The sequence below is a fragment of the Hyperoodon ampullatus genome, assembly GCF_949752795.1.
Source record: "Hyperoodon ampullatus genome assembly, chromosome: 2".
Classification (NCBI taxonomy): domain Eukaryota; kingdom Metazoa; phylum Chordata; class Mammalia; order Artiodactyla; family Ziphiidae; genus Hyperoodon; species Hyperoodon ampullatus.
Genome location: NC_136915.1, coordinates 10,115,346 through 10,187,119, shown reverse-complemented (window position 1 = coordinate 10,187,119; position 71,774 = coordinate 10,115,346). Strand labels below are relative to the sequence as shown.

At 48.8% G+C, this 71,774-nt stretch overlaps 1 protein-coding gene across 1 annotated transcript; it reads left to right on the top strand.

The window, feature by feature from the left end:
• Positions 1-33,749: 33,749 nt before the first annotated feature.
• Positions 33,750-67,437, top strand: LRRC38 (leucine rich repeat containing 38; the record flags this gene model as incomplete). Its single annotated transcript, XM_079696706.1, has 2 exons — positions 33,750-34,392; positions 67,184-67,437. The coding sequence occupies 2 exons, from the start codon at positions 33,750-33,752 to the stop codon at positions 67,435-67,437; spliced, it is 897 nt and encodes a 298-aa protein (XP_079552832.1).
• Between the last annotated feature and the right edge of the window lie 4,337 nt (positions 67,438-71,774).

Here is a 71,774-nt window from a genome sequence, read left to right as displayed (position 1 = left end):
CCTTAAGTTTATTCCTAAGACCCGGAAAAAGCACTGTGGGAATTAGGTTTTCTCTAGAACTTGCTGTGGTCCAACAACTTTACTTATTTAGGCTTTCTTTTCTTTTTGTAAGTCAAAAGTTAGTTTTGAGTTAATCTCTTTCAACAAATATTGACTGAATGGCCTCTCTGGCATGGGATTTAAAAGCAAGGCTGTGGAGTCAGAATGCTTGCTTCAGTTCCCACCTCTGCCACCTGCTAAGTGTGTGACCGTGGGCACATTCACTTCGCTAAGGCTAACTTGCCTTTTCCTTTCAATGTAGATAGTTAACAGTACCTGCTGCAGAGGGTTGTGGTGATGGAATGGGGTCACTCCTGTGAAGGAATTAGTACACTGCTTGTCACATGCTAGATGATGGTGGTGGTGGTGATGGTGATCATGGTACATGTCACATTAGGTTCTGGGGACACCGAACTCAAGGAGAAGCATTCCTTGCCTACAAGGGTCCAAAAAACACCCATGAGATGTAGCAGGTGGTGGTGGAACAGAGAATTGATTGGACCAGGGATGGTATTAGTGAGAAATGCATTCTTTGGCCATATGTTCATATGAGAACAAGTCTACTAGAGGAGCATTCCCAGCCTCCTGGGGGAGGAGGAATGTCCCGAGTTGGGCAGGTGGGAGGTATTGCTGAGCCTGCCCAGCTCAGCCCATTCTCTTTGCAGAATGTCTTGTTCTCAGCACACATTCTCTGCCCCTTAAAGTGTTAAGCCTCCCTGCTGTGCTCTTGCAGGGGGAGCTATGGTTCTCCAGTCCCCCCTCTGACCAGGTGGCTAAGAGGGTTTATTTCAAGGATGAAATATTAAGAAGTCCCTTACGCCGCATCATTTGATGCAGCTTTTCCAGTTTTTTTTTTTTTTTTTTTTTTTGCGGTACGCGGGCCTCTCACTATTGTGGCCTCTCCCATTGTGGAGCACAGGCTCTGGACGCGCAGGCTCAGCGGCCATGGCTCACGGGCCCAGCCGCTCCGCAGCATGTGGGATCTTCCCGGACTGGGGCACGAACCCGTGTCCCCTGCATCGGCAGGCGGACTCTCAACCACTGCACCACCAGGGAAGCCCCAACTTTTCCAGTTTTAAAGCCATCATTTTGTTCTCCATCTTTCCAACTTCTCTGTCGACATGATAGGCAGCATCCAAAATGGCGCCCAATAATCCCTACCTTCTGGTATTTTTGCCCAGGTATAGTGCCATAGTGTATCAGGGTAGTCTCTGCGACCATAAGCGTATGGCAAAAATAATAGTATGTCATTTCTGAGCCATCTAATTCCCCATCACTTGTTCTAAGGGAAGCCACCATTCATATCATGAGTGTCCCTAGGGAGAAGCCCGCATGGCAAGGAATGAGGTCTTCTGCCAACAGCAAGCGAGTGAGCTTAGATGCAAATCTTCCAGCCTCAACTGAGCTTTGAGCCGACCATATCGCTGGCTGACTTCTTGACTGCAACGTCATAAGAAACCCTGCATTGTAGTCACTCATCTAATCCACTCCCAGATGCCTAACCCTCAGAAACCGTGAGGTAATGAATGTTCATTGTTGTTTTGAGCTGCTACATTTTGGGATAGCTTGTTACACAGCAACAGATACTAATACAATCTATTTCTCAATCGCTTGCACACTTTAAAGGGCAATAAAGGGTGTGATTGATTGGCTCCCTACAGTTCCAACAGAAGGCAGGATCTGAGGTGTAACTGGTGGACTGGTGGACTCCACTCTACTCTGGGAGAAAATAGCGCAGGATGCTTGAGCATCCGTCCTGCAGACCTGAATGTGAATCCTGACTCTGCCATTACTTCCTCTTGCGTGATCGTGGGCACATCATTTAACCAGGCTAAGCCTCAGCCTCTTCATTTAAGTAAGTGGAGATAATAATATCTACCTCATGAAGTTGTAAGAAATAAATGAAATGATGCAAGTAAAGAACATGAGGATAAGCATTCCCTCATATGCTAGTTTTTAATGTGAACTGATGCCATCCCTTTTCTTATCATTAACTTGCAGGGGGTGTCAAGGGTCGAGCCTCTCCATTGCCCCACCCCACCTACCATCCCTTGTACCATAGAGTGGGGGGAGACTCAGTTTTGAAAGCTGAGTGGGATGTGTTTATAAAATAGCAAAGGTATATTTGCCTTTTGGAAATCACCTCAAACCTCACTTTAATTTGTGCAAACCGCAAAATAATCCCACATGGACTACCGGCTCTACTCATTGCTTTAGTTGGAGGACATTTGGGACAACTGGTCCCCTTCAGAGTGGGTCCCTTTTATTAATTTCTAAGGAGAATAGAATCTGATTATTTTATCAAGAGTCCTTCCCAAGTGATGCCTCCCTAACAGACATCCAGGCGCTTGAAAGCAAGCATAATGCCCCGGTATTAAGTTTACTTGGCTAATTTTAAATCTCTGGGCATCCGTCAAGTACTTAGCTCCAAATTATATGGTGGATATGGGTTTTTCTTAGACTTCATCCATGAAGCAGGTAAATAAAACAGCTCTGTGAAGGGACCATAAAAAGCCATGTAAAGGCTCAGTGTGTCTGTCCTCCTCTGGCAAAGGCAGCCATCCCCTGTCCAGCAGAACCGTCCTCCAGCTTTTGTACAGTCTGGCAACCCTGAGACAGGGGGACGACCCAGGATAAGTAACCTCCCAGGTTAATAGAGACCACCAGCCCAAGAGGACCTCAGCTCCCAAGCCTCTCTGGCAGCTCAGCCCTCCTTCTAAGTCTTCATCATCAAAATCATACTGTTCTTCCTGCAGTCTTTGGAAAAACCTCTTGGGACATATGCAGTGTCCACCCTCGCCACGAGAGGGCACAGTAGGGCAACATTCCTCCTTGTGGTGCTGCAGCCAGAGGGACCGTTTGGCATGTTAAGCCCTGTCCCCCAGGATGACGCCTGGAGACAAGACAAATATAGCATAAACAATAGTCGGAGGCTATAATTTGGGTGCCACAGCCTCGGGTGTCAGCTTCTCCTCTTTCTTTTTTTGATTTTTTTTTTTTTAAACATCTAATGAGAGGGAAGTGTGCTGGGTTTGGAAATAGAAGCTCTCTTTTTCAGGTCAAGGTCTAGGCTCAGATTTGTCTGGTTGGAGCAGGGCCCTTTTAATTTTTCTAAAATGAGTTAATAGGTTCATTCACTCACTGGACAACTAGCTACTGAGTACAAACCAGCACGTGCCAGGCACTCTGCAAGACACAGGAAATACAAAAGATTTTCTGGTCCTGGCGGGGCGGTGGGTGCTGTGTAGGGCACAGGCAGGGCCAGGCTGCAGGCTGGGCTTCATTGACGGGGCTGGGTGTGGAGGTTTGAGACGGAGTTAAGGGATGAGTGTGAGTGTGCAGGGCACTCTCAGCGTCCAGGCCCAGGGGAGGGGATGAGTGCCGGCCTGAGACAGCACCATCAGGCCCTGCGGCCAGTCTGGGACCGCCCGTCTCCACCACCGCCGTCTCTGCCTTCTAACCTGGCTCCCAGCTTCCCCTCAGACTCGCCACACACCAGTCTCTCCCCAGTGGCCGGTAGGATCTTTAAAAATATTAATCAGATCCAGTCCCTCCCTTGTGCAAAGGTTCTGGTCACATCTCACTCAGGGGTCCCCTCCCTGCATACCCTCTGACCCTCTTCTGCCCTCCAGACACACTGGCCTTCTTTCTTTTTCTTTTTTTTTTTTTTTGAATTTTATTTTATTTATTTTTTATGCAGCAGGTTCTTATTAGTTATCCATTTAATATATATTAGTGTATACATGTCAATCCCAATCGCCCAATTCATCACGCCACCACCCTCCCCCAACCCCGGCCACTTTTCCCCCTTGGTGTCCATATGTTTGTTCTCTATTTCTGTGCCTCAATTTCTGCCCTGCAAACTGGTTCATCTGTACCATTCTTCTAGGTTCCACATATATGCATTAATATACGATATCTGTTTTTCTCTTTCTAACTTACTTCACTCTGTATGACAGTCTCTAGATCCATCCATGTCTCTACAAATGACCCAATTTCGTTCCTTTTTATGGCTGAGTAATATTCCATTGTATATATGTACCACATCTTCTTTATCCATTCGTCTGTCGATGGGCATTTAGGTAGCTTCCGTGTCCTGGCTATTGTAAATAACACTGGCCTTCTTTCTAACTCTGGAACTCTCCAAGAGCAGCCAAGCCTTAGGGCTCTCAGACTGACTATTCCTTCTATCCAGGGCCTGCTTAGTGGGCATACGGTCCATGTAGTCACACAGGGCCCCGAGCTTGGAGGGGCCTCACTCTTGGTTTAATGCCCCGTTGTCACCAACGTGAAATTCTTAATACGTGTTGAATGGGATCCCACATTTTCATTTCAAGCCCAGGACCCTGAGAATGACATGGCCGGCCCTGCCTCTGCCTAGACCTCGGTCTTGGCATGTCTGGCTCCTTGAGTCACTCAGGTCTTTTCAGCTCAGATGTCACCTCCTCAGAGGGCCCTTCCCCTGGGCACCTGCCCAAAGCAGCCCTAGCTGGTCTCCCTTGCTCTCCCCACAATACCATTCCTGTCTGCAGTGACCTTATAGTTTTGTTCTCCCGTGCTTGCTGTCCGTCTCCTCCTGTTCTCACCACCTGTCCACAGCCGGCTGTGTGCCCGGGCAGAGACGGCCCTGGGGGCGCTGGGGCACCTTTGCAGGAGGGAGGGTCCTGGGTGAGTGTGAGCCTGATGGGGCAGGGGAGGAGGTGGGCATGGGAGCTGGGCCCCCAAGACCTGGGCAGTTCTCTTCTCTTTTCAAAGTTTTATTGAAATATTGTTGATTTACAACATTGTGTTAGTTTCAGGTGTACAGCAAAGTGATTCAGTTATACATGTATATGTAAATATACATATTCTTTTTTTTACATTCTCTTCCATTCTAGGTTATTGCAAGATACGGAGTAGAGTTCCCTGTGCTATACAGCAGGTCCTTGCTGATTTTCTATTTTATATATAGTTTACTAAACTCTCTTGCGCAGCCCCAGGCAAGGCTTCTCCCTCCACTGCCACACCAGCACCGCTGTGTGTCCAGTATGTGGCCCATCCTTCCTGCCGCTGAGGAGCTGTGAAATTCTAGACCAGAGCAGGGGGAGTGAATTCCCCTCTGACGTCAGTGGCTGATCCAACATGTGTCCTGAAGCCTGAGAAGGAATGACTGGCATTTTCTCTCCCACTTGGAGCCTTGCGGATGTAATCCTGGGGACAGAGGGAGGGCCAAGTATCCAGGTAGGGTTGTTTATAGCTTTTGGGCGCTTGGCAGCTCGATTTGAGTTAAGTCAGCCTTAAGTTATTGACTAAATATTTGCATGCGCATCTTCAGGTTAGAATTATCCAGAGCCCTCCAAGGGCATCTGGAACTGCACAGCTGCTGCCTCTGACTCTGTATTTTGCCAAAGGACATGGTTTCTTTTCTTCTAAAATTTCTCCAGTGTGGAAAAGAATGACTTGATTAAGGCTGTGGTTTGTGAGACAAAGGGTTCAAATTGTACTGTATGCTTTGTATTATTCAGTTAAAAGTGTGACTTTATCATAATCATTATCATTATTGTTGGTTTTTGATTTACCCAGAACTAGAGGGCTGTCTCCTTCCTGGAGAAATGAAGACTTTTATTCAATTAATTCAAGAAATCCTTATTGAGTGTCTGCTATGTAACAAGCAGGATGTGGGGCTCATCTGGGAGAACCAAAAGATAATAATAATTGCTGTTGTTTAGGCATCAGACACTGAACTGGGTACACTATGTATGTGAACTCACTGTAACCTCCAGCCACTCCCTGAGGGGGTGTGTTATTTTTATTCCCATTTGACAGCTGAGAAATCTGAGTCCTAGAGGGAGGTGAAGCCACGTGCTGAGTCGCCCAGCTAATATCATGGACAGTTGGAAGTGGACCTGTCTGTGCCACTCCAGCGTCCAAGCTCATGATCACCACCCCATCATGGTGGTGGGAAGAAAGATGGTGACCTAAATCCTTGGGCTTTGCCCACAGCCTCAAGATGGGTCCGCCAGCCCCAGTGAAAAGGAATCACTTTATCACCACCCCTCTCATCTGTAATCTTTGGAGGGATTGCCCCATTTGCTCCATCCAACAGAACGGGCACTTTTTCTGGTGGAGTGTGAGTAGGGATGCCACACCAAGCTGTACACCCCACACTTCCAGGGAGCACCATTCACATAACCTACTGTCCCTTGAAGTAGTGCGCTGGTTAATTGCAGTGGCCCTGAGTTGAGATTCACTGCCTTAATGAAGTTATTCAAAATAAAGGGGCAAGAGGGCAAAAGGAGCTTGAGGAAGGAGGAGAGAAATTGTCAAGTGTGGGTACCACCTGGCCAGGTAAGGTTCAATGTCCACAGTGAGGAAGCTTTGAAAAGGAAACAACTTATACCAGTTTTCTATTTCTGCATAACAAATTATCCCCAAACTTGGCAGCTTAAAACAACAAACTCTTATTATCTCACAGGTTCTGTGGGTCAGGAATCTGGGAGTGCCTCTGCTGGGTGGTTCTGACTCAATATCTTTCTGGGGGTTGCAGTTGCCATGTGGGATGGGGCTGAGGTCATCTGCGGCTGGAGAACCCACGTGCAAGCTCACTTCTGTGCTTGTTGGTGGGAGGCCTCAATTTCTTGCTGACCATTGGTAGGAGACCTCAGCTTGAAACCAAGCAGGACCCTGTGGGGCTCCTGGGCATGGAAGCCTTTCTGTGTTCCCTGTTTCTTGATTGTAGGGAATAGACTCCAGCCTCCATGACCTTCCCTGAGTTCCAAAGGGCAGATTCGAACAGTTGCTAATCAGGGAAGGGAAGGAATGCAGAGACAAGGGAGGAGCAGTCAAGAAACAATAGTGCAGCTTTGGGGCAGGGTCCAAGTTCCTCCTCAAAGGATACACATAACAATATCTTTGAGCTCTTCCACAGAACTAAACCCCCCAACAACTGGAAGATGAACTACTTAATGAAGAGTTCTTCATTCGAGAGAGAAGGTCCTAGTTTGCTAACCTTGAGAAACACAGCTCATCAGGAGGCCACCTGAGACCAGATTAAAGGAATGCAGGCCCTGCACACACCCTGATCTTTATTAGCAACCCCACCCTTGAACCATTCCTATAATACTCCTCACCAATCCCTCCAAGTTGGGACATACAGTTTTTGAGGGCATGAGCCCACTGTGTCCCCCTTTGCCTGACAAAGCAATAAAGCTATTCTATTTCACTCCAAACTCTGTCTCCTGGATTCAATTCAGCACCGGTGCACAGAGGCTGAGTTTTTGTCATCAAGCTCTTTGCCATGTTGCAAAGCTCTCTATAGGCAGCCTGAGTGTCCTCACCAATGGCAATTGGCTCCCCCCAGAGAGTGTTTTGAGAGAGAGAGAGAGATCTGAGATGGACACTGTAGTCTTATAACTAATACCAGAACTGACATGCCATGAGCTAGTGGTCACAGGGACCACCTCAGTACAGTGTGGGAGGGGCCACAAGGGTGAGAAATCCATGAAGGGGACCACTAGAGTCTGTCTTGGAGGCCAGCTTCCACACAGCTGTGAAACAGGAACACAAGCATCCTTAGAAAATCAACATGCAAAGCCAGTAATTGCTCCCCTAGCTTGGGCTTCGCAGACTCTGCAGGCCTTGGGGGTTTTCGGTAGTTGAACCCTTTCATGCCTGATATATGCTCCATGGATGGGCTTCACTCTTGTTTGTTTCCAGTTGAGCTCTGAGTGGTGGGGTCTTTGTCTCGTCACCCATTTAGCCTCGCCCATGCTGTTTTGAAAGCCAACAAATTCCATCAATGGCTTGGAAATGACATCTGAATGGCAAAAGGTGTGACTGGTTTCTCACCTCCATGAAGGACCCTGGAGAAAAGAACGTGTTAGAATCTGGGACCGTGTTCTGTTTCATGTAGCAGCTGAGGTTGTTTACATTGGGGGTATTGCTCGTTTGGTTTCTTACTTAAGACCTGTAAACCAGGTATCTGAGGTGGAGGGGAAATATACCAAACCTAGGGACATCCAGACCTGGCTTGAATCCCAGCTTTGCAATTTCCATTTCATGAGCATGGGTAAGTTACTTAATCTCCCTAAACTTTATTATTACATTAAAAAAAATGGAAATAATGATCTAGCTCACAGAATCATTGTGGGAATTAAATTAGATATCATGTGAAAATGCCTCACTTGGTGCCCCAAACTTAGAACCTACCTAGGAAATGGTGGTTGATCGAAACTATTGTACCATATTAGAGAAATAACCCTAGCTATTTTATTGCATGTCTTTCAGCTTTTTTGAAATGTAACTTTTTTAATATAAGAAAATGGTCAGTTTTAGGTATAAAAGTGATCATGTTAAAAGGTTTTAGCTGTGGTTTTATTACATCCTAGAGCTTAAAGTATTCTGTGGACCCATTTTTTTCAAGGATGGTATTGGAAAAAGCATGATTTAGGTTATAAAAATTCCAATTTGCAGTTAACTTTTCAGGAACACATCTATTCCCTAGGTGAGGAGCATGTGTGTCCCAGATGAGATGAAAAGTCCCCTGTTCCCTTTTTGTCCCTTCATTCCTTCATAATCAGACACTACTGTAGTGTCTTTTGGCAAAATAGCTACCTGTCTACAGGTACAATTTCTCAGAAACACTTGCCTCAGAAATTGTTTTTCTGAGAGTCTCATCTGCAAGGTGCTTTCTCATCAAAGATACATTCCTATTTTCAAGGCAGCAGTTCTGCTTTCTTTCCTTTTTTTTAATATGCATTGTCATTCTGTGCAGAGGGCTCCCTCCCTGAGTTCTACACTTCAGGATATTGAAAGTCGCCGTAATGCCAAGGCAAGTGTCACCCATCAACAGCTCCAGAATAACTAATCAGGAGTGGGAGATGGAGCATCACAATGCAGAGTTCATTTTCTGCTCTTTCAGGGCTCGTGATGAAGCTGAGAAAAGGGCCTTGAGTCAACTTCTGTGTTGGTGTGTGTGTGTGCCTTGCATTTGAAGGTGGAGGGTAGACTAGATGTCCAGAGGGACTTTGCCTGTAGGGCCTGGAAATGGAATGGAAAATTGGTAATTAGGTGTCATTTTTTATGAAGCATTTCCCTTTACCTCTTCCCATATTTTCAGGTGATAAAAATCACCCTCCACTGAGGTCTTTTGCTCCCTAAAGAATCAGACAGCTAGCCTCCTAATAGCCTCTGGAGAATTTCCTAATGCAGCATCTCCAGTCTGATTTGAGTGACTCTGCCTAAGCGCTTCTCACTTAAACCCAGTGATGCTTAAGAGCGTTTCCATGATGAACCAGCCACTGAAGACTAGAGTTTAAGGACTGTTGAGAACCAAGGACTCACACCTGTGGCTCAGAACTGTGTCTTCCACTGCCTTCCTCTCCTGAGTTCCCGTTCTAGGGCTGGTTTAGGGCTCTGCGTGCACAGAGGAGGTGCTCAGTAAATGCTTACTGACTGACACGGTTCTTTCCACACACACATACATAGCTCGTTTAGTGTAGTCTATTCCTTTCCTTGAGTGATTGTAGGTTTAACTGTGTCCACTCACCTTTCCATTCCACCACCTGGTCACTTTTTAAAAATTAACTAATTAATTAATTAATTAGCTAGTTAATTTTTGTCTGCATTGGGTCTTCGTTGCTGCGTGTGGGCTTTCTCTGGTTGCGGTGAGCAGGAGCTACTCTTCGTTGTGGTGTGCGGAATTATTGTGGTGGCTTCTCTTGTTGCAGAGCACGGGCTCTAGGCACACGGGCTTCAGTAGTTGCAGCACGTGGGCTCAGTAGTTGTGGCTCGTGGGCTCTAGAGCGCAGGCTCAGTAGTTGTGGCGCACGGGCTTAGCTGTTCTGCGGCATGTGGGATCTTCCCGGACCAGGGATCGAACCCGTGTCCCCTGCATTGGCAGGTGGATTCTTAACCACTGCACCACCAGGTAAGTCCCCACCTGGTCACTTTTGAGGTCTGTTCCACTTCATTCATCAACAGACCCAAATGTAAACTGCTAGGGAGAAGGCTTGTATCGATGAAAAAACTCATCAAAAAGCTCTGAGAACTCTTCCGCCCCTTAGAGGCAAAGCACAGTTATATAGGTTGTTGAGACAGAGGGCTATACATTAAATGGCGTAGATAGTTTGCACAATCCAGATCTGTAAGTACAAAGTTGTGAGTCATGATGACCCCTTTACAAGATCAAGAAGGAATGGGGTTTTTTGTTTGTTTGTTTGTTTGTTTTTTTGTGGTACACGGGCCTCTCACTGTTGTGGCCTCTCCCGTTGCGGAGCACAGGCTCTGGACGCACAGGCTCAGCGGCCATAGCTCATGGGCCCAGCCGCTCCGCGGCATGTGGGATCTTCCCGGACCGGGGCACGAACCCGTGTCCCCTGCATCGGCAGGCGGACTCTCAACCACTGCGCCACCAGGGAAGCCCCGGAATGTTATTTTTTAAGGAGTTGTCTTCTTGGTGCTTAAGAGAATATTGCTTTCTATAGTTGAGCAGATATTTCTGCCAATGGGGAGGTTTGGTGGATGCATAATGCAGATACACAACAGCCGAGGGGAGAGAGGAGCCCAAAGGGCAGAGAAAATTTTCCTATGTTTAAATTTTTCATGTCTTGCCATAAAATATTGTTACTGAACTCAGGTTTTATTGCTCACAAAAGCCAGTGCTCAACAATCACGTATTGGTTGGAAAGGAAAGGCTGCTTTATTCAGGAGGCTGGCAACTGGCACCTTGTCCACCTTGGTTTCTCTGGGGAAGAGAAACAAGAAGTGAGTGTGCTTCCTGGGACATCCCTGAATTCAATTTCTAATCTCATGAGCAGATTGCAAACTGCTAGTTATTAATTTCATGTTTTCTTTACTTGGTTAATTTCCTAAGAATTAGAAACCAGTGAAGGGAAAGATTATAATGAACTCTCTCTTATGTCTCTGGTGTGTTTTCTCTGACATCACACAATTCTCCAATTCTTTGGACACCAACAGTGTGCCCAGATATTCAGTTCAATTCTGACACTATCCACCTGGAGTTCTTAAGTCTCACCTGAACTTGTGACTGACTGGCTATAAATCCGGTGTTCCCATGACTCCCTCGGGGTTGACAGTTTGATGGAACAGCTCACAGAACTTAAAAAAACTCTTATTATGAAGGACAGCTCAGAAGTAGCCAAATGGAAGAGATACATAGGGCAAGGCATGGGGAACGGTGTGCAGAGCTTCCATGCCCTCTCTGGGAGCACCTCCCTCCCAGCACCCGATGTGCTCACCAACCCAGAATCTCTCTGAATCAAAGTATTCAAGAGTTTTTATAAGGCTCAATCTCTAGCCTCTCTCCCCTCCTAGGAGGTCAGTGGTGGGGCTGAAAGTTCCCACCCGCTAATTACTTGGTCCTTCTGGTGACCAGCCCTATCCTGAGGCTGTCTAAGGGTGCCACCCTAAGTCATTGCATTAGCACGAACTCAGGTGTGATCTAAAGGGGCTTGTGTCAGAACTGAATTGAATGATTGGGCACGAAAAGAACTGAAGAACTGTGTGGTGTCAGAGAAAACACACCAGAGATATAAAAGAGCGTTTTGTTACGAATAGCAAAAGACACTCCCATCACTCGGGAAATTCCAAGGGTTTTAGGAACTCTGTGCCAGGAACTGGAGACAAAGGCCAATATCCAAAGGTGATTTTTTTCAGCCCTCTATACGTGCAGCTTACACTGGGGATGGTCCTTCTAATTGTTCCCACTGTTTCCCCAAGACCTCTTTAAATCAAGAGCACTGACTACAACTGGTCTGAGATTGAAACAACAGTGAAGTTGCTGGTTCCTGTCGACTTAAAAAATATGCACGGGCTTCTCTGGTGGCGCAGTGGTTGAGAGTCTGCCTGCCGATGCAGGGGACACGGGTTTGTGCCCCGGTCCGGGAGGATCCCACATGCGGCGGAGCGGCTGGGCCCGTGAGCCATGGCCGCTGAGCCTGCACGTCCGGAGCCTGTGCTCTGCAACGGGAGAGGCCACAACAGTGAGAGGCCCGCGTACCGCAAAAAAAACAAAACAAACAAAAAAAAAAACGCACAACCTAAAAGCTGAGGGCTATGTTTTATTTGGTGGGAATTTTTAGGACTTCACACCGGGAGACAGCATCTCAAGTAACCCTGAGAACTGCTCCGAGGAAGTGAGGGGGAAGCCAAGATATACAGGAGTTTTGCAACAAAGGGCAGGTGGTCAGAACATGAAAAGATTATTGTTAAATTGAAGAAAACCAGATATCCCAAGTTAAGGAATTTAGCGCTTTTCTATATATGGGAAAATGCAAGTGTCTGGGCTCACTGAAATGATTCCTTTGATATGCACCTCAGCTATCTGGGGCCAGTATCATGTGTTTTCATATCGTGCGTTTCCTCAGGGCTCACCATAGGGAGTGTCTGCTGTCTGTCTGATGGCTGCTAGGTGGCAGGTATTCTTTCCTTCCTGAGTTTCCTCAGGGCTCACCGGCTCACAGTGGAGGGCTGCAGGTCTACAATTGTTCATGACTGTGACATCCTTTGTTTACTGATATGGCAGGAAATGTTCCATTTCTCATTCCAATGGAGGAGGTATCCATTGTTTGCTGTTATTATTGTTTTTCCAGTTGTGTGAAGCAGAAAACCCAACTCAAACTTCAAATTGCCTCAAGAAAAGTAGGACTTTATTGGCTCATGTAACTGAGTGGCCCAGAGAGACTGCACATATTCTCACTGGCGCTCCACTCTGCTTCCCAGCAATTCATCTGCAAGCTCCACACCGGTTCAGGGCCCTGCCTGCACACAGAAGGTGCTTAATAAATACTCACCATGGCCACAAAATGGCCCCAGAAACTGCAAGCACCACATCCTCACACCACAGCATCTCAACAGAGGGAGGGAGAGGATGCTTCTCTTTCCCACAAGCCCCAGCAAAACAGCCTCTGGCATCTTCTTAGAGCCAAATGAGTCATGTATTCAGAACCCAAGAGTCACATGGAGATGGGGTGTGGCCTGTTAAACTGTTCATGACACTTGTTAAAAAAGAAAGGCAGGGGCTTCCCTGGGGGCGCAGTGGTTAAGAATCCACCTGCCAATGCAGGGGGCACGGGTTTGATCCCTGGTCCAGGAAGATCCCACATGCCGCGGAGCAGCTGGGCCCGTGTACCACAACTACTGAGCCTGAGCTCTAGAGCCCACGAGCCACAACTACTGAACCCGCGTGCCACAACTACTGAAGCCCGTCTGCCTAGAGCCCGTGCTCCACAAAAAGAGAAGCCACTGCAATGAGAAGCCCATGCACTGCAGTGAAGAGTAGCTCCCACTCGCCATAACTAGAGAAAGCCCACACGCAGCAACAAAGACCCAAAGCAGCCAAAAATAAAATAAATAAATAAATAAATAAAAAAGAAAGGCAGACTTTATTCAGGACTGTGGCAATAGATGTAGGGACTGCTCCCATGGGGTTTTGCAGCAAGGGAGAGAAATTGTACTCAGCTCCCAACACAGCAAGGAGAAGTGGGAATTTATAGCCAAGAAGCAGGGGCCAGGGATGGTCAGTGGATGGAAAATTACTGAGAGGAAACATCAGAGTTAAGGGGAGATTCTGGGTAAACTGACCTCACAGGATCTTGCTGAAATCAGGCCAGGGTGATCATATATCTCCTGGGGGATGGTGGGTGGGGGGGTGAGGAATCCGGTCAGATATTGAGAGTGAGGGTTCTGGCTAAACTGACTTAGCAAGATTCTTGCTAAAATTAAGCTCTTGAGGATATGCCCAAGGACAAGACCTGGTGGGAAAAGAGGTCAGAGGAACCTGACTAGAATTTGGTCAAGAAGAGAATCTTTTCAGGTCAGTGCCCAAAACGCAAGTCTGAGAATGGGGGAGGGGCCGATTTCACCAACAGGAAAAATCTTGGGAAGAGAAGAGAAGAAGGGATGGTGGGGTGACAATCAAAGCGTGTCTACTACGGGGATGGAGCCAATGCTCCAAACCTGCAGAAGAGTGATGCTCAGTCTCCTGAATGGCTGGGGTGGGGGGCGGTTAACGTGAGTTTGTTTCATCTATTTATCCAGCACGGCCACCCATTAGAAGGTACTGTTACCCAAAAACTGGGTTTGCCTCTTGGTGGGTGTCAAGCCAAAAGAGACAGCCAAGCCAAGGTCAGGAGAAGGAAGGATTTATTACTTGCAGCGAGTAAGGAGAACACCAGGCGTCTTACCCAAAGCAGTGTCTCCCCTAGCAGAAAAATTGGGGAAGTTTTAAGCTAAGGGTACATGCATACTCATGAAGGGGCTTGGGCAGCAGGCAGAGTCCAGGCTTTGGTTGATTGAAGTCACGAGGGTCAGAAAAGGTCACCATCCTCATCCCTTAGGTTCCAGTTGACCTGGTGGTTGAGCACCTGAGGGGGGTTTAAATTCTGCAAAATAGCTCAAGGAAAGTGCTTTAGGCTCACCTTCACCACTGAAAGAGAACTGGGAGTCTTTACAGCTGATTTGTTATCTTTGCTATCGTTACTTCTTTTGCCTGATAACAGTTTCTGCTTTTAGTCCCTTAAGATCATTTTTACTGAGACCTGTTCTAGGTTAAGGATTGCAGCCAGGCTTAGATCACAAAATGGCTTAGGCAAAAATGGCTTCTCTTCTGTCCACAAAGCCATGTCTGGTTCTCTTTCTCCAGGAACCACCTCCTCCACCCTATCTGTTTACAGAACCCCAGGAAGGGATGTCAGGCATCATCTAGCCTAAGAGTGTCATTTCAGGGATAAGACCGAGGACAAGAGAGCGTCATGACTTGCTTAAGATAACAGTGTGGAGGAGGCTGCACTGACCCCAGAACACAGATCTGCTGACTCAAATTTCAGAACTCTGTCTCCTGCCTGGAGCTAGGTGGACAATGATAACCAGTGGTCCCCCTGGAACCAGCTCCTGCCTGCTCCCAAGAGCCAATCATTAAATGATCAGGAATTTTGCAAGCTGGTGGTAAGCACAGCCATTATTAAAAAGTAAATGCTATAAACTTACAATTAAATAAATTATATCAAAAATGAAGGCAATTGCAACAGTTCATAGCAGCACTATTCACAATAGCCGAAAGGCAGAAACAATCCATCCACAGATGTCCATCCACAGATGAATGGATATATGAAATGTGGTCTATCCACATATGGAATGGAATATTATCCAGCCATGAAGAGGAATGAAGTCCTGACATATGATACCATATGGAAGAGCTTTGAAAACATGATCCTTAGTGAAAGAAGCCAGACACTGAAGGCCACATATTGTATGATTCCCTTTATATGAAGTATCCAGAGCAAGCAAATCCATAGAGACAGAAAGCAGATTAGTGGTTCCTGCAGTCTGGGGGCGGAGGTGGGGGAGTGGTGATGGGAAGTCCTGCCTGATGGGTGTGGGTTTTCAGTTGGGGTCCTGAAAAATTCTGGAACTAAATACTGGTGATGGTTGCATAACACTGTGAATGTACTTAATGCTACTGAATTGAACACATTAAAATGATTTTTTTAAAAAGGCAATAAATACTCAAAACATCATTTTCTGATTATTTAACTACATTTTACTATTATCTATGCTTGGGAGGTTATTTATATCTCAGATGTCTGCATGGCAGAAAGTCTATTAAACAATGTTCTACTTACTGTACATTTCTCTGCATCTCCATACTCAGTAATGTCATGCTGGTTGCTAGACGTTACCATGATTGGAGTATTTGTACCACAGAAATTGGAAAACACTTACAAATCAGGGCTCACTTGGCTGGGCTTTTGAAAAATGCATAGACTTAAGAAAGTGATGGGAAAACACCAATAACGCAGATTGAACTGAAAAGGGTTTTGTGTCTGTGGTTATGATATTGAGACCAGCCAAAAAATTTAAGGAAATATTCTAGTTTAGGAAAACAGTTACCTGATTCAGCAAAGAAGTTGCTCACGTGATCAATGAAGTGTCAACATATACCTTCATTGTTCAACTTTTATTTTAGTTATTAATACAAATGAAGAGATCAATCAATATCCACGCTAGAACTATACCCAGCAACCAACTACAGGTGTGACTGCTTTGCTGGATCAGATAGAGATCAAGAAGTTATTTGTAGTCCGATTTTGCCAAATTATGGTTGAATTGTGACCAGAGGTTTGCTACAGCTCAAGAGTTCTATAAAAATCAGTGAAAACATTCTATGAGAATTAGTTGGGTGTATGGAATTTACAAGAAAAGGTATTGCATAATTTATTATTAGTTGTAAATTGTGTGCTCTACATCCTTTATGTCAGCAAAATTTTAACTCGTTTATGCATAAGTATGTTTGGAATATGTTTTTTCTGGAGAGGCAGATGGTTAAACACTTACCAACACGTCACTGGCTACAACACCTTTCTAACATGATAGGGCTCAATTTAAATGGGTAAAGCACTTCAAAGAGTCCCTCAAATGTGATAATCCCATTAGAGCTATCATAAATTATCATCAAGACCCAGAAACAGAATGTTGGCAGCGCTGGGAATAAGGGGGACTGGTATTTCTTGAAAAAAGTAGGATAAATTGAGTAAGAGACTTCTTGTTCAGAATTGGTTCAATTTATTTCCACCTGCCAGTTGAAATATCATTTTCTCCACTCAGAGAACCAATCTGCAGTATATTCTTTCAACCTTGCCTCCCAGAGTTCAACTGGGAAACCAAGTCGTTTGATGTTTAAATGAATAAGCAAAATGACGTTTGTTTAGAGTATGTTGCAGAAAAATTAGAACAAAATATTTTGGTATCCCCCAAACCTATGGGTTTCTTGTATGCTTGTCAAGAGAAGTACACAGTCTTCTAGGCAAGTAAGCTGGTAGGATGCCCACCAAAGGACCAGTACAAATTGCTCCAAAGGACTCAGAGCTCATCTGATTTATCATGCCATCCAAGGAAGGGAACATTTTCAGTGAAAAACAGGTTGTCCGACTTTTCTGCTCTTTCATACTTGAATGAACAATGGATGGATCACAGTTTTCAGGGGCTCAGGAAAGAGAGGACCCGATATTTGTGAAGCTTTTTAGAATCAATCAGGAGCTTCACAAATGTTATCCCATCTAATCCTTGTGGCAAACTTGAAAGGAGGGTGTTATTGAGATACTGCATGTGAGATGAGAAAACTGGGGCATAGAGAGAGAAACTAATGGTCTAGCCTCAAGCAACTTTAGGAAAAATCACATTTGAACTCAGCCAGGAGACAAACAAGGGCCAACGGATAAAAAGGAGAGAGGAATAGCACTATGGATTTTCTATTGATTACTGATGCCTAGAGATGAAGAGGGTTGCTCTGGGCAGGAATGGTTAAAACTAACTCCTGTATAGCTTAGAAAAGAAAGTAAGAAAACGTAGTCGGCACTGATAAGGCTGCTGGGAGCAGGTGGAAGGCTGAGCAGGGAAGTGGTGAGGTTCAGAGAGTCTTGATAAATACCATCCCTTGTCCCTACCTGAGGTCTGGATCAACTGAGAAACAAGAGAACCGTCAGTGGACAGAAGTCTGGAACATTCTCTTTATTACTAAGACTTTGGAGAAGGTGGCTTAAACCTGAGAGCAAGTGGACATCCCAAAGTGGAAACAGGCAGCTGAAGGTGCCACGTATATGCAGAGTTGGGCCAGTTTGGTGTTGCCTCTGTAAACCCCCAGCTTGGAGGCGCACAGATCCCAAGGGAGAGCACGGGGAGGGGCTGGGTTAGCCAGACTCAGTTTCTCCAAGTTGCTCTTCTTCCTCTGCGAGGGATGGGTGAGCCCACTGAGGACAGCTCCCTCCAGGTCGCAGGAGGCATTGCCCACTATCAGCCACTGAGGGCTGTGGCTACTATGGCCTTGGCTGGTCTGCGTGTTTCATGGCCCCTTTCTTAGCCAGCCTTGAATCTGCGGCTCACCTGTCACGTGACAATGTGCATTCCAGCAACTGGAACTGGAAAGGAGCAAGTCCCTTCCCACCTGCAGAGCCCAGGAGCTGAGGAATGAGTGTGTATTCACCTTCTCAGCACTTCCTCTCCATCTGCTTGGGAGGGTTCTGTCCTTTCTGTCTTTTCTGGGCTTTTGAGATATCAAACTGGGACCATGAGTAGAGAAAAGCAAGAGACAGGACAGGAAAGGACAGGAAAAGCGAGCGGGCTGAGGCTTCAGAGTGCGTGGAGAGTGAGGGTTTTGGAGTGTGGAGCGTTCTGCAACAGCTGTGCAGATTTTTGCTTATATGTGGAATCTAAAAATAAAATGGTACAAATGAACCTATTTACAAAACAGAAATAGAGTCACAGATGTAGAAAAGAAACTTATGGTTACCAAGGGGGAAGGGGGGAGGGGATAAATCGGGAGATTGGGATCGACATACACACACGACTGTATATAAAATAGATGACTAATAAGGACCCGCTGTATAGCACAGGGAAGCCTACTCCATACTATGTAATGACCTACATGGGAAAAGAATCTAAAAAAGAATGGATATATGCATATGTATATGTATAACTGATTCAATTTGCTGTACAGCAGAAACTAATACAACATTGTAAATCAACTATACTCCAATAAAAATTAATTTTAAAAAAAAGAGAGAGAGAGAGAGTGGGGAGAAGAGAACCAGGGAGAGATTTCTAAAGAGTTGCCCTGGCTTGTCACTTAGATCCCCTTTAGTGTCACTGGAGAAGCAGCAGCAAGGACTGAGCCTGTATTGTAATTACTTTCAGGGACAGGATGGTGTTTCTTTGAATTTGACACCATAGAAACTCTTTACACATATTCCTGGCTTATAACTAGGGTGCCCTAGATAGTAAAACGACAGGCCTCTATGTGCCAGGAGCTGATGATTAGGGTGAGTCTTGGAATCTCTCCTTACAGAGCTCATGGCTTCATGTGAGAGACAGACAGGTGAGCAAATAATTGTAACTCAGTGAGGCTAGAGTTGCATCTGAGGATTTACCAAGGACCAGGAGAACACAGGTGAGGGAAGGAGCCATTCTATCCTGGGGAGCAGTGAAGGTGGAAGGGGGCCCTAGGAAGGAGGTGATACAGAGCAGGGAAGAGCATTCAGCATGGAGACAATAGCAGAGAGAGGCACAGAGGGCCAGTAACCAGTGTGTTTAGAAGCAGGAGGGAGGGTGGCTGGAGATTAGGGTGGAAAGATACCCCAGGATGAGGTCACATCTTAACACTGAAAGCCTCGATATGTGCTCAGACTTTCTCTAAAGACAAAGGTAAGCCATCAAAATTTTTATTTTGATTTCAATACCCTTTTCCTCATTATAAAATGCCAGTTAGAGATAAATGGTTTTATTTTATTCTTTTTTCTCTGTGTGCATGTCTGTAAAACAAAATTGGGACATAACGTTTTGTAAACTGCTTATGTTCACTTAATATTTTCCATGTCACTGAACGGTCTTCTAAAATAAGATTTCTAAGAGCTGCATAGCATGTCGTTAGGTGGACATTTATGCAATGAATCTTCTATTGTTGGATCTTTGCCATGGTCTGAATGGTCCCCCATCAAATCATATGTTGAAATCCTAATCTCCAAGGAGACAGCCTTAGGAGGTGGGACCATTGGGAGGTGATTGGGTCATGAGTGTGGAGCCCTCGTTAATAGGATTAGTGCCCTTATAAATGGTTCCACAGAGCTCCCAGCCCCTTCCACCATGTGAGGACATAGCGAGAAGAATACCATTTATTAACCGGGAAGCTGGTCCTCCCCAGCTATGGAACTTGACCCTGTGGGAACCCTGATCTCAGACATCCAGCCTCCAGAAATGTGAGAAATAAATTTTGTTGTTTATAACACCACCCTCCCACTGCCCACTGCCCTGGTCTCTTGTATTTTGTTATAGCATCCCAAATGGACTAAGACAATATTTCAGGTTGTTTCTAAAAAATTTATGTCATTATAAATAACAATGTAATGAACATCTTTGTGCATATCTCTTGTCACCAGAAGGCTATAGGCAAAGGTCAGCTCTCTTTTGAAAGATCACAGCGATAGGAATGTCAGGTGTGATTTAGGTTGTGGCAAAGCCTGGAGACAAGAAACCAGTTAGAAGAAGAAATGTTTTACAACCACCGAGAATGTGAGGTCAACATTCTCAGACCAGGACTGTGGTCAGCTGAGAAGAAAAAGGATACAAGGAAAATATGAAGCAAATCTCCAGGACTTAAGTTAATGGACATGGGATTGAGGGAGAAGCAGCAGCAGCCAGGGATATAATAGTGATAATGGTGGAGACAATAATAATAATAATAATAATAGAACTCACACTTATCAAGGGTTGCTCTAAGCTTATATTATTTCTTTCCATCCTCACACAACCCTCTGAGGGAGGTACTATGATTCCCATTTTACAAATGAGAAGAACGAGGCACAGACTATTTAAATAATGAGCCAAGATCATATAGTTAGTTATCGACAACCTGGGATTCAAACGCAGGCAGGGTGACTGCACAATCTGCCAGCTTAGCTCTGTGCTCACTGTCCCCACCCGACCGTCCCAGCCTGGACCACACATGATGGAAGTGGTCCAGCTAGCACGAGAGAGGAGGCATGGGGAAGAGCAGGCCTGTAGGCATTTTACCCCAAAATGGAGCACAAAGTCTCTGTGGCCCTGAACCAGCTTGTAAGATACCTGTTCACCCCACCGAGGGCAGAGCCTAGTACCTGGTTTGCATAGCAGGTATTAGGTAAAGATTTGTCCAACGAGTGCATGGCCAAGTGACCAATGATGGGTTCTGCCCAGAAACCAGGTGTTGCTGGAAGAAGACACCTCCTGGTTGGGACCAGCTGGGCTGCGGGCTGGGTCTGCAGGGGTCCAAGTGTATCTTCAGAACCACATTTATGGAGCGCCACTGGACCAGAAGACTCAGGATGAAGCGGTGGGCAGCTCGCCACCCAGCTGCCCCAGGACTGTGGCTCTCACTGTGACGGCGGCCGGGATGAGATGCCGCAGAGGGAAAATGCCATCAGCCAAGCAGTTGACAGGTAACTTCCAGCATCTCCCTGCATCTGTGTCTTCCTTTCCTGCCCCTACCTCCTGCCAGGGAGTGGGGGTCAGCCATAGGTACAGGTGAAGTAGGCAGTCACTGGAAATGCAGTGACCTCCAGGGACACCCAGGAGCTTCCAGCCCCCAATCCCCCCACCCCCTCATCACTGCTCCATCTTCATCTTCCACTGGCTCAGATTCTGCTGTTTCCAACTCCACTGGGCCAGCTAGAGTGCTGCTTCCCGAAGCTCCTGCTGCCCTTACCAGTGTCAATATTGGCCATTTCCTGCTATGTGCTTAACTATTTTCCTTACATAAACTCACACTTTTAAACCCGATTACCAACTTCTGCTTTGTGGTAAACAGTAAGATCTGTGAAATGCCTAACTTATCCATTGAGGATCAGGAAACGCAGGGCTGTGGGTATCTGGGGTTCAGAGCACAGGTCAGTGGGACTGTGGTGGGCAAATCCTCCCACCATCCTCTCCCTCATGGCTTTCTGTCCTCTCATCCTCCACGATCAAGACCCTAGCTCAGGACTCCATCATCACTCTTGTTTTAAATAACTTTATTCAACTATAACTTATATACCACCAAATTCACTCATTGTGACTGTCCAACATTTATAAGTTGTGCAACCATCACCATGATCCAGTTTCAGACTATTTTCACGACTCCAAAAAGTTTCCTCATGCTTGTGTGTGTTAATCCCCACTCCTACCATTTTCTGTGGGCAGATCTGCTTACTGTCTGAAGATTTGCCTATTCTGGACAGTTCATGTAAGTGGAGTCATACAGTTGTGATCTTTTGTGTCTGGCTTCTTTCACTTAGCATAATGTGAGGTTCATCCATGTTGTAAAATGAACCAGTAGTTCATTATTTTTTATTTATTTTTTTTCTGTGAAGGGTCTTAGTTGTGGCATGCAGGATCTTCGTTGAGGCATGTGGGATCTTTTGTTGTGGTGCTCGGGCTTCTCTCTAGTTGTGGCGTGTGGGTTTTCTCTCTCTAGGTGTGGCGTGCGGGCTTAGTTGCCCTGCAGCATGTGGGAATCTCAGTTCCCCGACCAGGGATCGAACCCGTGTCCCCTGCATTGGAAGGCAGATTCTTTACCACTGGACCACCAGGGAAGCCCCTCATTATTTTTTTATTGCTAAGTAGTATTCCATTGTATGAACATACTGCACTTTGTTTATCCATTTACCAGTGGATGGACATTTGGGTTGTTTTCAGTTTGGGGCAATGATCAATAATGTTGCTGGGAGCATTAGCTTAGATGTTTGGGGGGGTGCACTTACCTTGCTCTTTCTCTTGGGTAGAGCCCTAGGAGTGCTGGTGATATCAACACCCCCTTGAATTGCTGTGAAAAAGTCTTGCCTCCCCCCAACTCAATCTCTATGCTGTTCCCACAGTCATCTCTCTAAAAGGCACACCCAGTTATGTCTCTTTCCAGGATAAAACCTTTCAAAACCTCAGAACAAAGTCCAGACTACTGACCACAAAATATACAGTGGCCTTCCTGGTGCAGCCTGCTTTTCCCTCTCAAGCCCCTCTCTCATTCTGGGGTTCAGGCCAGGTGGGGTTGTCACTGTGTCCCCAGCGTTCAAGTCCATTTAGAATGAATGCACTCAGTCAGTATTGTTGGGTGAATGCATGGAACTAGCAACTCTGTGATCAGAGCTTTTAAAATGCTTGTACAAAAACTCAGAGATTGACCGCCAGACCCTGGGACAGCTGCAAAAGAAGATCCAAAACTAGTGTGGACTAGGAATCAGGAGGCCTGGGTTACTTTCCAGCACTGATTTTAGAGGTTTAGTAAGCCTTTCTCAAACGTTCATGGCCAAATTCTAAATTATTTCATAAGACCTCTATGTCTTTATGTACACAGCTCCCTCTTGCTGGAGCATATTTTCCTTACCTGGAACGGATTCCCAATCTGCTTGGAGAATTCCCGTTCATCTTTCAAAACCTTAGTCAGCTATATGTGTAGTAACTGAATCACTTTGCTCTACACCTGAAACATTGTAAATCAACTATACTTCAATAAAAAAAACAAAAACAAAAAACCAAAACCTTAGTCAGGTGTCACCTCTTCTGTGATACCTTGCCTGATCCTTTCCATCCAGGTAGAATTATCATTCCCTTCTTCCGCCATATGATTGTATTTTGTATGCACTTTTATCATTGTTTGCTTTACAAATCTTTTGCTGTATGTCTGCATACAACACTAAGCTACCTGTCAAGGTATCTGAGGGAATCACGCCCCATTTGCCTTTTTAAAAACTTTTATTTATTAATTTATTTATTTTATTCTTGGCTGCGTCAGGCCTTAGTTGTGGCATGCAGGATTTTTCGTTGTGGAGCACTGGCTCTTTGTTGCGGCGTGAGGGCTTCTCTCTAGTTGTGGCGTGCGGGTTTTTTCTCTCTAGTTGTGGTGTGCGGGCTCCAGAGCACGTGGGCTCTGTAGTCCGTGGCACGTGGGCTCTCTAGTTGAGGTGCACAGGCTCAGTAGTTGTGGTGCACGGGGTTAGTTGCCCCATGGCATGTGGGATCTTAGTTCCCCGACCAAGGATCGAACCTGCGTGCCCTGCATTGGAAAGCGGATTCTTTACCATTGGACCACCAGGGAAGTCCCCCCATTTCCCTTTTTATCCCAGTTCCTTGGCACAAAGGAGTTCAATGTAGTTTACTTTCTAGCTGAACTCATCATTCTCAAGTCTCAAGTTCCCCCATTGTCAAAGGGGGATGACAGTATCTGCCCTAACTACCTTAAAGTCCTCTTAAAAAGAGAGTAAGATGACTGATAAATAAAAATACCTCAGTAGAAGGCATGAGGGACTCTATGAAGGTCAAATCCAACCACCTCTTGCTTAGCCAGAGCCCCTGGTTTCTCAGCTGGACGTGAATTGACTTCGTTTGGTTCAGGGAGTGCTTGGAACTCTCCTAAGCCTCACCCTCACTGCGAGCACGGGAGTTTGTTAAGGAGAGTGATTAAGAGCTCATGACGGTCTAAAAACATGACCCTCCAGCCCCTTCCCCTGCTTTGTTTTTCTTCATTGTGCTCATCACTCTCTGACATTATCCAGTAGAGTCATTTGCTTGGTGGGTGTGGTTCCACGGCACAGGCGGATGGTTGCCCACCCAGATCCATCCTCTCCTCCTCCTTGGTCCCCGGCCAGACCCTGATCCCTAGCCCCTCTTGAAGTTGGATGTGGCCAGGGGCTAGGCTTTCACTCCCAGAGAGAAAACGGGAGCGATGGTTACCTTCCCCTCCCCCACCCCCAGCCTGGGCTTTAGCTGGGGTGGCCCCTGCATGTTCCCTTCCACCCTCCTTGACAGCTACACAGACGTGGCAGCAGCCCAGCTCCACTCAAGCAGGAGAGGACAGCATCGTATGTGCTTAGCAGAGCAAGGACTTGGAAGGAACCTGGGTTCTCCCGAGTGACCAGGTGGAGCGGTGCTGCCCACCAGCCTGGGACACACATCTTAAATTACTACTGCTTGAGAGAGATTCACTTCTTTGTTCTTTAATTTTTTTCTTTTTTTAACTTTTTGGCTGCATCCCACGGCTTGCAGGATCTTAGTTTCCCAGCCAGGAATTGAACCCAGGCCCCAGCAGTGAAAGCACCGAGTCCCAACCACTGGACCGCCAGGGAATTCCCTCTTTGTTCTTTAATTTAATGAATGTTGGGGTCTCTTTGTTCAGCAATCCAACCTCACCCCAACTAACATATCCTGGTGCTTTCTAACAGCTGGGGCTTTGTCTTCTTTGTTCACTGCTGTGTTCCCAGTGCTTAGAATAAAACCTGGCTCATAGGAGGTGCTCAGACTAATATTTGCTACAGAAACGAACTGAGCCAGACTGCCCGTGTTTGAGTCACTAACAAGACATTTGACCTTAACCCCATGGAACTCAGTCTCCTCACCTGTAAAATGGGGATAATTATTGAACCTTTTTGATTACTGAGGTTAATATATTTAGAGCTCCTAGAGCAGTGCTTAAGACACGGTAAGCACTCAGTATGTGTTAGATATTGTTAGCATGATTATTGCATAAATGTTGTGTTTTCCTTTGAGGTCTTCAGTAATTCTGAAAACAATTTCATGTTAAATTAGAAGAAATTTCAGGGATAAAGAAGCCATGGCAGCTTGGATAGTAGATGTGTCCATATCTGCCATTGGCTGGCACAGATGAAGTGGATTTACCCATTAATTGTTCATTTCATGAACAATTCATTTCACTTCATGAACTCAGTGTGATGGCTTTGGGAAATGCATGCAGGTATGTATGCAAATTACATGGAAATCCACATAAAAGTAGCCTGCTTTGTGCCTCTGCATTTACTAGAAAGAATGCTGGTGGCTTTATACTCTATTCGGGTTATGTCACGTTCCGTTCCTCATCTGCACTCTCAGAAAGACACACCTGGCTGGAAGGAGGGAGGCGTGTGCAGGTGGATGTTTGCCTGTGGGGTTGTGTGCACGTCTGTGGGATGGAGGGCAGAGGTGGCTAGTGAGGGCAGCTGAAATACTGCTCTGCAATCAGATATATGTGGCTGGTCCAAAATAAACTTTAAAATTCCAGGCTCTGAGGCCCTATATCTAATCAGTCAGCGGTCCATGTAATCAGCAGCCATCTAACCACCACCCATTATTATTAAACAGCTCCCTTTAGACCACAAGAGCTGCAAAAGGAGCACAGGAAACTTGTCCCTGGAGCGGGAATGTCAAATATCCTTGGAGTTCCCCAGCCGTGCAAGCTGAGTAATCAGTGAGTCATCTGAGGCTCGGTTTCTGTAAAATGGACGCAATGACGCATGGCCTGTGTACCTGACAATTGCTTTGAGGATCAACTGAGATTATGGGCGTAAAGGGGCTTTGCAGTCCTGTGAATGGTTAATGAGAGGGCTTGGGATCACCATCATTATTACTGGGGCAGGGGGAGGATTTGCAAGGAGCAGCTGCCACGGGGCCACAGAACAGTGTTTAGTATTTATGGGGCTGAATGAACAGTTCTGTAGTATAATTACAGAGACTCATACCTCTTGAGCTTTCCAAAGCAATTCAGACTTCAAATAGTGTTCGCTCGATTATCATTCCACATGACAGAATCATTCATTCATACAGGCATGTACTCATTTGTTCATCTAGCAAAGACATTGAGCATCTGCCCTGGGCAGGGTCCTGTGCTGGGTTCCAAGAATAAAAGATGGAAAAGACACGATCTTTGCTCACAAGGACCTTTTCCTGCTGTCCTTGTTCCTAAGGACCTTTTTCTTACACAAGAGCTCACTAACCATCCAGCAGGGGATGACAGGGGAGACAAACATGTCATCGATAAATGCCACACCACATGCAGGGGGCAGTGATAGAAGCCTGGGGAGCAAGAGAGGTGAAGGGGGCTGCACCTCGGAAGGTCAAGGCCCCCTGGAAAAATGCATGATGTCTTGAAGGGCAAGCAGGCGCCTGCCAGGTGGACCGGCAGAGGGAACGCTGCATGCCAGGGTACAGAGCATGAAGCCACATGGCCACATGCTCCAAAATCGGATTTGGAAAACATGGTTAATGGTGTTGAGATGTACCTTTTCCAGTCACACCAGTCCAGGCATCTCTGACTCCTCCAAATGCCTGTGACATTTATAAACTCATAAGGCTTGTTGGCAGTTATCATACACAGTGAGTCCTTGAATTGTCTGCCCTCTGCTGCTGCTGTGTGTCCTGTCTCTTCAGAGAGATTGTGAGTCAGCTGACAAATGAGGCTTTCTATTCTATCTTTAGCTCCCCAGAACCCAGGTCAATACCTTTCTTGTGAATATTAAGCAGGCAAAAGAAGTGTGTTGCAGGAGGCATCCAAACGGATGACAGTATCAGGATGCTGGTACTTTTGAGCACCCACCTGGATGTTGTGCTGCATGCTAATTTGTACATTATCTCATTTAATCCTCACAGTAACCCTAAGAGGTGGATACTACGAGTGTCTATTTTACAGATGAAGCAACTGAGGCTTTGAGAGATTACTTGCAGAAGAGATGCAGTCTAGAAGTGATGGAAGTAGGATTCGAATGCAGGCTGACTGGCCCAAGGGCTGATGCTTTTAGCTCTGACTCTAGCCAAATTGACTGCCCCTATTTCAGTGTGCTTAATAAAGCAGCATGAATTGGAATTTTCAGGCTGACAGGTAAGTCCTGAGCTCTAACCAAATTGTGATTACCTCTTCCTATGGCTGCCTCCTAAGCCAGGGGCTCCTTGAGCATGGGGCTGTGCTTGCTTCATCCTTGTACCCCCATACCTAGCATAGCACGTATTCTCCTGGGATGGATAATAAGGGGACCAGGGATTTGTTCAGAGCAACTCTGGAAGGCTTCCTGGAGGAGGCCAAGTTTCCTTGAGTCAAACTTGGAACATGGTGAGAGGCAAGCTGGAAAGGGAGTGCGCGTGAAGGCTTGAAGGTGGATGTGTTAAAGCGATTTATGGGGTGCTGTGGGCTTTGATGGAGTAGAGAGAAGCTAGAAATGTGTTGGGGGGAGCCCCAAACACCCGGGCTACTTCAGGGGTACAGCTGGCACACTTTGTGCTCCACACATGAATCCCTCCCCCTCCATGGGCCCAGAGCCAAGACCACCTTTGGAGGAATGAAGGTCCTTGCTCCCCCTAGGAGGTAGATAGGCATCTCCAGGTGAGATACCACTGGAAGCTGTTGAGATACTGGTGGCCTAGTTGAGAAGCATCATTTGTAGGTGGCAATTAGTTAACGAAACGTTTTTCAAATGCCTATTATATTTTTGGGGTGATTCTACGAACTGAGACAATGTAATGGTTCTCATAGAAGTTCTATTTTAGTGCCAGGAAGTAAAGCAAGTAAGTAAACTAACAAGCAAGCTAGATAATATCAGGTGGTAACAAATGTTCTGAAGAAAATAAAACAAGGTGGTAGCACAGAAGTGATGGGTGGGGGAGAGGGATGTCAGTGGAGGCCAGTCAGAGGAGGTGACAGTTGGGCTGAGAAGAGCCGAATGACCAAATGGCACCAACCATGCCAAAAACTGGGGGAGGTGAGGGCGGGAAGTATTCCAGCCAGAGGGCACAGCACAGGCAAAGGTCCTGGGGTTGGCACAAACATGATGAATTAAATGTATGAAAAGACCAGAGTGGCTGGAGGGTGGTGAGCCAAGGGGAGAGGGATCCAAAATAGGGTGAGAGAAACAAGTGGGGCCAGAGGATGCAGGGTCTGGTGGGATGATTTTATTCCAAGTGCCGAGGTGTATTAGCTAGCTGTTGCTACGTAACAAATTCCCCAGAAATGTAGCAGCTTAAACAAAACACATTTTCAATCTCACAGTTTCTGTGGGTCAGGGGTCTGACAGGCCTTTGCTGGGTTCTCTGCTTAGGATCTCTCACAGGTTGCAACCAAAATGTTTGCTGGTCTTATGTGGTTGTTGGCAGGACACAGTTTCTCATGGGCTATAGATCTGAGGCCACCTTCAGTTCCTCACTATGCAGGCCACTCCAACACGGCAGCTTGCTTCATCAAAGCACACAAGCCGAAGAGGCAGCAGAGTGAGTCTGATAGCAGGATGGAAGTCACCCTCTCTTGTAACCTAATCATAGAAATGGCATCCGTCACCTTCGCTAAATATGTTAGAAGCAAGTTATGGGTCCTGCCCTCACTCAGGGAGTACCAAGACGTGGGGATCATTGGGGGGTCATCTTAGAAGTCTGCCTACCACTCACAGGAAGCCACTGGGGGTGTCTGAACTGGGAGGTAACATATTTTCAAAGGCTCACTTTGGCTTTCTTGAGTGTTGGGAGCGTGAGTGGGGAGCGTGAGTGTTCCCTTGTTGGGAACAAGGCTGGAAGCAGGAAGGCCAGTGGGACTTCTGTAAAGGACGATGCCAGTTTGGACTAAGGAGGTCCCAGTGGAGGCAGAGACATAGCACCAAAGGGTCTTGCTAGTGGACAGGAGGTGGGTGTGAGGGAAGAGGAAGCGGGGGTGAGTCCCGAACTTGCTGGAGATCATGTGCCTCCTGCCTGTGGAATGGTGGTGCCCTTGACTCTTGGGACGTGTGCTCTGTGTTTTTCTCCTGGAGAGACAGGGTGGCAGTATCCCCATCCTCCTTACCCAAGGTCACTCATTTGCTGGATGGCTGGCCAGCATTAGGAATACCGGCTGTGAGCAGAGAACAGATGTCTCCTTGTGCCAGGCTGAGGGACTGACCCCATGTCCTTGGTCTCATTGGTGTGCCCGCGCTCAGGCCAACCAAGCCAGGATGCTGGAAGCTGCTCACCTATGACTGTGCTCACAAAGTCAGCCAGAGCTGGAGGGGGCTAAAGGGGTGGGGATGTGTGTGTGTGTGTGTGTGTGTGTGTGTGTCTGAGAAATGCTACATTTGGAATAAGGTTCAGGGCAGAGAGAGTTACTAAACCCAATCCTAGAATGTAGGGCATCCCTAGCAAATACATTCCAGATAAACACTTTAATTATTTACCTAAAGAATACCACTTCCATTAAAAATTTACCTGCTATATGTGAAAAAACAAAGAAATAAATAATTATGTGGCCATTTATGATGTCAAGACTCACTGCTAAGCACTTGATAGATCTCATTTAATCCTCATAACCACCCAGTGAAATAGGCACTAGTATTATCCCATTTCATTGATGGGAAAACTGAGGCTTAGAGAAATTAAGCAACCTGCTCAAGGTGACAGAGCCAGGGATCAAGAGAACCAGGTTTGTCCCAGGTCTGTCTGACTCCAAACCCATGTTCTTAAGCACGACTACCACCCTGACTCCATTGAGGCTGGTTAAGGATTCGTTTCCTAGTACCAGGGGTAAAACAGGGGCAGGAGCTTTTCTTCGAAAAAGTGGGTCCAGCCTTGCCAGAGGAGAGCAAAACAAAAGCAAGTTTTATGGGAGGAGACAGAGCTGCTGCCTTGAGAGAGGAAGGGTTCAGCTCTCACCTGTACAAGTGGCGGATGGTGCCCCCTGGTGGTGGTGGTGGAGAAGGGCAGTGGGTGGGAACAAATTGGAGCTTGGGGTTTGCCAGTTAGTGGGCGGATGGATACAGAGCAGTGTTGTCCTCGGAGCAGAGAGCCGGTTCCACTGAGTCAGCCTGCCCCCAGGCAAAGGGCCAGAGCACATCTCCCTTCCTGGGGCCCACGGGGTGCCAGGTCAGCCAGGCACTCATCACAGATGACACATGCCAGTAACCCAAATGACATCACCAAACACCATCCACAGTCTTATCATTCAAACCTAGCCTCTGCACCTAAATTCAGATTCCTGCACATACCATACTGGCATCACCTTGTTTACAATTTAGGGCCTAGGATTTGGGCTAATTTAGAGGCAACCAAAGGGGAGCCCTCATGCCCGGTTTGCTTTTGCTTAGGGACCAGCCACCACGTGGGGGATTTCCTGCAGACCCCAACCATGTAGCTCCCCAAGGCCCAACCTCAGGGGGAGTCAGACAGGGGCCACTTACAAGATAAGACAGGAAGTGTTCTGTAGCTCGGGGAGCATAGAAGAGGGGTGAGGGATTCTGCTTGGTGATTTGGGGAAGGTTCCGAAAACATCAGGATACCTCCGGTATTTGTCCCACCCCTGTTTTGAACCTCTTGATCAGGCATCACAAAGTGTGTTGACTCTGGGAATAAATACAGAAATGGAGCCGATAAACTGAGTCTCTGAAGGTGTCTCTCCACATCACCTGCAGTGTTTTTCCTCAAGCTGTAAGAGGCCCCCTTCCCAGGGAGGCAGCAGGGTGAGTGGGGTGGCACGGGAGTCAGGATGCCTGTGTTCTATTTCCAGCAGCTACCACTGACTCACGGTGTGACCTTGCCGAGGTCACAGCTATGTTTTCCTTGCTGGGGGAAAATCAGAGGTGGCAAAGCTTGCATTTTCCCAAGGCATGGGAGTCTTGGAATATGGGGGGCCTCCCTGCTCCCCACGAACCCCAGCCATGTCTGCTCCTTCTGCTATCCATGAAAAAAGCCTTTCGATTTGGATTCAAGGCACTTTGGGGGACACAAAGCAAGAAGCAAGGCGTTCCTGCCACAGCACGACTTACGGCCACTTTTATATGCAGTGTCTCTCCAAACACTTTTCAGCTCACGTTCCAAACCAACATTTCCCCACGTGGCCTTCACAGTGGCTGTGGAAGGGGAGAGGGAAGGTATTTTCTCTCTAGTTTCAAGATGAGGCAATCAAGGTCCAGAGTGTCATTTCTCAACATTTTCATTCCTGGGGACCCCTGTGATTATTTTACAACTGTGCAACCCCCTGTTTTGCAGCCCCTTGCTAAATGCTCTGAACTTATTAGGTAGGCATTCATCTGTTTCCATTCATCAAAATCACCAGTTTCTGCCCAATACAAAAGACCTAGGGCTATCACGGAGTTCATTGCCAAGAACTGCGGCATTTGCTCTGGGTGACCTCCTTATAGGAAAAGGCCCAATTTTCACCAGAGTTTTTGAAATTCTGAAAAGAGTTGATCCTCAGGGGGCCCAAGGATCCCCGACTGGGAATTATTTCCCTAGAGAGATCGAGTGGCCTGGGAAAGGTTCTGTGGCCAGTGGTAGGGCCAGGACCAGGTCCAGGGGTCTGACACTCTGGCCAGGGCTCCAGCCTACCAGACCACTTGGCAGGGAGGTATGGCGCTCTCAGACACACAGGCCCAGGGGGGCACGTGTGTAGGATGGCAGCCCAGCCAAACGCAGATGCCCTGAGCAACGATGCTGGGGGCTCAGACGGGTCAGGAATAGGTTCCCTTCAGTACTAGAGCGAGGAACCAGAGCCAAGCCTGAGGCTGGAGGGGCGGAGGGAGTAACAGATCGTTCCAGGGTGTACCCGGAGAGTTGTAATGCGGGGACCCGTTTGTTCCGCCACCTGCCTTTGCCTTGACACGGCAATAATGCATTATTTATGCAGCCTGGGGTGTTCACCCACTCTGGGACGCTTCAGACGTTTCCCCCAGGCCTGCCTCATCAAAGGGATGAGACCAGAATGGGGGATGAGCCCTTGCAGCTGGGGATGACAAAGACAAACTGGGGACCCTGGGAGAGTGGGGACACAGACAGGAGACTCAGGAGGTCTGGTGTGGAGGCCTGGGGTGTAAGCAGGACCCCAAGTGTCTCAGAGCTTCCCTCAGGGCTCTGTACCCCTCCTCACCCAGGGCTCTGTTGAGCCCTTGGCTCGGTCCCAGAGGCTCAGGTTTTTGATCCATCGGAAGGCATCAAGCTGCGTGTACCTTTGGAAAAAGGCCAGGGCTTAGCTTTGTGGCTTCAGAATTCAAGGCTCCATCAATCTGCATGGGGCCAGGGGCCAGGGCAGGGGCTCTGGGGGCCTGCTGCCCAACAGCTGTTCCTGGGTTATTTTGGTCCAGGGGGAGCTTATCAATTCCAGGACACTTGGACCAAAATAGCCAACAGCAGGACAATCTCTTGGTGGCTCTGTGGGGACTTCTCCTTAGAAAAGTTTCTAAATGGGGTTGGGAAGGGAAAGGAGTTTGACTTGGGGGTTGGTGAAGGGTCTGAGGCTACACATACCATTCCTTGCTGTCCTTCCAGCCTTGGCACCGCCCTGACCACCTTCCTTGGGGACCAAAGCTGGGGGTTTGTTGAGGATGGAGTAGAAATTAGAAGGAAAAGATCATTTTTAAACTTTGTTTCTTGACTCTGTGCTCCTCCTCCAAAGCTGGTGTCATGCATATTACCTTTTCCCATTTAACAGATGGGGCACACGGGGTCTAGAGTGTGGAAGCACTGGAACTGAGGCCACAAAGCTGGGAACCCTGGCCTCTGAGGCCTCTGAGGGTGCCTCTCGGCTGGGCGTTGGTTAGATCAGCAGCAGATCCGCGCCCGGGTGGCTGCCAGTTCCCCGACAAACTCAGGGCCAGCGTGGAAACTGCTGACTGGCCCCTGGCTTTCCTTCGGGGCGCAGCGGGGGCCCTGGCAGCGCCCACGGGTTGAGCCCGCCTGCCTCACTCAGATGGGTTAAGTGCCGTTGGGGGGGAAAGGAGGAAGGAAGACCAGCCACCCTGGAGCTCCCTGGAGCCCCGCCCACCCCCGGATCAACAGCCCCTGGCGCGGCCCCCGAGAGCCCGCCGGGAATGCCCTGGCGCAGAGCCAGAGGGACCCAGGTCACGCTCCCTTTTGCAAGGGGTGGCGCGCGGGGAGCGCGCTTTGGCACCAGGCGGGCGCGGGGGTGCGGGGCGCACGGCCGTGACACGCCCTCTGAAATCCACTGGGGCTGGGGGCGCTTGGTCACTGAACTTGGTTGTCGAGCGTTCCGCGCCAAGTCCGCGCGACAGGTCTAATTGCCCGGTGTCGGAAATAAGCTGCCCGGGCGGGGCCGCGTTTGGGACGGCCACTCTGCCACCCCTGCCGCTCCCGCCTCTCTCCCGGGATTTTCCAGCGGGTTAATTTCTTGTTCGGGTAAATCCTTCGCGAGTCCCTCGGCCCTCCCTCCCCGGAGCTGCCCCCTCCGCCCGAGCCTCCCGGGCTCCCCTGGTCGGTCCGCGCTCCATCGCCCCCGCGCGCCCGGGCGCAAGCCCTCCCCGCCCCGGCAGCCCTCCGGCTCCCCGCGCCTGGCCTCCGGGACCCCGCGCGCCCGGGCGCAAGCCCTCTCCGCCCCGGCAGCCCTCCGGCTCCCCGCGCCCGTCCTCCGGGACCCCGCGCGCCGCCCCGCGCCAGGGCTCGGCCCCGGAGCCGCGTCCGCGTCGCCGCCGCTCGCGTGGGTCCCGGCTATGAGCCCCCGCGCCGCCCCCCGCGCCCCCGCCGGCGCCGCCGCCGCGCTGGGGCTCTGCAGCCTCCTGCTGCTGCTTCCGCCAGGAGCCGCGTGCCCCGCGGGCTGCGCCTGCACCGATCCGCACACCGTGGACTGCCGCGACCGCGGGCTGCCCAGCGTGCCCGACCCCTTCCCCCTGGACGTGCGCAAGCTCCTGGTGGCCGGTAACCGCATCCAGCACATCCCCGAGGGCTTCTTCATTTTCTACGGCGACCTGGTCTACCTGGACTTCAGGAACAACTCTCTGCGCTCTCTGGAGGAGGGCACGTTCAGCGGCTCGGCCAAGCTCGCCTTCCTCGACCTCAGCTACAACAACCTGACCCAGCTGGGCGCCGGCGCCTTCCGCTCGGCCGGGAGGCTGGTCAAGCTGAGCCTGGCCAACAACAACCTGGCGGGCGTGCACGAGGCCGCCTTCGAAACCCTGGAGTCGCTGCAGGTGCTGGAGCTCAACGACAACAACCTGCGCAGCCTCAACGTGGCCGCCCTGGCCGCGCTGCCTGCGCTGCGCACCCTGCGCCTGGACGGGAACCCCTGGCTCTGCGACTGCGACTTCGCCCACCTCTTCTCCTGGATCCAGGAGAACGTGTCCAAGCTGCCCAAAGGTGAGCCTGCCGGCCGGACCGGGAAGCGGGAAGGAGTGAGGGAGAGCGCGGGGAGAGGCCGACAAAGCCCGGGAGCCTAGGGCAGCGAGCGGCCTGGCGTTGAGCCTGGAAGGGGTGGCCTGGGCGCCCACGGCCACTGCCCTGGATGAGAGTTGCTCCCGGTGTAACCCTCCCAGGTTCCCAGTCTGAACTTTTCCTGGGACTCTGCTAGGGAAGGGGAGGGGGAGGGACACATCTGGAATTCTCTGGAGATTCTGGGCCTGTTGCCCTGCTTTCCCCCCCTGTTTCTCCAACAGTGTTTGGGACCTGGATTTCCGAGACCATCCTGTGGGGCTTTGGGTCCTAGTACTGGTGGGTGTGGGTTATTTCTGGGCCCCTCCTAAGTGGAAGACACCCTACTCTGTGGGTAGCATTTCGGCACCCACCTCACTACACTGAACATGGAGAGACAGCCGGCCGGTTCTAAGAGCTCCCCAAGGGCTTCTGTAACCTGAGTAGGTCTTCGTTTCTCAGCTCCCAGTTTGCCCTTCTGTCTAAAAGGGGTGAGGAATACTCCTGGTGAGGAAAAGCCGCAGCCTGCTAAGAGCCAGTAATGCAGTAAAGATTTGCCGTTCAGTAACTTTTCAGCCCAGACGTGAAATTGCTGAACAAAATCTTGTGGGCTGGGGCACCCTTTGCTTGCCTGGTGCACTTTTCTGGCAGTGACATGGACATACGTCCCCACCTGGCAGACAGGAACATAAGGGCACAGCAGGTAAGAGACCCTGTGAAGGCCAGTGGGAAGGAAGCAAAGGCAGAGCTGAGAAGAGGGGACCCCAGCATCCATAAGGATGAGCCCCAGGACGGGGAGCAGGTGAAATGCCCTTAGTTTCAGTGGATTCCAGGCTTCCACTGGTGAGCATGTGAGCGTGGGTCCCAGCAGCGACCTCTCAGAGCCAGACTCCACCTCCCACCTTGACCCCGAGGGTTTGTCAGAACAGGAACCAGAGCTGAAAGACCCACAGTCTAAAAGGTGACATAGATGTGGATTTATCATGGGTAAATATATATTTTTTCCATTTATTGAGAATTCAAAAATGCTGCTCATTTATGTCCGGAATGCCTGTGCTCGCTTATTCATTCTGTGCTGTCACTAAGCACAAATCCCAGGCATTAGGGGCAGTCACTTCTCTGCTGACACGGGCCCCTGAGCTGGCAGTTGAAGCCCAGGCTGGCTCTCCCACATGAGCAAGTCCTAAAAAGATCTGACCTGCAAGGTACAGAGTCGCCTAACTTTAAACTTTGCCTTCATTCACTCCCCAGACCCTCCCCACCAGCAGACTGGAAGGTCCAGATGCAGGCCTCACTGCTGAACGGGGGTTCCCCTTGGTTCTGATGGCTTCTGCCTTTGCTTCTTGGTAGAGTTGGCATCATGAACCCCAGTTGTCAGTTGAGGTGCTATCATTGGCTCCCATCATCATTCACTCGAGGGCTAGGGGTTACGGGTCAGGAGCTGTGGATTTCAGTCTCAGTTCTGCCGTGGGTGGCTGTGACCTTGACCAGGACAGGTATCCTGTCTGGGCTTCGGTTTCTTCATCTTTACAGTACTTTGATTGACCTCTGAGGCCTCTACAGAGCCCTGGATTGGAAGGTATACACTGGAGTCCTGGCTTAAAAGCTGGGTGACTCTGGGAAAGTTCTTTGAACCTCCTCTTCCTCCTGTGTGAAACTGGGACACAGTGATACTGACCAATCCATCTGACCAGTGATTGTCAGGATACTGTGGGTAAACTAAAGAGCAAAGAATATAAAATGTTATCCTTCCTACTGTCTGTAATGTAGGAAAGCAAAGAGCCACCAGATGAGGATGTGTGGCTGGGGTAAGGATGGACAGGTCCAGAGCAAGGAACAGTGTCCAGGCCCTGGGGAAGGGTTGGTCTCATTCAGGGGGGGAGAGGATGGAGGCAGCAGCAGGGCAGCAGGGGGGCTTCCGGCACCTCCTGGGCTGAAGCACCAAGAGCAGCTCTGACCTCACTGCCCACGTTCTGTGGCCAGAGCAGTGTCCCGAGCTCTGTGAACCGAAAGTGGGGCGGTTGTGGAGCACCTAGCCCAGGCCTTGATGTGGGAGAGCTGAGTTCCCATGTAGACTCAGATGATGACCCTGGACAAGCCCCTGACCTCTTTGTGCCTCCGTTTCCCTGCCTCTGACTTCAGACTGAAGATCAGAATCCCACAGCGTGTTTGCGGCGAGGGCTGTACGAGGTCAGCTCTGTCAAGGGTGTGGTCACCTTGGCAAGGAGTAGGTGATCGCTAGGTGTCAGCCACTCCCTTCCCTCCTCCTCCTGCATTTGGGCCTCTCATATGTTCACAGATGCAGCAGGCAAGGGGGCCAAGTGCCCAGACTCTGGCACAGAGCTGCTTGGTTCAAATCCTGCCTCTACTTCTTACTAGTTGGGAGGATTAAAAGGGTATTATCTATAAAGTACTTAGAACAGAGCCTGACACACAGTAAGTACTAATAAGCATTAGTGCTGTTACTGTTACCCCGTTTTCTCTGGAAGGCCCAGAGAGGTGATGCCAGTGACTGGCCCAAGGTCACACAGAGGGTTAGAAACAGCTGGGAGTGCACCAGGACCTCCTGGCTCCCCCCAACCCGCCCCTGGCCATGCTGACTACCCACTTCCCACCAAGGAAAGCCAGGCACCATGGAGCACAAGCTCCAAGGCTTCCTAGGCAGGCACCCAGGGGAGGGAATTCAGAGGAAGGCGCACAGGGGACCCGCCCTCACTGTCTTTCCTTCACCTCCCCTATCCCTCCTCCCCCAGAGAAGCAAACTGCACGGAGCAAGTGACCTTGACGAGCTCTGACAGCACAAAAAATGTGATCGTCTGCCAGTGAGCCTCCTTGCTGATGGGAGCACTCAGTCACCCGTCGAGGGCAGCCGGTCCCCTCTGTGCAGGTTCCTCAGGGCTCGATGGGGAAGCGGGGCACGGAGGCATCTGGGTCTGCGGACTCAGGGGGAGCCGGCCTGCTGGTGCTGGGTCTGAAGGAAGAGAGCAAGGGGACTCCTGCCAGAATGCCCACTGGCCAACTTAGCAACAACAAGCAAGCAAACAAACCCCAAACAAGAAAACAAGCAAATGAAACTCCAGGATGCCTAACTCACTCTGAATTTCAGATAAACGAGGCATAATCTTTTAGTATAAGTATGTCCTGTGCCATGTTTGGGATATTCTCACACACAGGATTACTTGTTGTTCTTCTGAAATTCACGTCACTGGCCGTCCTGTGTTTTACCCGGTGGCCCTACCTTATGGTGGCGGTTTGTGGTTTACAAGCGCCGTCTCTTTTAATACAGTACCTGAGCCTGGGCTTTACCCACAACTTACCCAACAAGAAGCACACGAGGTGCAAAGAAATGAAGTGGTTTGGACAAGGTCACATCGTTAGTGACTGAGATGAGCTTGCACTCAGGGATGTCTGACCCCACTCCTAATTCTTTCTGGAGGGTGAGAATAGCCCCGGCGCTGTCCTACCGTCCCCGACTCTCATGGGTGACAGCTGACCTTCCAGCCCCAGATTCTGCACCTGGTCTGGCGGTTCCCCCAGTAGACAGTAGGTCCTGGGCCAGGTGGGACAGTATACCGTCAAGGGAACAGTGACCATCCCCCTTTCAGTAGAAGGGCTCCAGACCTGGAAGCAAGAGACCTGGGAAATCGCTCAAGTAACCAGCAGGATAGAGAGGGAGAGATGGGGAAAGTGTGGGGAGACAGGGAAGCATCGGCACCTTCTCAGCAGACAGCGATCTTTAAAAAACCCTCCAGTCCCTCCCACTGCCTTCCCTGTACAGCAGCCCAGTGAGGTGGGTAGGGCATGACAACACACGGGTGATGAGAAACCAGTGTGCTAATCACCTAGGGAGCTTGTTTGACATGCAGATTCCTGGGCCCCCAGACCTACTGAATGTGTGCCTGGGGGTGAGGCCCGGGGATCTGCATTTTAATTCCCCCCACCCCCAGCCCCTGAAAGGGGCTTGCAGTGCACACTCACTAAAGCTTGAAAACCGCGCTGGAGGGGGACGTCATTTTGCTGCAGCTGTGGAAACGCTGTGTGACGTTATACGACTTTCCTGTGTCTCAGATTTTTCTTCGGTAAACAAAGGAGTATGGGTAGGAGGATTTTAAGGTTCCTTCCAACTCTAAAGTTCTATGGTTTCAAGGGAAGGGAAGACTGTCTGTGTCTTAAAGGTTGGGACGTTGAGGCCTGGGGAGACCAGGTCCCTCCAGAGGCCCCTCTGCTGGAGTCCAGGTGGCCGTAGTCTCTGTGCGGTGAGGAGAGGGCAGAGCACGCAGGCAGCCCGGGGCTCTGGGCTCCCAGGACATCTCCCGCGTCCCAGCCTTGAGCCTGGAGCCTCAGGCAGGAAAGGCCGCTGGGTATGAAGAACCATAGCCAGCAGGCAAGGGGCTGTCTCTGTGCTCAGAGGTGCGTGGAGCCAGCACGCTTCCCCGGGGACACAGACCACACCGCGCCCTGAGAGTGTATTATGGGAGAAGCCCAAGCAGGAGCTGGGGCCTGGGGGTGAGGCACTTTCTGTCACCTCCCTTTGCAGCCGTGGCTTCGTGTGGCCTGCAGGACACAGCCCACAGCCCCAGAGGAGAGATCTGAGCTGCAACTGGGACCTTGACAAGGGAGGCTGTGGGGAGGGAAGGGCTGGGAGAAGCGGGGACTGGGGGAAAATTAAACACGGCTGCATGTCATGCCTTGAGTCTGTTCACCCTGGCCCCTTGGGTGGGTACCAGCCTTCGAGACAAGGTCCACTGTAGTGCCCGGAGCATCCGGGCATTCTGTGGCTCGGCCACTGCAGGGTGGACCCTGCAGGCAGAGTCCTGTCGAGGAGGGGGTTCATGGCACGTGGGGTGCTCACCAGTTGTATCACTAACCCTGCCTGCTTAGCAGGCCAGACTCACGGCCTTCTGGGGGAGCCCGACCCCTATCTCCCAGTAACTCCACCTCCCTTTCCTGATGTCAGATGCCGTGAGGGCCTGGTTTGGTCAGATGAGTGGGGACTTGTTGTCATACTGACAAAAGAAACAGTAATTCAGCCAAAGGAGCACAAGCTGATGCTTGCCTGGAGGTCACACAGGTCCTTTTCTCCCAGGTGACTCGTTTTCTTTGAAAATAAAAGCATTTTATTTTTCTGATTATAAAATAACAGGTCCTTTGTAGACTTGGGAAATGTAGATAAATATCATGAAGAGAATAAAAACCACCCAGAGTCCCACTGCTACGAAAGTTTTACTGTGTTTAGTTCTGGTTTTATTCTTATGCACATATATATAGTTTAAACAAATTGATATTATACTATATATCTTATTACTGACTCTTTTCCTCTTACTGAGTTGTGAGTTACCTGTCATTATAGCTCTTTGAAAAGTTAACATTTTGTGGTCATGGAAGAGGTCATTTTATGTCTAGTCATTGAACCTGTCTCCTGCTGTTAGAAATGTGCATTGTTTTTCTTTTCTGTTTTGTAATATACACGGTGCTGAATTGAACATCCTCATTCATGTAAATTTGTGGACATCTCCGCTTATTTCTTTGGGGTGGATTCTTTGAGGTGGAATCACCAGGTCAGAGTCTACGGTTATTTTAAACCTCTGCATACGTTTTTGCCTAATTGCACCCCAGACAGCAGGCTCTGTTGGCAAATAGAAAGTACCTGTCTCACCATGCCTCTCCCTGGTTTATGTATTATTATTTTTATTTTTTTTATTTTTAATTTTTTTAATTTTTTTAATTTTTATTTTTTTTGTGGTACGCGGGCCTCTCACTGCTGTGGCCTCTCCCGTTGCGGAGCACAGGCTCTGGACGCACAGGCTCAGCGGCCATGGCCCAGCCGCTCCGCGGCATGTGGGATCTTCCCGGACCGGGGCACAAACCCGTGTCCCCTGCATCGGCAGGCGGACTCTCAACCACTGCGCCACCAGGGAAGCCCTGTATTATTATTTTTAAACATGCTTTCCAACCAATTTAATAGACAGAACAATAACATCCCCTTATTGCTATAATTTGCATGATTTGCTCGCCAGCGGAGTGGACCGCTCCCTTGTGTTTATACACTTAAGAGAACCAAGTTCCTGGCAGAGGATGACTGAGTTCTTGCTCGCTCTTGCAAGGGGCCTCCTCCTGCAGTTGACAGTCCTGTACATGTCCTGGTGTCATAGGCTCATGTGTTTTTAACTTGTGTCTTAATTAGAGTTGAGTCCACGGTGTCACCTTTCTCACCATCCCCAGTGTCCCAGCCGGGTGTCAGCTTTTACAGACACCACGATCTGGAGTCCGGGGGAGAGTCAACTGCAAACATGATCTGAGACAACCCTGCCCTGTCTCTTTTCTCCCTGGAGAGCCCCACCCGGCCCTGCTACTCTGTCCCAAACGTTGGACCTTTCTGGAAATGTCACCTTCATCCTGCTGCTCTATCAATTAACTCAAAGGGCGACCTCATTGCCAGGCTAGTGGACAGAGGACCTGCCCTCCTGCCCAGCTAGGACAGCCCCGGGGGAGCACAGGCAGTTGGGGATTTGCTCTGGAGAGGCTAGTGTCACTGTTACCTGAAGCTGACAGGCTGCCATCTGACTCAGATAACCAGAGGCTTAGGCCTTTCAGCCAAGTGGCCGTCCAGTGCCCGCTGTCCCAGAATCCTGTGGTCTCCGAGGTAGCTGGGAATGAGGTGCTTGGCAGGCCTTGTCACCTTCGAGCTGGCAGTGTGATGATGGCCCAGAAGGACCTCCTCGTGGGGGGGTTGTCGTGAGGACCAGAATTGGGTGTGTTCACGGTTACGTAGGCCAAAGCGCATCCTGAACTTGGTCACTGTAGGATAACAGCAGAGTGTGTCAGTCCAGTCCTGGGAGTGTTCTGGGCTCCTGCCCTCGGGTCTTTGCCCAAACGGTGCCAGCCAGGTCCCCGACTCTTCCCTCCCGCCCTTCCCCACCTCTACTTCTCTACCTTTCTGGTTTTTACTTGGCCTTCCAGCCTCCAACCCTCTGGGCCTCAAGGCTGGGTTGGGAGTCTGGCCTGTGTGATCTCATTGGATGCTGTGTTATCTCTATGGCCACTACTTGAGCTTGTCAGTTCACAGGTCTGGCCTGTCTTGAGGACACAAACTGTGTCTTTTTCTCCTTGAGTCCCCAGCAGCTGGTGCAGTCTATGGCATGTTTGGAAACCTTTTGATGGCTTCCATTGCACTTAGAACAAGCCAGCTCCCTCCTAGGTCCCACGAGGCTCCATCCCCACACCAGCCACGCTGGCCTTCCTCTGTCCTATGAACACGCCAGGTGCCAGTGACCAACCAGGACCTCCTAACTTACGGCTCCCTCTCCTGCTAAGACGTTTCCCACCCCAAATGGCTGCGTCTTCCTCATCATCACGTCCCCAGGAGATGTCCCCTCCTCAGAGAGGCCTTCCCTGACCACCCCGCCCAAGCAGTCCTGTCCCCACCTTCTCATCGTTGTCATATCTGCTTGTTGTGTCTGTGGCGTCTCGCTCACTGAGTCCACATTCTCTCATTCACAAGTCTTGTCCCTCTAGAAACATGAGCTCCAGATAGCATGCTCCCTGATGCGTCCCGAGCGCCTGGGGCCATGCCCAGTGTAGAAGGGGCTCTGTGGGGCAGTAGGCATGTGTGAGTGAGTGGACGAATGCACACTCCCGAGCGCTGTGTCACAAGGGCCATTGGGGGAACAGGCCAACATCACTGGCCTTGGCTTTTGTCCCCACCAAATACCCCCTCTCCGACTTTGGTCAGCCAAGGCTATCCAGATCACCTTTTAGCAAAGACAGAGGCCCAGAATGGGGGTTCTCTGAGCTCCTTCAGCAGATTCTGTGTGATCCTGGTCAAATCCTGAGCCTCAGGCTCCCCACCGTGAAGGCGGGAGGGAGCCAGCTGTGCCTGACCCATCTGTTGGAGCAGCGTTGGCAAGACGGCGGGGCGGCCATGCGTTCTGGGGGTCCGTTAGCCTCTGCTCTGCAAGGTGCAGTGAGAATGGCTGGTGGGGGGAATTCAGGACACTGAGGCCGCCGATCTCAGTTTACCCCGATGAATCGGAAACCAGCTGCCTCTGACATTAAGCAAACAGAAGGGTGTCTTGTGAGCATGTGCATGTCACCAGGAACCCAAGTCCTGAACAGCCAGGCTTCGGGGAGCTCGTGGCTGAGACCCGAGTGGCTGCAGGGAACACAGCGCCTCCTTTTTTCACCCTCTGCTTCTCACACTTTTTTTTACCCCCCTTCGTATACTGATGGCCTTTCTGTATTTTTCCATCCATGTGGCCAAAAATACGCTGCTCCGTTCACGAGACCAGATGAGGCTGGGTGAGACTGTGCTGTGTTGGTCCCAATGTCCAGGTCCCGGGAGGAGGCTCTGGGTGGCAGAGCTTAGGGATGGGGGCTGGGCAGGCCATGCACTAGACATCCAGCTAGGCAGCCGTGACCGTGGCCGAGCTTCCAGTGAACTGTCTGACGGCAGATAAATCCCCCGACATTCCTGGGCCCTGGTGTTCCCTCTGTCAAATGCAAGTGATAGCATCTGCCCTTTGACCTCGAGTGATGTCATGTGAGGGTGCTCAGAGGGCAGCTTCCTCCAGCATTGCACATAGAAGCTGTTCTTTTCTTCCTTATCCAATTCATAGAAAGGGGCAAACAGGCTTACAAATCCCACCGGATTTAAGCCTTTCCTGTCACGGGCATCATCTGTGTGTTCACAGCCCACCCTCCCAGTGGCTCTCAGCCTTTCCCCTCTGCTTCAGAGGCTGCCCATCCAGATGCCCCCAGGTGCCTCATCTCTTCCATCCTCTGGGCTGGTCATGGGATAAATGCCAAGGGCAGGAGTCAGGACCTTGAGGGAGCTGCGGGTCACTCGGGATCCAGAGAGCTAGGAATCGGGGTCCCTGTCCCCACTTCCTTGTTAGCCAGCAGTCGACCTGTGCCATGTCCTCTTTCTCAGTTGCTCTAGATCATGAGTGGTGACCCCAGATGCCCCTGGGGGCTGTAGGTGGGAGTCATCAGAGAGGGTGGGGCAGAAGGAGAAGCACATGCACATGAGAAACAACTTAGGGCACCGCCCTGGAACCCGGTGGTGGCTGCATTCCTCTCCCCAGCCACCCGCTTTAGACCCTGGGGCTAGATGACCTCGAAGGCCTCTTCTATCTCTGACTTTGGCTTGCTCCGTGCCCTCCCCAGCCAGCCTCCTCCGGGTCGTGGGATGAGAGGGTCTGGAAGCCGCTCGCCCCCAGCTCCCAGCACAGGTTTCCTGGGTGGGTTCCCTTGGCATATAGGCCCCATCACCCCGGTAGCTCTCTTTCAAATCAGTAGGTGCCAAAGCATGTTCCTCTCTTCTCCCTTTTCATGTGAAGAAAAGGCCCTCCCCTCACATTATTAGAAAGAATGGCATTGCTTTTGCACAAGACACCAACGAGATGATGTCTCTTTTTAAACATAACCAACATAAATGATCGTCTGCATCAGAAATGAAGATGTCACATGGTCCCGTTGAGGGGCTGAGAGCTTAGAGCTGACAGTCAGGACACCCTGGACCTGCTGCCACCTCCTTGACCTGGGCAGGTCACCTGACTTGTCTGGGCCGTGGTTCCCTCATCTGTTACCCCGAGGTTTATTTGGAAGATCAGGGAAATACTGATGTAAAAGAGCTTTAGAAGAAAATGGGGGCATGCAGAGTAACTGTCCTGAAGGATGAAGTTTTATACTCACAGATCTCTAGAAACAGGAAGAGTGGAAGCCATGCAGGGCCACATGGGGAAGCACTAGGGATGCTCAGGAGACAGAAGGAATGAAAGGAAAAACCGGTGAGAGTCTTTATTGTGGTTTTTGCAGGAAGAAATGGACAAGACAGGGTAAGCAGAGGAGGCAGGTTAAGGGTTGGCTAGTTTGAATAATTTCAGGAGGCTCTGGCTAAAAGGGTGATCCTTAGCTGTCTAGTACCTGGCCCTGTGGTGATTTAGGGCAGGTAGGTAGTGTCTCGGACTGCAAGAACCTGATACAAGGAGGTGGGTGGGGTATGGACTTGGGTTGGTAGCTTTGCATATCAAGGGTGTGCTCACTGGTGAGGGTTTACTGTCTCTAGGAACTGGCCAACCCCGGGAGGGACAGTCCATCCCCGGTGGCAAGGCCCCAAGATGCCAAAGCTAAATAAAATATAGAATGTAAAAATCATGATTACTACAAGGGTCATTGCACATATAATTGAGTAGGATGAGGTCATTAGGGTGGGCCCTAATCCAGTACGACTGGTGTCCTTATAAAAAAGAGGAAGGGCTTCCCTGATGGCGCAGTGGTTGAGAGTCCGCCTGCCGATGCAGGGGACACGGGTTCGTGCCCCAGCCCGGGAGGATCCCACATGCCGGAGCAGCTGCGCCCGTGAGCCATGGCCGCTGAGCCTGCGCGCCCGGGGCCTGTGCCCCGCAACGGGAGAGGCCACAACAGTGAGAGGTCCGCGTACCACAAAAGAAAAAATAAAGAAAGAAAATAAAAAAAATAAAAAAGAGGAGGTTTGAACACAGATGGACACAGAAAAAAACACCAGATGAAGGTGAAGGTTGAGCTCAGTGATGCCTCTACAAGCCAAGGAACGCCAAAAATTGCCAACAAACCACCAGATGCTAGGAGAGAGGAAGCAGCCTCTCTCTCGCAGCGCTCAGAAGGAACCAGCCCTGCCCACACCTTGATCTCAGGCCTCCAGACTTCAGAACTATGAGACAATACATTTTCGTTGTAAAGCCCCCAGTCTGTGGTGCTGTGTTACGGCAGCCCTGGGAAGATACTGCAGGGGATAATGATAACCACCCTCTTTGCCAGAGGCAGGGGGATGGATTCGGTAGCCTCCCAAATGGCATCCAGCCCTTGGATTTTATGATATCAAGAACCAATTGCTTCACTTCTTTTGCATGTGGGAAAACAAGGTTCTAAAGGAACAAATCGGGCTCTTGTTTATGTGGCTGAGGGTTGTCCCTGCTTCCTGCCCTGAGCAGGCTGCTCCCATTGGCTCCATTTATTGCGTGTCTACTATGTTCCAGGCACTGAGCTAAGCACTCTAGGGCAGCTCCACCCAGTAGAAGTAGAATTCAACACACGTCTAGAATTTTAAATTTGCTAGTAGTCACATTTAAATAAATCAAACGAGTAGGTGAAATGAATTTCAGTATTTTATTTAATCCAGCATATCTAAAATGTTATTCTTTCAACTTATCAATAGAAAACTCATTCATGAGATATTTTTCCATTCTTTGTTTCATCGAAAGTCTCTAAAATCTGGGTGTGTTTTATACTTACAGCACATCTAAGTCCAGACTGGCCGTGATCAAGTTCTCAACATGTGGCTGGTGGCTACTGTAGTGGACAGTGTAGCTCTAAGTCTGTGAGTGTCTTCCAAAGAGGTCAGTGCCAGGCGCACCCTATTTTACAGGTGAGAACTCCAAGGCACAGACAGGTTAATGTAACTTGGCCAAGGTCACTAGCCAAGAAGTGATAGAGGGAGGGGTGAGCCAGGGTCTTTGTCACCAACCATTGCATGGCTTCTTAAATATCATGTCAGAACCAGGTCCTTTTTCTGCAAGCCCACCCTCTCAGGTCCTCAGCTCCTGCTTTAGGTGCAGAACCAAAGTTAGTGAGTCTTGCCAACACAGAACCTTGACTTGGAGGAAATCAAAGCTGACTTGAACATATTAGTGGAAACCAGAGTAGACTAAACACCTGTTGAAAGCAAGTTCAACTCCTACTATCTGCTCTTCTGAGAGCTTTATCTGGAACAATGACCCCTCCCTGCTTGCCAGAAAGATATCAAGTCACGTCCTTCCTCTGCTCAGAACTCTTCAGTAACTCCCATGTCACTGAGATTAGAAGCCAAGGTTCTTCCAGGGACTTATAAGCAGCCCCCCACCCCCATGATCTGAACTCCTCCTTTCTTTCTGGCCTAATTTCCTACTCCTCCCCTTTCATTCACTCTGAACCAGGCACCCAGACCCCTTATTGTTCCCCAAACACACCAGGCATATTTCAACCTCAGGGCCTTTGCACTGGCTGCTCCCTCCACCTGGAGCACCCTTTCCTGATGTCCACATGACTTTCTCCCTCATTCCTTTTAGCCGCTTGCTCAAATACCATTTTCTTACCAAGCCTTTCCTCCCAGCCCCACTGAATCCTGTGACCCGCCGCTTCCAGCTCTCCTTCCCTCCCCACTTTGCTTCTCTTTCTCCATAACACCTGTCACCATCTGCTGCATAATACATATTACTGATTTACTCGTGGTCTCTCTGGTTCCCCTCACTAAATTGTAGTCACAAATGATTTTTTCACTGTTTTTACCCCAGAGCTGGCCTATATTAGGTGCTTGATATGTATTTGTTGACTGAATGAATGACTCAGTGATGGACGCTAACACAAGGTAAAGGAGAGAAGAGCAGAGAGGAGGTGACCTTCAGAACCATCCCCCTTGCTTAGAGAAATCAGTTTGGTAAACTAATTCTCAGCAAAGTGGTAGTGACTTGAGGGCTAACCAGGAATAAATACAGTAAAGGCAGAAGGAAGGGACCTCTGCTCACTATGGAGACACAGTCTGTGTAGAATTTCAGATGCGGGGAGACCTGGAGGGAAAGTCAGAGCCCCCAGACCTCATCCAACTGCAGCTTGTAAGCAGTTCCCTGGGCTTCCTGTCTGTTGGAAATTGCCAGAGACTCTTTGTATTTGGAGAATAAGACCATACTGACGTAGGAAAATGGATGTTTAACTAAGGACAGACGTGGAAGGACGTAGCCCGTGTCTCCTGATATCTGAGGAGCTGTCACTGAATGTGAGCAACTTGTTTTGGCCTCTGAAGATGGACCCATGGTTACGAACTCCAAGGACACTGACTGTGACACTCTGTGAGGAGGGCCGGCCAGCTGTTGGACTCCATGAATGGCCCCGAATTATTCTGATCTCTGTTTCCATCCTCACATCTCCTCTCTGACTCTCACCTTCCTCCCTCTTATAAGGACCCTTGTGACTACATTGGACCCACCTGGACAATCCATACCCTAAACTTAATCATATCTTCAAAGGTAACAGTTTCTCAGATTCCAGGGATTAGGACGTGGTCATTTGGGGGGGCATTTTTCTGTCACCATGGGGAAGTAACTTCACTTCCCCAGGCCGGCTTCTCCACCTGTGAAAGGAGAGGGTCAGATAACGGTGCATCTTCTCCACCTGCACAGGTTGTTTCTAACGACCACCCCCCGAAACGCCGCACCCTAAAGTCACTTCCCAACAGCCCACAACTCTGGCCCCAGTGACAGCAGTTGCCACAGTGCCAGGACCTACTGAAAACTGCAGGGTGAAGGTGTCTGCCACCGGGATCCTGGGGCTCCCCCTGGTCCCCGCTGCCAGAGGAAGCATAAATCTAAAAAAACAAAAAACAGCCTGGTTCCTGACTTCCCAGAAAAATCAGAATTTCTGTGTTGGTAAATTGTTTTGGAGCCATCCGGGGCATAGAGAGAGCTTTATGGGTTGAGAGGGAAGTGCCAGCACTCGTGGGAAGACGTCCTGGAGTGGTTGTCATGAGCAGCACAGATGGGGCAGCCACCAGGTCACTCCAGAGAGAGGCAGGCAAGTGAAGTCCAACCAATGACCCATATGTGAGCGAGCCTGATCAAGACTGAGGACACCGTGGTGTCGTGGAGAGAGGATGGGCTGTGGTGCCAGCCAGGCCTGCCCCTAAGTCCAGACCCTCACAGACGACTTGTATGACTTCAGGTAAGTCACACAGCTTCTTAGAGCCCCGGTCTCTGCATCTAAAACCTACCCCACATTTGCACCCATGTTCGTAGCAGCATTATTCACAATAGCCAAAAGGTGAGAGCAACACAAGTATCCATCGACGGATGAATGATAAACAAAATGTGGTCCGTCCATACAACAGAAGATTATTCAGCCTTAAAAGGAAGGAAATCCTGACACACACTGCAACATGGCTGAACCTGAGAACATGAGGCTAAGTGAAAGGGGCCAGTCATAAAGGGACCAATACTGTATGGTCCCACTTATCTGAGGCACCTTGGAAGAGGCAAATTCATAGACACAGAACTGTGGTTGCCAGGGTCTGGGAGGAGGGAAGAATGGAGGATTCGTGTTTAATGGGAACAGGGATTTAGTTTTGCAGAATGAAAAGAGTTCTAGAGATGGACGGTGGTGATAGCTGCACAGCAATGTGAATGTACTTTATGCCACAGAACTGCACACTTGAAAATGGTTAAGATGGCAAATTTTACCACAAAATTTAAATTAGAAAAATGCGACTACAAAAAAAATCCTCTGGGCTTCCCCGGTGGTGCAGTGGTTGGGAGTCCGCCTGCCAGTGCAGGGGACACAGGTTCGTGCCCCGGTCCGGGGGAGATCCCACATGCCGCGGAGCGGCTGGGCCCGTGAGCCATGGCCGCTCAACCTGCGCGTCCGGAGCCTGTGCTCCGCAACGGGAGAGGCCACAACAGTGAGAGGCCCGCATACCGCAAAAAAAAAAAAAAAGAAAAAAATCCTCCAAAGCAGGCATCCCAGCCTCGGCATTACTGGCATTATGGGCTGGCTAATTCTTCGCCTTGGGGGTCACCCTGGCACTGTTGGGTGTTTAGTAACATCCCTTCTTCTACCCAGTAGATGCCAGTAGCACCCCACCTAGTGTGAGAACCAAAAATATCTCCAGACATCGTCAAATGCCCACTGAGAGGCAAAATCACCCCCAGATGAGAACCACTCTTCAAAAGGTCTGTGGAGAAAGAGGATTAAATGACACGGTAATGGTGAAGTACTTATCATAGTTCCTGGCAAATGATGAGTTTCAATAAATATTACTTCCCCATAGAACGTCATCTCCACAGTGAAATCTGAGGGGGCCCGCTTAACACACACACCCCTCCTCACCCCCAGGACCGCTTCTTCCAGCTGGCCAGTGAGCCCACTGACAGAGATTAACTTGGGACACTGGGTGCTCAGAGGGGCAGGTCTAAGGAGGGAGGCCCAGTGGGTGTCTCTGAGCAGTATGGAGCATCAATCACCATGAGTAGTGGGAGGTACCAGACTCACGAGGCCAGTCTTAGACTTCCTCATGCTGGCCTTGCTGGAAGGTTCTAACCAGTTCATTAGTTATAATAACTAGACACGGTTGGTATCCTCAGCCCAGGGCCCAACTTGTAACAAATGTCTGTAATGGATGATGGAGGTGGCAGCACTGGTGGTGATGGTGGTAGAAATAGTGGAGGTGGGCATCAGGGTGGAGATGACGGACATGGTGAGGTGGGCATCAGGGTTGAGATGGCGGATGTAGGGAGGTGGGCATCATGGTGGAGATGGCGGACATGGGGAGGTGGGCATCAGGGTTGAGATGGCGGACATGGGGAGGCGGGCATCAAGGTGGAGATGGCGGACGTGGGGAGGTGGGCATCAGGGTGGAGATGGTGGACATGGGGGAGGTAGAGATGGTGGACATGAGGAGGTGGTCCTCAGGGTGGAGGTGGAGGACATGGGGGAGTGGGCATCATTTTGGAAATGGTGGACTTGGCCAAGGTGGGCATCATGGCAGAGATGGTGGATGTAGCAATGGTGGTGGTCAAGATGATGGCAGTGGTGGTGATAGTGGCAATGCTTGCAAGCTTCCCAGAGAATAAAAGTGTAAGCTGTCAGGATCATCTCTGCTCATTTCTTACCGGGGGAGGACAGTCTGGGAAAACCGCGTTGTGAGTCAGTCAGTTTTCCATGCTTGTGTGTGTGACTAATGTCAGTGTCCTGAGGTTCGGGGTGGGAGTCAGGCTGGAGTGGAGGACAGCAGAGACAAGTCTCAGCCCTGGTGCAGGATCCACTCTTCCGTGCTGCCCTTTCTACAGGACATGCTCTGCAGAGCCAGGACCAAGCAGGAGCCCTTGACCCAATGCTGCAGATGCGTCTTCCTCTAGTAGAAATCAGCTGATTACATAATCAGATGAAGTGTCTGCTGGCTGATACAGTGAGGAGAACTGGGAATTTTCCCCTATGTGGTGATACTTAATGAAAGTGGTGGTAGGGAGCAAAGGTCAGCACTATGAAACATGAGAGCTGGTGTTCCCCGGCATCCTGCTCCCCAGAAGCCTGAGCAAGCCCTGCCTGCCATCTGCGATGCCCCCTCGTGCAGTCTTCCCGTGTAGCGTGAAGTGACTGCATCAGGGGCCACAGCACATGCAACTGCAGGTGCTTGTGGTGAACTAAGAACCTGATGCCTCAAAAGAGTACTAAACGGGGAGTCAGGAGACCTGGGTTCTGTCTAGACTCCATGTGACCTTAGACAAGTTGCCTAACTTCTCTGGGCCTCTCATCTGTAAAGTAAAGGAGAGAGGTTGGGGAGGGGTATTAGCTGTCCAAGGCACCTTCAAGTCTAACTTTGTATGATGCTGTGAAATCAGGAGGCTGAAAGTCTGGCTGTGCGTGTAAAAGAACCAAAGCTGCTGCTTTTTCCTGGTCCTTTGGGTTTGGGTTCTGGAAGGCTGGCAGGGAGGGCCTGGCTGGGTGTTTCACCAGCCCAGGCTGAGCCCTCTTACTCCAATGAGCAGAAGAGGAGAGTGGAAGAGGCAGTGGAGAACTCTGGCCAAGAGCAATGGGACCGACAGCTGTGGTCCTGGACGACGTCCTTCCTCTCCCGGGTGTGGGACAGGGAACCCCCCTTCCCTGGGAGTTGTAGCTCCAGCAGTGAGCTGGGTGGAGGGGTCAGCCTGACTCTCTCCCCAGTGATTCTTGTCATCAGGGCCTTCTCATACCTTGGTAAGACTTGAGAAGCTCTTAGCACAGGTCTTGGGCAGGCACTTTACAGAAAACAACTCCAGGTGGGTGGTGAGCACACCATACAATGGTCAGCTCTACTGGTCATCAGAGAAATGCAAATTCAATCACCAGTGTGCACTTTTATGGCTTATCACGTTGGCAAAGATGAAAAAGTGACAAAATCCATTGTGGGCGTGAGTTCAGGGACTCTCACACAACCTCCCACTTGGCAGAATGTGTCTTGGGGAAATAACTTAAAATGGGTACATGGTACTCATAGCAGCTTTGCTTCTAGTAAGAAAAAAACTGGAAACATTCAGTGATTGGGCAAGTAAATCATGGCTCATCGGCACAATAAAATACCTTGTAGCCATTACAAATGATGTTTGATAATTATATTGGTGGAATGAAAGATGTTCCCAGAATGGTTATCCACCAGAGTGGCGGAGTGTATTTGTACTCTGAGGATTTATGTACATGCACACACAGAAGAAAAAATCTAGCAAGGTGTAAGCCAGTGTTTTAAACATGCATTTGTGAGTTCTTTTATCCCGCTTCTTTTTGTTTACTTCTATTGTTTCAGTGTATACAGAGGCTTTGCATAATTAGTGGAATTAGGAAAGCAGAAATATATTTTTAATGACAAAAAGCGCTTAGGAGAGCCTGTCATTAGGCAGTTCCCAAGAGGCCAGATCAGGGGAAAGGCCCCAGGAGAGCCTCTGGCTGCAGCCCTGTTTGTTGGCATGGGCGAGAGATAAATCTTACTCTGCCTTCTGCTGTGTCACCATCTATTTCGGGAGAGTGGCAGCAATTCACCCTCTCTGGCTCAGGCGTCAGCTGCCGGGGAGAAGTCATCAGTCAAGGGGAGAGGACCAGGAAGGGCGACAGCAGGCAGGCAGCCAAGCCACCCTCTGCACAAGGAACGGCCCATGTCTTCGGAGTGTGCCTGGTGGAAAAGAAAGAGGTGGTTCTGAAGCAAAGGAGCAGTGAACCACATTACGCCTAGACCCAAACGAGCCAGAGCCCACTTTGTTTTAGTGGAAGGTCAATCTGTGCTGGAGGAAGACCCCTAACAAGACAGAAGGTAGGAACTCAGCTCCCCATCAGTCGTGCCTGTTCGCTGAGTTGTCTGCCTAGGAGGGGAGATGGATTGCACAGAATCAATTACACTTCCTCGAGAGCCTGGAACCACCAAACACGTGGTTTTGTGGGACAGCAGGGCAGAGTGAGATGATGTGTGACTGTGGAACAGGGGCTGACCTGACTCTGTTTTCATATAATCCATTGGTTAATTGGGCCTCTTGACTGTAAACAACAGAAGCCAACTCTGGTTAATGTAAGCAAGAAAAGGACTCATTGCAGGTATGTCAGGTAATTCACAGAACTGAAGAGAAAGCTGGGGAAGCAGGCTCAGAAAAGAATGAGGCAGCCTGGGAGTCAGGAAAGCAAACACCAGTTGAGGAGTTCTCCAGGGTGGGGCTGCTGGATTGAACGGGCTCTGGCCATACTTTTTGGTCAGTCCACTCAAGATTCAGTGTATTGGGACAGAGAGACTCTGGTGAGGGGCCATGCATTTGAAGAAAGTCGCACTAGACGTACCCACGGGGTGAGAGGTGATTGCCCAAAATGAAATCTGGGAGCTGACCCCAAATGAGGAGAGATGGAGGTGAGAAGCTGAAGGATGACAAATGACTGTTACACATAAGACACCTGGACTGGGTTGAATTGCATCCTTCAAAGGGATATGTCCAAGCCCTAATGCCTGGAACCTATGAAGGTGACCTTATTTGGAAAAAGAGTCTGTCCATATAACTGAGTTAAGGATCTCGAGGTGAGATCATCCTGGATTTAGGCTGGACCCTAAATCCAATGACAGGTGTCCTTGTAAGAGAAAGAGAGAGATATGAAAGAGATACAGAGCAGAAAGCCACATGAAGACAGAGGCAGAGATCGGAGTGATGCTGCCACAAGCCAAGGAATGCCACAAGCCACCAGGAGCTGGAAGAGGCCAGGAAGGATCCTCCCCTCAAGCCCTCAGAGGGAGCCTGGCCCTCTGGCATTTTAATTTTGGACTTCTGGCCTCAGCAACTACGAGAGAACGAATTTGTCTTAAGCCACCTGGTTTGTGATAATTTGTTACCGCAGTCCTAGGAAATACGACAACACCCAGACCCTTTAGAATGACCTCTCCCCGTGGAGTACTCTGGACTTGGGCCACCACTGGAGGTGACCTGGGTTCCAAACTGGGTTTACAAGTTTCCTGTGCAGCTTTGGCTTAAGTCTGTGACTCAGTGGGTCTCAGTATCCCCACAATAACTTGTGCAAGCATTTTTAAGACAATAGGGGAGGGTAATGGCTAACAGCGTAGGCTCTGGAGTCAGACCGCTTGACTCCAAATCCTGGCTCCATCATTTCTCAGCTGGAGAACCAGAAGCAGGTAACAGAAGTAGCGTTCAGTTTCTTTGTCTGCTGACCAGGGTCACTATAGTACTAGCCACAGAGCTTGTTTTATGGATTAGAGGAGTGTAGACAGTGCAATGCTTAGAAGACTATCCAACATGTGGTAAGGCTGCAGGGGGTTAGCTGATTTGCCCTCACTGTTTGCGGAGATCCTTTGTTCTGCTCCACCTGTGTCCAAAGAGCGGTGAATGGGCTTCCCTGGTGGCTCAGTGGTTGAGAGTCCGCCTGCTGATGCAGGGGACACGGGTTCGTGCCCCGGTCCGGGAAGATCCCACATGCCGCGGAGTGGCTGGGCCCGTGAGCCATGGCCGCTGAGCCTGCACGTCTGGAACCTGTGCTCTGCAATGGGAGAGGCCACAACAGTGAGAGGCCCGCATACCACAAAAAAAAAAAAAAAAAAGTGGTGAATGTTTCCACCTCCCAAGAGGGAAAAGCATGGAAGAAATACATACAGTTTCTTCCTCCTCCTAGCGAGCTGCAAGGTATATGGCGATGAATTTAGGGTAAAGGACATCTGTCCTGCAAGGGAAGGACCTGTGCTTGTCCAGCACCATCAGCCATTAGGTGGGATGGACTGTCTGTTTGGGGAGGTGGTCTAGGAACCCCTCTGTGGCCACGCAGCTAAGCCACACTCTCCAATCCTGTCTTTTTTCATACATCATTCAAAAATACCTTTGAAAGTTCTAGGTACTGGGAATACAGCAGGGAACAAAACCAAAAGCCCGACCTCCCAGAGCTGACAATTGAGTGGAGAGGGGCAGGGAAGCAGGAAAAGAAACAGATGGATACACATATACCATGTCAGGTGGCCCCATAGAGAAAAATAAAGCCAGGTACAGGGGATGCGGAGTGATCGTGGGGCTGGGGAAGCATCTCTGATAAAGTGACATCGTCTCTGATAAAGTGACATCTGAGCAGAGACCTTAAGAAAGTGGAACGAGCCAGGCAGAGGGAACAGGTGCAAAGGCCCTGAGGTAGGCCTGTGCATGGGGTGTCTGAGGAATAGCAAGCAAGGTGGAGTGAGGGGTTTGCGGGAACAGTGGTAGGGATCGTGGATTTCACTTTGGGAAAGATGAGGAGCCTTAGTGGCGGTGGCGGTGGGAGGTGTTGAGCAGGGGAATGATGGGATATAAGTTTTTCTGTAAAAGACTCATTCTGGCTGCTGAAGGGAGAATTGGGACAGCCAATAGGGTAGACAGAGGAAGACAGCATAGGCTCCTACAGTTTTATCAGTAACAAAACTGACGTTCTCACCTATTTCCTCTGAGTCCTGTGTCTCTCAACCATTCAGTTGTAAACTCAGGACGGGAACTGAGTTATCTATTGAACCCACCAGCTATTACTAGTATTATTTCAGAAATCATGTGTAATAAATAAGAAGAGGTCTCTGCAACTTGGATGCACTTCACTGAAGAAGACAGAGAAATCACAAAAATTGAGAGCTCCCCACATTTTTGCCACTAAAGAACCTATTGTATTAATGTTTCCAGACCCTGAGTTTGAAAGATTTTGTCTACCAAATTGCATGTTTGTGTAAATAGCCCCTGCGGCCTTCTCACAAACAAGTGACTGATTGGCCTTTTGCCAACTAGTCCTTGCTTACAGAACCCCAGCCCACCTGCAGGACCCCGGCTGGGAACCATGCACGAGGATCCTTCTCACCCAGATATTTCTGAGTTGTTTTAGATTTTCCCAGTCTTCCTGATGTTTGTGTGCTGTGTGCCAGGCCCTGAGCTGGCAGCTGTGTCTGCAGACGTGAGAGACACAGGCCGCCCCATGGAGGAGTTGACTTTTTTTGGAGGAGGTGTGGGGGGCCAGGAACGGAGGGGTCTGATTCAGGGGAAGGGGGAACACAGGAAGCAATCAGGGCAGGCTTCCCAGAGGAGGTGTTTCCTGGGTTGAGTTTTGAACAGGAGTTGGCAAACTTTCTATTAAGGGCTGGATAGTAGATATTTTAGGCCTCGTGAGCCATAGAATCTCTTGCAACCACTCAAACTTGCCATTGTAGCTCGAAAGCAGCCTTAGATAATGTGTAAACCAGGGGGTCTGGCTGTGTTCCAATAAGACTTTATTTACAAATACATATGGGAGAGGGAAGGAAGGGTCATTTGGGCCTGGAGCTGTAGTTTGCAGCTGTACCTCTGGTCTTGAAGAATAAGGAAGCGGTCCCCGGGCTCTTGTTCCAGGTGGGATAGAGAGTACGGAATATGCTGATGCTTCCCAAATGTGGCCCTTTATCAGTGGTCATTTTTTTCCAGGCAAAATGAGAGGAATGAGGGTACTGTGGTGAGTGTTTTTTAAGGCCAATGTATTAACTGATTTGCTGTTATCCTGCCTTTCTTAACTTTAATGGTGTACCAGTGTTCTCTCTTTTATAAAATGATGATGGCGTGTGTGTGTGTTTAATGTCCTGAGAAGAATTATCAGCTGCAGCCCTGTGTCAGTCTCCTCTATTTCTTATTTAAAAAATTTTTTTTACCATTATGTAAAAGTCAAAGGCCTGAGGATCATAGCTGTAGACTCTAGGCTTCCAAGAGATCTTAGTCACAGGCGGATGGTCTTACCCTAAACTTATGCCCATGCCTTGCAGTCCCTGGCCGCCTCTGGGATGCAGGACAGGCAGAAACCCACTGCCCCAGGGGGTTACAGACTCACATGCCTGCACAGGGGCCAGCAGGTGACATGAATGAGTGAGCAGGCTCACAGCATGTGTCCTGTCTCATTAGGGCAGCCTGACAGTTGTCTCCATGTGACAACATTGCCTTATCTGCTGATTTGAATGTTTTTTTAGATTCTTAAAATAAAAGACCACTATTGTTGCTTTGACAAAAAAAAAATCTTTTGCAATCTGAGCCTGGCTCAGGGTTGCCATCCTTTAATCTCTTAATCCAGATTCTCAGATCCTGGCAATGATGCTCCATCGACTCCACATGCAGCCACTGGACATCAGCCAGTGGCAGCCATTTTGGAAGATATTGTATTTGGGGGGCACTATTCTAGCCCAGGAGGGCGCCTCTAATGTCATTCTCACCCACACTTCCAGATTCCACCCGGGCCTCTTGCCTGCAATGCCTTTCTTATTCCTCCCCAGTAATCCCCTGAACTCAAAGGTATGTGTTCATTCCATAAATATGGATGAGTATTACCAGACCTTCCACACACCTGGCTCTTCATTCTCTGAATTTGTAAAGCCCAAAGTCAATTCTCAATCATATATTGTCTTCCTTCCCCATTGCTTGATGTATTTTAGTTTGGGCTCCTCTGTCAGATTATAAACTTCCTGAGGCTGAGGATGTCACTTTCTTCAGCATTACAGACAACATAGAGTGACGGGAAAAACACAGGCTTTGGAGTAAAACAAAGTGAGAGGATAGTTTGAATTCGGGCTTCCCTATTTAACAGTACCTGAATTGCCAAAGAGTTCTGAGACCCGCTTCCTCAGCTATGAATTGAGGATAATGCCGCTCACCTCCCAGATGGAGGTCAACTATAAATGACGTGTGTTAAGGGGTGTGCACTGCATCAGAACATAACAGGTGCTCAATAAAGGCTACCCACCCCCTGCACACACATTCTTCCCAGTTTAGGGCATGGATGAAGGTGCAGGAAGTAGTAGGTGAATGACACTGGATTGGGAGATATGCCTAGTCTTCCTTTTCAGAAATCTGCCCCGTGTGCCTCTGGGTCTCCCCCAGGGTTTCTCAGCCCTGTTTTATACCCAGGTTTGACTTACCTGGGACCAACCTCTTGCAACATGGCTGCTAATCCTTGATGAAATGCCCCATGCAGGCTGTTTAGGAGGCTATGCCCTTCATTTAAAAAGAAGGAGCAGGCCACTGAACACATGAAAGGATGCTGGATATCACTAGTCAGTAGAGAAATGCAGATCAAAACCACCAAGAAAATAAATACTACTTCACTTCCATTAGGGTGGCCATTTTTTAAAATGTAAAATAACACGTGTGGGCAAGGATATAGAGAAATTGGAACCCTTGTGAACTGTTTTTGTTTTCTCTTAATATTTATTTATTTATTTATTTATTTTTATTTGGTTGTGCCGGGTCTTAGTTGTGGCAGGCAGGCTCCCTAGTTGCAGCTCCAGGGCTCCTTAGTTGCGGCTCACCAGCTCCTTAGTTGCAGCACGTGGGCTCCTTAGTTGCAGCAGGCGGGCTCCTTAGTTTTGGCTCCAGGGCTCCTTAGTTGATGCTCACCAACTCCTTAGTTTCAGCACATGGGCTCCTTAGTTGCGGCAGGTGGGCTCCTTAACTGCGGCTCGTGGGCTCCTTAGATGCAGCTCACCAGCTCCTTAGTTGCGGCACACAGGCTCCTTAGTTGTGACACGCAAACTCTTAGTTGCGGCATGCATGTGGGATCTAGTTCCCTGACCAGGGATCGAACCCGGGCCCCCTGAATTGGGAGTGCAGAGTCTCATCCACTGCACCACCAGGGAAGACCCCCCTTGTGCACTGTTTATGGGAGTATAAACTGTGTAGCCATAGCGGAAATCACTATGGTGGTTCATCAAAAAATTAAATGTAGAATTACAATATGATCCCTCAATTCCACTTCTCAGTTATGTACCTAAAAGAATTGAAAGCAGAGACTTCAACACATCTATTGTATGCCAAGGTTTATAGCAGCATTATATACAATAGCCAAAAGGTGGAGACAACCCAAGTGCCCATCAGTAATGAATGGATAAACAAAATGTGGTGTCACCATACAATGGAATATTATTCAGCCTTAAAAAAGAAGGAACTTCTGGGGCTTCCCTGGTGGCGCAGTGGTTGAGAGTCCGCCTGCCGATGCAGGGGACACGGGTTCGTGCCCCGGTCTGGGAAGATCCCACATGCTGTGGAGCGGCTAGGCCCGTGAGCCATGGCCGCTGAGCCTGCGCGCCCAGAGCCTGTACTCTGCAAGGGGAGAGGCCACAACAGTGAGAGGCCCGCGTACCGCAAAAAAAAAAAAAAGAAGGAACTTCTGATACATGCTACAACATGGCTGGACCTTGCAGACATTATGCTAGGTGAAATAAGCCAGTCACAAAATGACAAATATTGTATGATTCCACTTACATGAGTAGGCAATTCATGGAGACAGAAAGTAGGGTGTGGTCGCCAGGGGCTGGGAATGAGGCAAGGGGAGTTACTGTTTAATGGGTACAGAGTTTGGGGGATGACAAAGTTTTGGAAATAAATAGTGGTGATGGTCGTACATCATGGTATATGTACTTAATGCCAATGAATTTATACACTTAAAAGTAGTTAAATGAATTTATACACAAATAGTTAAAATGATAACCATTATGTTATGCATATTTTACCAAAATTTTAAAACTACAAAGAATAAGACAGAGAAGGAAAAGGAAAGGGAGGAGGAGGAGGGAGGAGGCGGAGGAAGAGAAGGAGCCTCCACCGGCTCTGTAGTCAGGATGACTCTGGACATGCAGATCTTTCTGGCGTTGCGAATCCTTAACGAGTTCCACCTCCCTATCTCAGATGTCTTGAGCAAGTAGAGGAAAGGAGAGTTTCATTTAAATTTCTGCCTCATCCTAATGTAGTTAGAGAAGCATCTCTCCTGCTGCTGCTGAAAGTATAAAGAGCACTGTGATGGTTGATTTTATGTGTCAACTTGACTGAGTCGTGGGTGCCCTGATATTTGGTCAGACATTATTCTGGGTGTGTCTATGAGGGTGTTTGGGGATGGAATTAACACTTGAATCAGTAGACTGAGTAAAGCAGATGACCCTTCCTAATGTGGGTGGACCTCATCCAATCAGTTAAAGGCCTGATTAGAGCAAAAAGGCTGACCCTCCTTCGAGTAGGGGGAAACCCCTCCTGCATGACTGCCTAGGGCTGGGACATCAGTTCCTTCTTGCCTTTGGATAGAACTGTAACACTGGCCCTCCCTGGGTCCTGAGCCAGTTGGCATTCGTACTGTAACTATACCACCAGCTTTCCTGGGTCTCCAGCTTCCTGACTGCAGATCTTGGGACTTGTCAGCTCCATAGTTCCATGAGCCAATTCCTTATAATAAGTATCTCCGTGTATACTCATCCTATTGGTTCGGTTTCTTTGGAGAACCCTGACTAACAAAGGCACCCTCATCAGATACCTGGAGTCAGGCCTGGGCAGAATCTGAAACCTTGAAAATCTGAATGATACTTACAGTGGCTTTTTCAAGCTTGAATGGCGGCCAGGCACCCTGGTAAGAGCTTTTCAGATATCCCCTCATTACATGCCCACAGCATCATCACAAGGCAGTGCTTGGGGAGACAGGGCCTGAGCCAGGATCATAGGATATCAGGAAGTAGAGCCAGGGCCCCCCTGGGGGTCTGGTCGAACACTCACAGGATGGTTTCCCTCCACATCTGCACTTCACAGTACCCACAGAGCACTTCTCCTGACCAGGGAGAGGCTATGCCAGCACCTTGACCATTCCAGGTCAGGACCTGGGGACCAGGAGGGGTGCTGGAGAGTTCCAGAACATCTCGTTAAAAGACCACTGCAACAAAAAGAATAAAATACCTAGGAATAAACCTACCTGAGGAGACCAAAACCTGTATGCAGAAAACTGTAAGACACTGATGAAAGAAATTAAAGATGATACAAACAGATGGAGAGATATACCATGTTCTTGGATTGGAAGAATCAACATTGTGAAAATGACTCTACTACCCAAAGCAATCTACAGATTCAGTGCAATCCCTATCAAACTACCCATGGCATTTTTCACAGAACTAGAACCAAAAATTGCATAATTTGTATGGAAACACAAAAGATCCCAAATAGCCAAAGCAATCTTGAGAAAGAAAAACCGAGCTGGAAGAATCAGGCTCCTGGACTTCGGAATATACTACAAAGCTACAGTAATCAAGACAGTATGGTACTGGCACAAAAACGGAAATATAGATCAATGGAATAGGGTAGAAAGCTCAGAGGTAAACCCATGTGCGCATGGTCACCTTATTTTGATAAAGGAGGCAAGAATATACAATGGAGAAAAGACAGCCTCTTCAATAGGTGGTGCTGGGAAAACTGGACAGCTACATGTAAAAGAATGAAATTAGAACACTCCCTAACACATACACAAAAATAAACTCCAAATGGATTAAAGACCTAAATATAAGGCCAGACACTATAAAACTCTTAGAGGAGAACATAGGCAGAACACTCTATGACATAAATCACAGCAAGATCATTTTTGACCCACCTCCTAGAGAAATGGAAATAAAAACAAAAACAAATGGGAATTAACGAAACTTAAAAGCTTTTGCACAGCCAAGGAAACCATAAACAAGATGAAAAGACAACCCTCAGAATGGGAGAAAATATTTGCAAATGAAGCAACTGACAACGGATTAATCTCCAAAACTTACAAGCAGCTCATGCAGCTCAATATCAAAAAAACAAACAACCCAATCCAAAAATGGGCAGAAGACCTAAATAGGCATTTCTCCAAAGAAGATATACAGATTGCCTACGAACACATGAAAGGTTGCTCAACATCCCTAATCATTAGAGAAATGCAAGTCAAAACTACAGTGAGGTATCACCTCACACCCGTCAGAATGGACATCATGAAAAAATCTACAAACAATAAATGCTGGAGAGGGTGTGGAGAAAAGGGAACCCCTTACACTTTTGGTGGGAATGTAAACTGATACAGCCACTATGGAGAACAGTATGGAGGTTCCTTAAAAAACTAAACATAGAACTACCATACAACCCAGCAATCCCACTACTGGGCATATACCCTGAGAAAACCATAATTCAAATAGAGTCATGCACGATGTTCATTGCAGCTCTATTTACAATAGCCTGGACATGGAAGCAACCTAAGTGTCCATCGACAAGTGAATGGATAAAGAAGATGTGGCACATATATACAGTGGAATATTACTCAGCCATAAAAAGAAACGAAATTGAGTTATTTGTAGTGAGGTGGATGGACCTAGAGTCTGTCATACAGAGTGAAGTAAGTCAGAAAGAGAAAAACAAATCCGTATGCTAACAGATATATATGGAATCTAAAAAAAAAAAAAAATGGTCATGAAGAACCTAGGGGCAGGACAGGAATAAAGACGCAGACCTACTAGAGAATGGACTTGAGGACACGGGAGGGGGAAGGGTAAGCTGGGACGAAGTGAGAGAGTGGCATGGACATATATACACTACCAAATGTAAAATAGATAGCTAGTGGGAAGCAGCCACATAGCACAGGGCGATCAGCTCAGAGCTTTGTGACCACCTAGAGGAGTGGGATAGGGAGGGTGGGAGGGAAACGCAAGGGGGAGGAGATATGGGAATATATGTATACATATAGCTGATTCACTTTGTTATACAGCAGAAAGTAACACACCATTGTAAAGCAATTATACTCCAATAAAGATGTTAAAAAAAAAAAAAAGGAAAGAAAGGAATGCTCTACACCATAAAAAAATAAATAAATAAATAAAAAGACGCCGACTGGAGGAGGGAACTTGTTCTGAGGCACTGGTGGGGCTGGTGCAGCCTTAGGTCTCCCTGCCCGGGAAAGTGGGTGGGACTGCATAGTGGTTGGTGTCAGTCTAGGCTCTGTCTGTTTCCTGGCGGTGTGGCCTTGGACAAGTCACTTGACTTCTCTGTGTCTCAGTTTGAACATCTGTAAAGTGGGGATGACTAGAGGCTCCTCTTTGGGTTGGCCTGAGGATTCAGTGAGCTAATGTGTATAAAGCCCTAAGAGCAGGGCCTGGCACACATGAAGTTCCCTATAAATACTGGTTCTTGTTCACTATTCTTAGACAGCTGAGGAGGTGGGCTCAGAAAAGCAGGGAGAACATTCCAAATCAAGTAGGGACATCACATGGACTCCCCTCCGCCCCTCCACGTGCTCACGACCACCCATCCTCCCTCTGTCCCTCCGGGCCTCCCCCCAGAGACCCCAACCCCGCACTCTCCTCGCAACTTCTCTCCGGCTTTCACTGGACCTCTTGTGCGACTTCTCACTCTCGCTCCTAAAATATCACTATTTATGCTTGTGTCCTGCTGCCCCTATTAGACCTAAGTTCCTTGAGGCCAGGACTGCGTCTTCCTCTTTTTTTCTCCTCCCTCTTTCCCTCCCTCCCTCACTCCCCCCTTCCTGCCTTCTTTCTTTTGTCCTTTCTTTCTCTCTCTCCTTTCTTTTCTTTTCTTTTTTTGGTATCTAACATTAAGCCTTACCCATTTTGTTTAATGCATGAATTAAAAAGCCATTTAACAACTAAATGTCTGCCTAGTAGCCAAGAGCAGCCCTGCCTTAGAAGCTTACCTACTTAGCTGAGCATTTCAGTCTAAAGCAGCAGTTCTCAACCAGGGAATTCTGTCTCCTTCCCCGACCTCCTCCTGGGGACATGCGGCACTGTCTGTAGACATTATTGATTGTCACACTGGGTGGGGATGCTACTGGCATCTCGTGGGTAGAGGACAGGGATAATGATAAACATCCTGCAGTATATAGGACAGCCTCCTACCTCAAAGAATTATCCAGGCCCGAATGTTGGTAGTGCCGAGGTTGAGAAACCCTGGTCTAGAGTAGCTCCTGCAGGAGAGAATTGGGGACCCCAAAGTCAGATTACTCCAACTCCTGAGTTCTGCAGTCGGCCTTGACTGTGTCCTTAGAGCAGCTGGCAGCGGTGCCCTGCCGCCCTCTGCTGGGTCCTGCTGACTCATTTCTCTGCCCTTTGTGAGCTACGAAAACCCATTAAGTCAGTGTATCTTGTGACGGCTCCATTGATCGTGGGTCCAGAGCCTCCCACTCCTGGTGGGCTTGTGTGTGGTGCTTTTCAAGCAAGCCTGTTTCCTCTAGCCACAGAGAAATGTGAGATGACAGTTTCTAAAAATGTCGCTTTGTAAAAATGCCAGGCGTAATCTCAAGGGACAAAGAACACCGTAGAAATCAGAATCAACTTGAGGAGTCGTGGCCAGCAAAGGTTGGATTTCAATGGCAGGCTCTGTGGGCTCGTGTTGTTTTGTTGGGGTGATGTTTGCCAGTTAATACAGCTCATTGAAAAAATGACTTCTAGACCTTTTCTCTCTTTAATAATGACCTGTCACGGGTTTGAAAATGGCAAATATTATCTTCGTTTTAGAAACTGCCTGAGCTTCACGTAGTCCAATGGTGTCCATTGGTGTCCATCTTTTTTTTTTTTTGTAACATCTTTGGCTGACGGGGAGGGGTGGGGTGGATGTTAAGAAGAGGCAGGTCAATTGATTTTCCTGCTTTTCCATTGAAAAAAATAACGTCTGCAAGGAAACCCCACAATAACTCTTCATAAATCTCTCCTGTTCTGTTCAAATGCATTTAAAATGCTCAGAAGTAAACAAAAGTTTGGCTTAAGAAAAGAAATAGTCAAAAACGTAGTCAAGTGTAAACTGGAGAAAGCTGCAGAGCTTTGGTCCAGCTAATTCCTTGGATATCTAAGGTAGGCATCCATTCAGGAAGAGGAGGAAACGTGAGTATGGTTGCTAAGCAACAGTTCCCATGGGGAGAAGAGCATCAGTGGGGTGGCTATAGACTGCATAAAAGATGGGTCAGGACAGAAGGAAGGAGGAAGCTCAGTCATTCTTCCTCCACCTTCTGTTTCTGAGCTAGAAGGAAAGATACACAATAAAGACCCAAAGGGTGGTGGCAGGATTGCTGTGCAGTTAGCAGGGCTGCTCTTTGCAGAACAGAAACCAGCTAATTAGTGAGGTGTGAGGAATCATTCTGACTTTCAGATTACGCTGGCTGTGGGTTGAAGGCAGCTTTCTGAAACCAGGAAGCACTGAAAAAGAGAATAATTGAAGGTTTCCTGAGAACTGAAAGGACGCCAAAGATAAACAGAAATTGCAGGCAGGTGAGCTTAATGTCAAAACGGTGTCTTCACATCCCTGTGAAGCTGTGTTGCTGAAGGCAAGGTGTGTAAATTCTCTGTGCTTCAGTTTTCTCATTCATGAAATGGGTGTAATAATAGTTGTTGTGAGAATTAAGAGTTCATGTGCATATAGAACTTAGAACAGTGCTTGCATGTAGTAAGTGCAATATGAATATTAGGTATTATTACTTTATTTTTCTCTCCTGTTCCAGATCAAAAACAGGTCTGACCTTTTTATGCGTTTTAATATCATTCATTTTCTCATATTCAAAGTTTGTGAAATTATGACAGTACCTTGACTTTGTATGTAGTTCATATTGTATATCCATCAGGATGTGCAGATTATGCTTGATAACGAGCGGTCTTTAGAGCTTAATACTAACAAAGTCTGATCTTTTGTTCTTGTCCAGTGAGGATTGTTTTAGTCTACTAGGGTTGCCATAACAAAATACCACAGATTGGGTGGCTTAAACAGCAGAAATTTATTTTATCACAGTTCCAGAGGCTAGAAGTCCAAGATCAAGGTGTGTGCAGGCTTGGTTTCTGCTGAGACCTTTTTTCCTGGCTTGCAGATGGCCACCTTCTCGCTGTTTCTTCACATGGCCTTTCCTCTGTGCACACACAGAGAGAAAGAGAGAGCTCTCTGTTATCTCTTCCTCTTCTTGTAAAGACACCAGTCCTATTGATCAGGGCCCCACCCTTATGACCCCATTTAACCTTAATTACCTCCCTAGAGACCCTATGTCCAAATATAGTCACACTGGAGGTTAGGGCTTCAACATATGAATTTGGGGTGGGGGGAGATACAATCCAGTCCATAACAGGATTGGGGGTGGAGGTGGGCCTTTCTTCATAGTAATTATTTGAAGACCCCTGTTCTCAGGGGCTTCATCTCAGCACATGCCCATCTCTCCCACCCCAGCTCATGCTGAATGAGCTCACTCAAGTGAGCTCACTTGTCTCACTCTGATGCCCCAGCTGCACGGTTCCCCGAACTCCGAGTTCTTTGCCAGCTTCCTTCTTCTCTACCTGGACTGTTCTTCCATAACTGCTTCCATCTCATCCTTTAGACCTTAGTTGACACCCTATCTACAGATGGTCCTTTGTCCTAGGCAAGCCTCAGCTTTAGGTTCCCACGAGTAAGTAGAAGAGGTTAAATTCACCAGCCTGCAATTCTCGTAGCTGCCCTCCCATTTCACTTGATGGCAGATGGGGTATCCCGAGAGGAACAGCTAACTGATAAAGGAGCAGTCATACAGCGGTATCTCTAAAATGCCATAAATCCATTACACTAGGAACATGTCCCTCACCCTCACCGACAACTGCTGTCACCACCACTCCTCTTGGTGGCAGCCATGGGAAGACAGCATTGGCTTCCTGTGCCCCTGGCCCCTCTCTTCCTGGCTTTCCTCTCCAGCCCCACACCTGCTTTCTGTTCCTTTTGGAGGCACAGTGGCTGCAGGCCAGGTCTCTGGAGGCAAATTGTTTGAGTTAGAGTCCAAGCTAGGCCACTTACTAGCTGTGCCACTTTGGACAAATTACTTTACCTCTCTGAGCCTGTTTCCTCATCTGTAAAATGGGGATGATGGCAGGACCTATCTCACGGTGTTGTGCGGATTAAACAATTTATTATGTGTGAAGTGCTTAGAACAGTGCCTGGCCCATGATAAGCTCTAGATTGCATTTAATGCTGTTGCTATGAAGCACTGTCTCAGCACATACCCAGATGTAACATTTTTTTTTGACCTGTGGATTTGAAACTTCTTTTTAAATTAGCCAAACACTTTTCAAGTGAGATCTTAAAGGGAACCCCAATATATAAAACAGAGTTTACAAGGGCTCTTCTGGTTGTAGAGGGGTGGGTGTCCCAGGAACTTCTCTCAAACCCCTCAGTCTCTCTCACCGGCTAAAAGATAATGTTTCTCACGTGTGCCTCGTGGCCCAGCAGCATCAGAATCACTTGGATTTTAAAAATGTAGAGTCTCGGGTCCCAGTGCAGCCTGCTGAATTGGATTCTCCAGGGGGCGGAGCCTGGAATCTGGATTTCACTATAGTCTTCAGGATTCTGAAGCACAGAGGAGCTCATGCAAGCATCGTAACTACATATTTATTTTCCCCACTCCTGCCAAGGGAAAACCCTTCTAGGGTAGTGAGTGGAGTTTCTACAGCGCTGCACTGATCCTCTGTTCTGTTTCTCCTGGGTGGCAGTGGAGAGGAGGCTGGCATTCTTCTTGGGAAGCTGCCTTACAAACTGGAGGGTACTGCCATTGGTTGGCACCGCCCCTCCGCATCCCACAGCCTTGCCCCGCCCTCTGCCCCGAGGGCGCTGGGTATTACCAGATCTGGATTACGGTCTACAGAGCTTCTAAACCCTAAAAAGATTATGCTCCCTTCTGTCACCACCTTGAGTGATTCAAAATCAAGAGTGCCACACCTTAAAGTAAGGGAGACCAGCACATTCTAGTTTCTTCCATGTGATTCCCCGGAGGCTTTTTGCAAACGTTTAAATTGCATTGAAGTCAACTTTTTCCCCCTTTTGTGTTTGGGGGCACGCGCCTGCTTTGCACCTGGTAAGCACTCACCTTGCTAACTTGTAGGCAATCCTGGGCTGCAGCCTAAGCCTCTCTCTCATTCTGCCTGCCTTTCTCACAGGCCTTGACGAAATCCAGTGCTCCCTGCCCGTGGAGAACAGGAGGATATTCCTGCAAGAGCTGTCGGAGGCCAGCTTCAGCGAGTGCAAGTTCAGCCTCTCGCTCACAGACCTGTTCATCATCATCTTCTCCGGCGTGGCTGTGTCCATCGCCGCCATCATCTCCAGCTTCTTTCTGGCCACCGTGGTGCAGTGCTTCCAGAGGTGTGCCCCCAACAAAGACGCTGAGGACGAAGACGAGGATGAGGACGACTGAGCCACCTGCACCCCTTCCTCGCTCTCCAGAACCCCAGCCGGTGGCTCTCCTCCGAGGGAAGTGCTGAAAACGGAGAAGAATTGACCATCAGTGACCAGAGCAGCACCTGTTCTGAGCCTTGCCCCGTGGGCGCACCCGCTGAGACCTCTGATCTCAGAGTTTAGAATCTGCAGAGCGAAGGAGCCCAGGAAGGATTCCCCGAGGAGAGCCTGCCTCTCGGCTCGAGGTGCGTGTGGGGATAAGATGACCGAGTCAGGTGTCAGAGGTGACAGCTGAAAACAGCGCAGGGGATGTGAAGACTGGCGGCTCTCACCTGCAAAGATGGCTTTGTGCCGTCCATTTCTCTGACCTGGACCGCAGGACCAGGCAGCTTCTCCTTCCTCCTGAGAGGCGGCAGCCCAGACAGTGGGGATTGGAGTTCAGGTCCGTCTCCATGGGAGCAGGACTTTTGCCCCTTCTGGAATAGACCTAGGCCACCTTAGGGTGTTACGCAGAGAACAACCCCACATCTGGCTAAAATGGCACCGAGGAAAAGGCTAAGACCTGGCCAAAGGGTGTTTGTTGTTATATTTTGGTGAGCGGATCAGAAAAACATTTGTTGACAGAACTCAAACCCTGATCCTTATCCTAAGAGGTAGCAACTGGTAAAGGAAGAACAGTCGTTGTTGTACAATTGTGATGGCCTCTGCTGAGAGTCACTCTTCCCTCTGAAGCACAGCCAAGTTGTTTCCATCTTGCCCCGCCACCTCCTCCTCAACTGAATAACGCCTGTTCATTCTCTGTGCTGGCACCGTTCCAGACTTGTCATCTCCAGAACTTGTGATAAACTTTCCTGGAGGCCAGGATTCCAAAAAGCAGGTTATATCGGACCAATAAAATGTTAAAAAAAAAAAAACCCAAAAAACAAAAAAGCCTGGGACTTGGCTTCTGTAAAACCTCCATCAGTGGCCTTAGGGTGTGTGTGACATTCTTTGGAGCATAGGCTGTGCCAGGCAGTGTTTTCCAGGATGTGGACTGCAGCACTTTGGTTCAGAGACAGTATGAAACAATGCCATGCACCCAGCAGGTTGATGCAAGATGATGGGTATCAGCAGCGTCCGACCTTGCTGGGGACTGACACTTAGACGAGGGGCTGGTGAGAAGCTCCTGGAATATTTGGGGAAGCACCTCTCCATTGTTTCCCATAATATATTCCTTATGTTTCTTCCTCATTGCTCTCTTGCATCTTTGCCTCCACAAAGAATTACTGAGTGCTTGCTAAGTGCCCTGGTCCAGGAATTGTGGGTACACCTTCCAGAAGGAATGTGGGGCCCCGGCTCGCTTGGGCCTCAATAATCTTATGGGTAGAATATAAAACAAACAAGTAAACAAAACTGTAATTGCAGGTAGTGATAAGCACCATGAAGGAAATAACTGAGGCCTTGTGACAGAGAGTAAGTGGGAGGAACCAGTCAAGTGTGGATGGTTGGGTGTATTAGGCAGGGCTCTCTAGAGAAACAGAATCAATAGGAGCTCTGTCTGTCTATCCATCTCTCTGAATTATAAGGAATTGGCTCAGGCAGTTATGGGAACTGAGAAGTCCCACAGTCTGCGGCCAGCCAGCTGGAGGCCCAAGGAATGCTGGTGGTGCAGTTCTGGTCTGAGTCCAAAGGCCTGATAGCCAGGAGAGGCAATGGTTAAGTTCTAGTTTGAGGGCAGGAGAAAACTCAGCTCAAGTAGTCAGGCAGAGGGAGAGGGAGGGGGGAGGGAGAGGGAGGGAGAGATGGAGACGGAGACAGAGAGAGAGAGAGAGAGAGAGAGAGAAATTCCTCCTTTCTCCTCCTTTTTGTTCTATTCAGGCCCCCTGATGGATTCGGTGCTGCCCACCCACTTTGGGGAGGGGGATCTGCTTTACTCAGTCTACAGATTCAAATCCTAATCTAATCCAGAAACACCCTCACAGACACACCCAGAAAGGATGTTTAACCAAATAACTGGGCACCCTATGACCCAGTCAAATTGATGCATAAAATCAGCCGTCACTCGGGGACCTCTGATTGGGTCGTTCTGAGCCGAATCCTGCCTCCTTCTCCCGCCTCCTTGCTTCCCTCTCCCCTTCTCTCTTTCCTCCTCTTCCACTCTCTGTCTCTACTCTTCTTTCTCCTCTTCACCCTCGAGGAGACTCCCGGTCACCTTTCTAGCCCCCAGCATTGCTGGCTCCAGTGGAGGAGACCCCTGGCTCAGAGGGGCTGTCTTCTCAGAGTCGCTGGGCAAATGGAGAAGTAGCCCAGCATCTTCCCAGACTCCATGGCAACCTCCATGGGCCCCACCCTCAGTGCAGGTAACGCTTCCATTGAGGAAACAATATAGGCAAACAAATTGGTCATCAGGAACCGTTAGGTGCTGCTCGAATTCCTGTCGAAAGGCTCCAGTCATCATTTGTACCTTACTGTGAATGAAGGTTTCTGGAGACAGTTTTCAATCAGGAGAGAGAACTGCACTGATGTTGGGCCATCATAGGGGAGATAGAAAAGACCATGGAGTAGGGGGCCGAGGGCTCAGAGGACACGAAACAATCTAACACCAGCACCTCCCCAGCCTGGCCACAGACTCAGCTGAGACTTGTGTGGGGTTGGAATTGCAGTCTGTCATCACAATCTCCAGTCGCCATTCCCGGGAGCATCCTACCAGGGACACAACTAAAGGCCCTGGATCCAACTGGGCCCCCACCAAAGGCACACTGTGTTTCTCCCAGAATCCTAGGGAGGTGGTACCCCAAGTTGTGGAAACAGCACTAGACCCTTGTTATAATAGGTTCTGATAGATGAATTCCCTCTTAATGAGTCTATTTTAATCCTTCGGTCCACTTCAAGTGATTCATTGTGGTCAGCAGGCTCAGCTCTTTGCTCGGAAGACACACACCCTGCAGAGTTTAGGGGCCGGTGGTCATTTACTGAATGAATGAGTGAGCAAGGGAGGGGCCCCAAGGCGTGCTGGGTGCCAATTAACCATCATTTCTGCAGACTGCAACCTAGAGTTTTGAAAAGAACGTGATTTGGGGGAAGAAGAAGAGTTTTCAAGTATTGGCAGTTGAAACAGTCATCTCCTGGATATAAGGAAAGTTCCCGTGAAACACTGGGGACGTGGGGACATTAGGGACATCTGTGGTCAAACCCAAGGAAATATACTGACCAGGAGCCACAGCTCAACTGGGGAAACGCCTTTGAGAAGTGACACTGCACAAGCAGCAGGAGAAGATTTAGTGCTCTCTGTTGCTGTAGCATCTCAAGTTATTATTAACAACAATGGTAACGCTGCACACCAGTGGAGGGCCTCCTCTGCGCCGGACATCCTCCTCTCCCAGATCTCCACCAGTGTCATTTGGGTCTCAAGTGTCACCTCCTCAGAGCCACTCTCATCACGCCATCCTGTATTATTTTTTGCACAGCATGTACCATGGTGTGAAGTTATCCCACCTGTTTGTTTACATGTTTATTGTCTACCTTTTCTGGACTAGAACATGAGCTCCCCAAGGGCAGGAACTCAGGCCCTTTGTGTCTCCAGTGTTTGAACAGTAGGGGCACAACCAGTATGCATGTGGGGTGAAAGAGCAAACAAGTGAATTCCAGGCACAGTACTAGAAACGCTACAAACCTGAGCTCTACTTAAGCATCCTCACGACTCAAGTGGAGAGCTGCTATCATCCTCATTTTGTCGACTGAAAAAAACTGCACAACCTAAAAACTGAGAGTTATGTTTTATTCGGTGGGAATTTTTAGGACTTCAAGCCGACGAGGCAGCATCTCAAGTAGCCCTGAGAACTGCTCCAAGGAGGCAACGGTGGGGAGCTAGGATATATAGGAATTTTGCAACAAAGGGTAGGTAGTCTGAACGTCAAAAGATTATTGTTAATTAAAGAAAACCAGACCTCTCAAGGAATTTAGTGCTTTTCTATATATGGGAAGATGCAAGAGTCTGGGCTTACTGAAATGATTCCTTTGATATGCACCTCACCTATCTGGGGCCAGTATCCTGTGTTTTCATATCCTGTGTTTCCTCGGGGCTCACCGAGGGGGAGTGGCTGCAGTCTGATGGCTGCTAGATAGCAGGTATTCTTTTCCTTCTTGAGTTCCGTCAGGGCTCACCGGCTCGCCATCGGCAGTGGCTACAATCACTGATGACTGTGCATCCTTTGTTTACTGATATGGCAGGCAATATTCCATTTCTCAGTTTCATAGGTGAGGAAACCAAAGCTCAGAGAAGGTGGTGGATGACAGGACATGGAAGAGCCAGAACAGATTTGTGGCCGTTGGACTCCAAAGCTGTGCTCTTGGTTATAATAATAATTTATGTGTATC